General features: G+C 30.4%; 4 protein-coding genes across 5 annotated transcripts in view; 2 read left to right on the top strand and 2 right to left on the bottom strand.

Annotated features, from left to right (window-relative positions):
• LOC124934332 (GPN-loop GTPase 3) overlaps positions 1–2,102 on the top strand; it is a 3,972-nt gene extending 1,870 nt beyond the window's left edge. The window contains exons 4-10 of the mRNA XM_047474850.1: positions 1–43; positions 223–308; positions 632–735; positions 831–961; positions 1,055–1,148; positions 1,358–1,413; positions 1,773–2,102. The exon at positions 1–43 is cut by the window's left edge and continues 39 nt beyond it. Of these exons, the coding sequence (XP_047330806.1) occupies positions 1–43; positions 223–308; positions 632–735; positions 831–961; positions 1,055–1,148; positions 1,358–1,413; positions 1,773–1,866 (608 nt within the window). The 3' untranslated portion in view covers positions 1,867–2,102. The remainder of the gene's footprint in view (positions 44–222; positions 309–631; positions 736–830; positions 962–1,054; positions 1,149–1,357; positions 1,414–1,772) is intronic.
• Positions 2,103–16,658: 14,556 nt separating this feature from the next.
• On the bottom strand, positions 16,659–17,531 carry LOC124936256 (germin-like protein subfamily 1 member 13). The gene is made up of 3 exons (XM_047476740.1): positions 17,396–17,531; positions 17,170–17,310; positions 16,659–17,081 (listed from the first exon to the last, which is right to left on the bottom strand). The coding sequence occupies exons 1-3, from the start codon at positions 17,514–17,516 to the stop codon at positions 16,660–16,662; spliced, it is 684 nt and encodes a 227-aa protein (XP_047332696.1). The 5' UTR covers positions 17,517–17,531; the 3' UTR covers position 16,659.
• Positions 17,532–37,606: 20,075 nt separating this feature from the next.
• LOC124935150 lies at positions 37,607–38,005 on the bottom strand. The gene has a single exon (XM_047475604.1). The coding sequence runs from the start codon at positions 38,003–38,005 to the stop codon at positions 37,607–37,609; it is 399 nt and encodes a 132-aa protein (XP_047331560.1).
• An 8,778-nt stretch (positions 38,006–46,783) lies between these two features.
• LOC124936184 (UDP-arabinose 4-epimerase 1-like) lies at positions 46,784–53,647 on the top strand. 2 transcript variants are annotated; one of them, XM_047476657.1, is made up of 11 exons: positions 46,784–46,848; positions 47,535–47,688; positions 48,462–48,586; positions 50,365–50,478; positions 50,731–50,838; positions 50,912–51,003; positions 52,004–52,145; positions 52,402–52,496; positions 52,668–52,797; positions 52,867–53,011; positions 53,096–53,647. In XM_047476657.1, exons 2-11 carry the CDS (start codon positions 47,628–47,630, stop codon positions 53,338–53,340), a joined length of 1,257 nt encoding a protein of 418 aa, XP_047332613.1. In that variant the 5' UTR covers positions 46,784–46,848; positions 47,535–47,627; the 3' UTR covers positions 53,341–53,647. The 2 variants fall into 2 exon arrangements, with proteins under 2 accessions (XP_047332613.1, XP_047332612.1); XM_047476656.1 differs by having other exon boundaries at positions 46,801–46,927.
• Positions 53,648–72,089: the final 18,442 nt, after the last annotated feature.

Raw genomic sequence — 72,089 nt, forward strand, 5'->3', positions numbered from 1 at the left:
AGCTCGGTCTTGGTCCAAATGGTGGACTTATATACTGCATGGAGTATCTTTTAATTTATGATGTCATTGTTCCTTCACTTGTTTTCTCATGTGCAGTTTCATAAATCTATTAGGAAGTTATATCTGTAAAATTCAGTTATTTTTAACTGTTCATTTGCTGTGGATAATTATCAAGTAGTGTGAATATGAAATTCTATTTGTATTGCCTTAACTCATGCTAAGGCATCTCCAAGAGAATTTGGATGACTGGTTAACCGAGGAGCTGGACAACTATTTGGATGATGACTACTTAGTCTTTGACTGTCCTGGTATGTATTTTTCCTTGGTTTTTCGTCATCATGAAGAGATGAAATATATATATTTTTATATATACTCGACTTTAAAGTTAAATGAAAAAATGTCTTCCTTATCTCTTTTATTCTCCTTTGGGGCCTACCAATTATGGTTCTTTTATTAAATGGTTTATGAAAACATGATTCCTTCTTGAAATGTGAGAATGGAATTGACATCTTAGGTCAATTCTTCCTTTCATATAACCCAGAAGCCTGCCAAGGCTGCTTATTTTTCTCTTGGATGATATTGATATTATTAATATATGTGATGCTAATTTGGTTTCCTAACAAATTTGCAGGTCAGATAGAACTTTTTTCACATGTTCCAGTACTTAAGAACTTTGTGGAGCATTTGAAACGAAAGAACTTTAATGTTTGTGTTGTATACTTACTTGATTCACAGGTATTTTTAATGTTTTCCATTGACTTCCATTTTGTTTTTTATTAAATTTTGTATTCCAGAATTTCTTTGACATACAAATTCACTTTTCTGTACAGTTCATGACAGATGTAACCAAATTTATTAGTGGCTGTATGGCTTCACTTTCTGCTATGGTTCAACTTGAGCTCCCACATGTTAACATTCTATCCAAAATGGACCTTGTGTCTAACAAAAAGGATCTTGAGGAGTGAGCCCTTATTCATCTTCAACATTCCAAGTCTAGTAAACTTTATTGTATTTTTATGTGAATCTAACATCGCTATATCTTTACTCTCCTTAGTTACTTGAATCCAGAACCCCAGCTTTTGCTTGCAGAGTTGAATGAGCGAATGGCCCCTCAGTTTCAAAAGCTAAACAAAGCCTTAATTGAGGTGGTAAGTATAGTGGCCAGCTTCAAATTTGTAGATCGAAATTTGAGTGAAATCTCCCTCACTCCTTTTCTTCATTTATTTTTCTTAGAAAGAAGCAACTTAGCTAACAATGTCCAATTAATTTTCGGTTACTTTGTCTATGTAAATAGCTTATAGGAGCATTTTCTCTGAATTTTGTGGATAAATAGCCGTTACATTTTGTGTTATAATAGGTGGATCAGTACAGCATGGTAAGCTTCATACCTCTAGACTTGAGGAAAGAGCGAAGGTACATTCTCTCACTTATTCATTGGAAAATAGCCTAAGTTGGAATTGAATTGAAATGAATTATTCTTTACATCAAATTTATATTATATTGTAACTTTTTGCTTCATTTGAAGAAGATATTTTTTCTTTCTTTTGAATCATGAGCATGTTAATATTTTCAATCACAATTCTAGATTATTGAGATTTTTGGGATCAGGATTACCATGAAAATAACAAAATATCCCAATTTTGTCTATAAGTTACAAGAAACAATATAAATTCATACAATTGTGTGAAATGCAATTTGAACTGATTTATGGATTTCCTTTTTCTGGCAATATCGTTATGATGTTGGCCTTTTAACATTATTCTTTCTTACAGCATACAGTACGTATTAGCACAAATTGACAACTGTATTCAATTTGGGGAGGATGCCGATGTGAAAATCAAGGATTTTGACGAAGAGGAGGACTAGGGATTTCTGCGACTTGTTGAAGATTCAAGTCCTGCACACAAGGGTGAACTTGTCATATAATAGCGCTCTTCAATGAAGTGTCTTTACTTTTGTTTGGTATGATCTTGAAAACATGTTTTGTTCTACTAGCATTTCCAAATGCCATGATCTTGAATGATTGCTGAAAACAATGACCAAATTGATTATCTTCATGCATAAGAATGCTAGATTACCTAGTAGAAGAGATTTAAAAATCATCCAAGACCTCCCTTTTTCTTTTCTATCGCAATTTCTGAATTATTATATGAATTTTTGAACTTTTTCATATATAGAGAGATTTAAAATAAATTATTTTTTATAAATTCTAATTAACTATTTTATTAACATAAATATGTAACATATATGGCATTATTTTATAAATTAACAATTGTTACTAATATTGTAATTTAAATTTATTAAATAATAAAAATATATATTAAATATAAACTGTAATATCTGTAAATGTTTATTTTCAATAATTTTTTAATTTTATTTAAAATATTCAATATACTTTTGTAATTTTTTTTCATAAATACAACAAGATACCTATTATTCATCTTATTTAAATATTTTATAAATTGAATCTATTTGAAGATAACGAGAATAAAATTGAAAAAAAACTATTTTATAAACCCTAAACCAAACCATCTTTAGTAGAATTTTTAAGATGAGCGTAAAATTGCAATAATTATCGCAAATATTCATTTTCATCGTCATTGTAGACTTTATTGAATATCCAATTGAATTATAAGTAATTGATTTCCAACTTTCGGGGTATAATTTTGTGAATTTGACTAGCAACTATGTTTTCATTCATTTGAGCTGAGTCGGAATTACAACAATTTTGTAATTATTAATTCTTATCGTTATTGTAGACTTTTTATGCAGATTCAATGACATTTTAAGTAACAAATTTTCAACTCTAGAATTTTGTAAATTTGACTGAAAACTATGTTTGCATTAATTTGAGTTGAGCGTGAAATTCCAATAATTTCCACAACTATTCATTTGCATCGTCATTGCAGACTTATTACAGATTCAATGGTATTTCAAGTAATTAATTTTCAACTATTGAGTAAATTTTTTACAAATTTGACTAACAACTATGTTTTTATTAATTTGAGTTGAGCGCAAAATTTATATATATATATATATATATATATATATATATATATATATATAAATATATATATATATATAAAATGATGCTTAATTTTTAAAATGTCCGGATTGCTGTTGAAAACTGTGATTAATTTGGATATATATGTGAGATTAAATAAATACTTGAGTCGGATTGTAGGTTAACTCGCTCATAAATTTAAAACGGTTAAAAATAAAATGAAAAATACTATTTGTATCATTCGAACTTGCAACATAACAAAAACAAGTATAACATCTTAACCAACTAAGCTAACAACACTTTATATTTTAGATTCAACACCAAACTTGATGAACGCGAGACATTTTAACAACAAAAGTTCAAAATTTTAACTAACTAATATATATATATATATATATAATAATAATAATGTTTAATTTTCAAAGTGTCCGGATTGCCGGGTCGAGAGCTGTGGTTAATGTGGATATATATGTGAGAGTAAATGAATACTTGAATCGGATTGTGGGTTGACCCGCCCATAAACATAAAATGGTTAAAAATAAAATCAAAAATGATATTTGTATGTTTCAAACTTGCAACCTAACAAATCAAGTATAACCTCTTAACCAACTAGGCTAACAACACTTTATATTTTAGATTCAACACCAAATTTGATGAACGCAAGATATTTTAACAATAAAAGTTCAAATTTTTAACTAACTTATCTATATATATAATGATGCTTAATTTTTAAAGTTTCCGGTTTGCCGGGTCGAGAGTTGTGGTTAATTTGGATATATATGTGAAAGTAAATGGATACTTGAGTCGGATTGTGGGTTAACCCGCCCATAAATTTAAAACGGTTAAAAATAAAATTTAAAATGTTATTTTTATGTTTCGAACTTGCAACCTAACAAAACAAGTACAACTCTTTAACCAAGTGTAATTGAGATGTGGTTTGCCGAGAGATAATATACCGGTATCAATTGAAAATGGTTAAACAAATATGAATCAAATATTTAATTAACCAAAGTGTGAGATCACGATGCTAATTATTAAAAAATATGAATGACATATTTGATTAACAAAGTGAAAGTGTAAAGTCACGAGATGAGAGATTCATTCGGAAAAATATATGATGAAACATGTGAGAAAATAAGTTGTTTTACCGAAGTAAATAAAATGTGGAATGAAAGCGTTTATTTTTTATTTTAATATATTATTCGTGATTTATTAATAATTTTACAAATTGAATACATATTATTATAATTTTTTTTTAAATTTTTTTTGTTTTTATTTTTATCCGTGTGGATCGCACATAAATTTTCCTAGTTGTAATAATTCTCGCAATTATTCATTTTTATCATCATTATAAACTTTATTGCAGATTAAATGACATTTTAAGTAATTAATTTTCAAGTAATTGAGTAAAATTTTACAAAATTGACTGGCAACTATGTTTGCATTAATCTGAGTTGAGCGCATAATTGTAATAATTCTCACAATTATTCATTTTCCATCGTCATTACAAACTTTATGGCAGATCAATTGCCATTTTAATTAATTAATTTTTAACTATCTAGTAGAATTTTATAAATTTTACATGACAACTATGTTTGCATTAATCTTAGTTGACCGAAGAATTGCAATAATTCTCGCAATTATTTATTTTTATCGTCATTGTAAAATTTATTGCAGATCCAATGAAATTGCAAATAATTAATTTTCAACTTTCATGTAGAATTTTGCGAATTTGAGTAGCAACAATGATTTTATTAATTTGAGTTGAGCGCGGAATTGCAATAATTTTGTAAATATTCATTATTATGTTTGCATTAATATGAGCTGAGCGCGGAATTGCAACAATTCTTGCAATTATTCATTTTTACAAACTTGATTTCATATCCAATGTTATTTTAAGTAATTAATTTATAACTCTCGAATAGAATTTTGTAAATTTAACTAGCAACTATGTCTGCGAGGCCAGAGTAGGTTCAGTGGTCAGCCTCCATTCGAATTATGTTAGGGGGTCTTTCGCTTTTGCCAGATCTAGAGAGATACTACAAGTCCTCCGTCCCAGATTCCATCGCCGCGGCCATCTGGTTCACCGGTACTACCAAAAAGTCTCATGCTTACGTTACTTTTACTGATGGTTTTTTTATCTTGGACCACGAAGGCCCCAGTCGTGCTTCTGCTTTCCATTCCCATTTGTATTAATCTGAGTTGAGCGCATAATTGAAATAATTCTCGTAATTATTCATTACCTCGTCATTGTAGACTTTATTGAAGATCCAATGACAATTAAATAATTAATTTTCAACTTTCTAGTAAAATTTTGCAAATTTAACTAGCTACTATGTTTGCATTAATCGGAGTTGAGCGCATAATTGCAACAATTTAGCAATTATTCATTTTCATATAGTTATTGCAGAAATTATTGTAAATCTAATGAAATTTTAAGTAATTAATTTTCATCTTTTGGGTAGAAATTTATAAATTTGACTAGCGCCCATGTTTGCACTAATCGGAGTTGTGCGTGGAATTGCAATAATTCTAGCAATTACTCATTTTCATCGTCATTGTAGATGTTATTACAGATCAAATGACATTTTAAGTAAATAATTTTCAAATTAAACTAGCAACTAAATTTTCCATGTTCTAAGACTTGTTTTCATTAACTAGAGCGACAATAACGTAGAATATAACAATAAATATTATGCAAAATAATCTATAATTTAGTGTGTAATACATATAAATTATAACATCAAAACATGTAATCTCATGATTGTTCTTCACCTTCAATATGTTCAACATCTCTATTTGTACTATTGTCTTATTCACTTGGTACATAATCGTTTTCCTCTGAACCATTTTCATTCAATTCAATTTGTACCAATTCATTTAACTCAACATTTATAATATTTGGATTACTCAAGTCATTGACATCATTATTAGGATAATATAAAATTGTATGGTTGAATACTCTTGTTGATACTCCACTTTATTTGTCCATATTTCCTCTATTTTTCCCTTGACATTTATTTTACAAATGGTCATCCATTCAGAATTATGATCTTCATTGTGGTAGTATATTCTAAATGGCAACATGTATAGCTTATTGAGCAAGAAGAAATGAGTCATACTTGACATATTTTTATTTCATATTTATTTTATTGGGAGTTTCACTTGTGATAATCACCAAATCCATGAGAATATTTATTGGGAATTTCAAAATAAAGAGAAGAATTGTGTCCACCTTATTTATTGGGAGTTTCAAAACAAATGGGTCGTACTTAGCATATATTCGTTTCATATTTTATATGTAGACGAAGAGTTGTTTCCATCTTATCTTTAGTGAAATATTGTGTCATTTCTATAAGGACACTCCAGTGATAAAAAATGTCTATGAAAATCAACATAACAAATTTCCAACTGTATTTTAATTGAAAAGGTTTAGATTTTTTCATACTTATTCGACACCTATCTATTCCATAAGTACTCCAACCCGACAATATTTTATAAGTAGGAAAATCAGTAATAGTCCACATTAAATTGTCTTCATTCTAAATGTGTCACCTCGTGAAACATTACAGTTGGAACACCATATTTTTTTCTAAACTCTCTGAAAGGATCAAATTCATTCGAATAAAGGCCTAATCGAACATTTCAATGTTCAGTTGCAAATATTGGATAAAAATGAAACATATTCCAAGCCTCTCTATTTAAAGGATGACACATTATATCATGTTTGGTAACATGAAGTCATGACATGTCATGTGAGGGACTGTCACATTCGAAACAAATTACCTCTATAATCTAGGAGCTAGTGGTAAATATAAAAGTTGTTTATGGGGCTTCTTCTTAACAACATTTTCTTTGTAGCGGGAAAGATTACAAAACTTGCATTATTTATCAATATATTCCTCCCCAAAAAGAATACAACCATCTCTACATACATTAATTTTAATCACGAATAAACTCAAATCTTCAACCAATTTCTTTATTCTTTAAAAACTATCCTACATACAGTTATTTTGGATAATATTGATCTAATGTATTGCAGACTTTGATTTATTGCACGCTTGAACCAATTGTTCTTGGATTTCATATTAAAATGTTTTACTGTTGTAGATAGTTTAATCTCATTTTGATGTTCATGACAGATTGATTGATGTGACGCATTCAATGCATTCTAGAATCTTTCGGATAAAATATGTGTTAAAATTGGTAGAAGTTGAAGCTTCATTTCCCAAATATGGTTGATAACTTGATATCATGTCATATATCATTGACTCATACACATTTGATCTTTTGTTGTAACCGAGTGAATGACATTTTTATTGATAATTGTATACCTTTGAGTTTTGAATGAGTTCCCCATGAACAATCCAAGTATAATAGTTTTCCATGAATTTATACTTAATCAAATGATTATGGCACATATGAGACGTAATGAACTTTTGATTATGGCATTTTATGCAATGGTACCTATTTTTTTCATCATCCATATAACCAAGTTGAGTTGTGGCAAATGAAATGAACTCTTGTAAACTTTTTAAAAAACCTTCCACGCATCCTTATTTTTTTATTATACATCAAAACTCAGTCAGACCGTATTTATATATATATATATATATATATAATTCGAATTATATATACATATATATAATAAAATATTAAAATATTTATATATAAATGATCTATAATATATATATATATATATACCTTAAAATGTTTTGAGATGGTTGATGATATTGATCAAATAATGAAGATCCTATAAAAAAAAAAAGTGGTAGAGGATAAAAATGAGAGAAAACATAGATATAGAAGTGAAGTGAAGAAAATAGGTTCATTTAGGTGGGTGTGTAAATAAGTACATGAGTAGTCGGTGGTTGTTATACAAAATAAATATTTAGTTAACGCATATATTGTTACTCATTTAATTACGTATAATGTTAAATAGGGGATTTATAAAAAATTAATTTAAGTTCCACTCGAGGTTCATTAGAAAAGACATCAATATCTGAACATGTAAGATCATAATGGACATGGCGTGGTCCCTTAAAAAGATTCTGAAGTTCAAAGACAGTGCATGTAAGATGATCAACATTCAAATTGGCAATGGTAATGACACTCTGTTCTGGCATGACCATTGGTTAAAAAATAGAGCGATTCTCCATAAAAGTGTTTTCTCCATCACTTGAATCAGGCGGTAGTGTCAATTGGCCACAATTCAGAAAGTTAAGAGCGGTGCTTAGAACAACCTTCTGAGGACTATTCCAGAAGGTGCGAGAATCATTGACACACTTTCATCCTATAATCTAAATAATCATGAGAATTCATGTGTTTGGAGTGTTGAGAACAATGGCAGTTTCGACTCAGGGTTTTCTTGGGACTATGTTCATGATCACGGGGACGTTGTCCCATAGTACCACTTAGTGTGGTCTACCAAAGTTATCCCTAGACACCAATTCATATTATGGCTCGCTTTCCGTGAGAGACTCAACAATCGTGATCGGATCAATAAGTAAATGAGCATCTCGAATCTTAATTTCCTACTTTGCTTGGGAAATAAAGATCCCATTGAACACCTCATTGGGAACTGCCATTTTGCCTCCTTGCTTTGAAGCAAATTCTCCACATAAATGGACCTACACAGCTTCCCAAACAAATGGATTGACATTAATGAATTCACCATCATCAAAACCAAGGGCAACGACTTCAACTCTAATACGTTCAAGTGTTTCTTCACCAATATTATTTATTATATATGAATGGAGAGGAACGCTAGAGCATTTTCAAGAGTCAACAACGATACAGATAAGGTCTGGAACAATATTATCACTAACAACAACTCCCTCATCCAAACATGGAGGCGTATTCCCACATGCGTGAAGAATTAGTTAATTTGTCAAAATTGTAACATCGCTTACAAGAAAGTCACTCTCACCACTAATATCATGGCGTCTTAATTATTTTTGTTTGTTCCTCATTGTTTTGATTCATTCAGATTATTTTATTTATACTGTCTCTTGAACTCATGTAACTCCTTTTCTCTTTTCTGACTTTTTATATAATGATTCTACATCGTGTTTCTATTTTTTTAATTCAATCCACAATATTTTGCAACATTAGTCATTTTAACAGTTGTAAGAAATATTAGAATTTGACGATGACTATGACTTATTACAAATATGATTGCACTCTCAAATAGGGGTTTCTACTAGAATGTTGAAAAATATTTATCAAATATGTCATTAGATCCGTAATAGTTTGCGTAACATTGGTCATTTGCTCGGTTGAATGCAATATTGTAATTTGACGATGAATTAGACGTATTGAAATAAATATTACACTCTCAAATATGAGATTTTTACATGAGAATTGAAAAATATTTACCAAAACATGCAATTTGATTTGCAATAGTTGCCCAACATCTTTCATTTGTACAATTAGAAACATTATTACAATTTAACGATGAATTAAACGTATTGCAAATAGTATCGCACACTCAAATAAGGGAGAATAGATCAACATTTACCAAAAATGTTATTCGATTCACAATAATTTGCGCAAAATTAGTCAATTGTGCAATTGGAAACATTATTGCAATTTGATGATGAATTAAACATATTGAAAATATTTTTGCACTCTCAAAAATGTTATTTCTATTTGAAAGTTGAAAAATGTTAACCAAAAATAACATTCGATTTGCAATATTTTGCGCAACATCAGTCATTTGTGCAATTCAAAACATTATTGTAATTTGACGATAATATATAGTATTGCAAATATTATTTCTCCCCCCAATAGGAGATTTTTACAAGAGAGTTGAAAATTATTTATAAAAAATGTTATTGGATTCACAATAGTTTTCGTAACATAAGTCATTTGTGCAATTGGAAACATTATTGCAATTTAGGGATGAATATGAAGTATTGCAAATATTAATGTACTCTCAAATATGAGATTTCTATATGAGAGTTGAAAAATATTACCCAAAATATAATTCGATTTACAATAGTTTCTGCAACATTGATCATTTTTACAATGACAAGTATTATTGCAATTTGACAATAAATTAAACTTAATGCAAATATGATTGAACTCTCAAAAATATAATTATCTACCAAAAATATAATTCCTTCCACTTTATTCGCAAAAATAGCTAAAAATATTGCTAGTTCAACGTAAATGATATGCATACTTACAATTTTGTATATCAATCAACGTTGATTTCATATTTGATAAAACAAAAAATTGCAAATAATAAATCTTACATGAAAATTATAATATCATATTATACCAAAATAAAATTAATCTAACTAACATTAAAAGAAAAAATGTTTTCAACTTAAACCATCAAAGATATATGTTCTTCCTTTCTTATTTCTATTTGAGTATTTAAGTTCATCAATGCTTCTATCACTGGATTTTCTTGTCAATTGACTCACCAAAAAGTCTATCAAATTATTCTCTATCAATAACACCTCCTTAATCTAACAAATTAGAAAAGAAAAATCAAATAGTAATCAAAAGTCTAAAATATATATATATTTTTTTTGAGAACGAAGTCTAAAATATATTTATACATATTAGTTTATGCATAAATAATCTAACTTCTACGTGTATGAAATTCCTTAGTCATCAATTTTGGACGACGCAGATGTTGTTTGGTTGATGAACTTGCATTTGACGATATGAAATTGGCTATCTAGTTGGTGTAGGAGGAGACTCATTTTTTTAAATTAAACTCTTACGTTAAATTTTAGATTTTACTAGTTTATTTACATAAACTTTCAATTTTAACATCCTGAGAAACCCCTTAAACCAAATAAAGCCTAGACATAACATTTGTTCAGACCTACATCTTCGAAATGGGACCTTCCCAAGGGGTCAGGCCTAGACTTGCTTCTACCCCCGACATAAGAAGGAACCACTAAAAAGGAAACAACAAGGCAAATAGGACAAACGAAGGGCAAAGAGAACCCATCCATTTTTCAGCTTCGTCTGCTCCTTTTATCTATCCCTAATGTCGCTTATAATACCAAATTAATCACCTTTCCTCTCTTTTCTCTATAATGCATAGAAAATTACATTTTCATTAATTATCTATCTTTATTTAATAAATAGGAATTCAAGTCCACATTTTATTTTACAAAATAAGGTCACCAACTTACTCAAATTGTTTTACCATCTAGCCTATCCTTTCTAAATCACATTTAATTGAATTTGATTTTATAAATTTCTTCTGTTTGTTCATGAAATACATTTGATTTTCATTTAGATTGCAATATTTATTCTTAATCGATACTATTTGAGTTGGACAATTATCTACCACATAAAATAAAATATTAGCACAATCATTTATCATGAATAATGTTTCTTATCTACAATAATAAATATTATTTAAGATGGTTAAAATTAAATTTATATGCTCGTAATATATATATATATATATATATATATTTATATATTTATATATTTATATATATATATATATATATATATAATGATGCTTAATTTTTAAAGTGTCCGGATTGCCGGGTCGAGAGTTGTGGTTAATGTGGATATATATGTGAGAGTAAATGGATACTTGGGTTAGATTCGGAGTTGATTAAAAATGTTATTTGTATGTTTCGAATTTGTAACATAACAGAACAAATACAACCCTTTAACCAACTAGGCTAACAACACTTCATATTTTAGATTCAACACCAAATTTGTTGAACGTGAGACATTTTAACAATAAAAGTTCAAATTTTTAACTAACTAATCTATATATAATAATAATGCTTAATTTTTAAAGTGTCCGGATAGCCGGGTCGAGAGCTGTGATTAATTTGGATATATATGTGAGAGTAATGGATACTTGGGTCGGATTGTGGGTTGACCCGCACAAAAATTTAAAACGGTTAAAAATAAAATTAAAAATGTTATTTGTATGTTTCGAATTTGCAACCTAACAAAACAAGTACAACTCTTTAACCAAGTGTAATTGAGATGTAGTTTGCCGAGAGATAATATGACGATATCAATTAAAAGTGGTTTTTTAAAACGATAAATTAAATATTTACTGGGAGACTTGGAGTAGTTTATACTTTTTTAGGAGAAAATATTGGAATTGATATATTATTATTTTTTATTTAATATAATTAAAAATAGTTTGAATTTTTTTATTATTTAATTTTTATTGGAACTTTTTTTAATTAATTTTATAAATTATATTTTTATTTAATTAATAAAATTACTTTAATCTCGTTAGTTTATAAATAAGACATTTATTTAATTTATAAAATTTATATTTAATTTATTTATTTTATTCCTAATATTTATAAATAGAATTGAATTTTATTTTATAAGAATAAATATTATTTATAATTTTATTTATTTATTAAGTTTAAATATGTTAAAGTTATTTAATATATTAAACACGAATAAAATGTAGAATGATGATGTGATTAAATTAATTTATGAGGAAAAAAATAACATAAAAAAAATAACACACATGTAAACTTTTGTCCAATCAACTTCACTATTATTTCAATATTACACATAGAAAAATTAAAATATAAATAGATCTAACTATAACAAAAAAACATATAAACATAACAAAAATACCCTTTAATTATCTTCGTCCGAATTTTCTGAATCATCTTCGATAATAGTTTGTTCTGGTTTATAACATCTTTGATGTTGTTCACGAATTTCCGCATCAAACCAATCTTTTAATTTAACACACATCTCAATATTTTTGAAAGTTAATGATAATCTTTTTGGACTGAAAAGTCTATTTGATGATGAAAATGCTTGTTCTGAAGGAACAGTAGAGACTGGAGGTGTTAATATATCTCGTGCCATTAATTGTAAAATAGGGAGAGCTTGATTTTTATCACTCCACCATTCTAAAATATTGAAATTAGTATTCATAGAAGGATCAATTCGAAACATATTTTTATAAATGTCAATTTCATCAAATCTTTCTGAGGACGAATCAACTGAACTTGAACTACCAATATATGAAGAAGAAGCAGACAAAAATATTTCAAAAGGATTTTGGGATGAAGTTAAATCTAAATTTTGATTTTGACTATTTTGGGTTGATGGACTAGTTCTAGATAAATTTTGTTTTTTTATATTTTATATATAATTTATTTATAGTTTCGTTTAAATCATTTTTTTTTTATTTTGTGAACAAATTATTGGATTTAAATATTTTTTATAATTATCATCATTAATTAAAATTTGACTATTAGAAACTACTTCACATATATAATATATAATTATAATGTGTATCTAAGCATGTCATTATTTTAGACATTTTTAATCTGGATCAAAAGAAGTGGCTATACAAAATAATAAGGGTATATCGACCCAATATTTTACAAATTTTAATTCCATTTTTGAAATAAAATTAGAAAAATTAGGATATTTTTAAAATTTTTGAAATGCATTTCCATTTCAAATATAATTGGAAATGCAAGGTGAATTGTAGGTTCATAAATAGCCAATAAACTGTTAGTTATATCATAAAAGTATTTTAAAAACTTACATAAATTTTCAGCCTTGTCAAACTCTTCATCTTCTATTACATATTCTTTAGTTGTATAATGATTAATAAATTCTATTAGGGGTGATTTAAGTATAATTGATTTTGATAACATTAGATAAGTTGAGTTCTATCTTGTTTTAACATCATTTGGAATTCTAATTGGTTTCAAATTTGCATTTAAGAATAATTCTTTAAATTTAAGATATTTGCATCTTTAATTTTATGTATAATATCCTTAAATAATATTAATCCATCTTTTACAATAAGGTTAATTATATAACACATACATTTAATATGAAATAATTCCCCATTTAAACCGGATCTAATTTTCTTTTTAGCCTAACAATTGCATTATTATTATTATTATTTGTATACTTCGATCGTGAAACGTGAAATTTTATCATATCCTGGTTGAAGACATTTTTTTATAGCTCTAGTAAAATTTAAAGATTCTAACATAGAAAAAGAGGATATTCATCAACTATTATAAGTTTTGTCAACTCTATTTTAGTAAAATTAAGATCATATTTAAATAATTTGATTGTATTTAATAATTCAGTTTGATTTATATCTATACCATGAAATTTTGTTATATGTTTAGTTCCAGTTCCATAATGACTGTTACTTGAGAATTGTTGTTTGCATATTAGACATTCTGTTTTTTTAGACATTCTGTTTTGTTGTGAATCAATTTGAATAAAATTGAAATAATTCCATACCTTACTAGTTCTACGTCTTTTAGATTCACTATTCATATCTATTGACGACTGATGGGGCCTATGAGGTCAGAGATTTCAACTCCAATATTTTCCATTATATTTAGAAAAATATGAAAAGTTCAATCAAACCTCCTCTCTTGAAAACTCTTGTTAGTGAAAGATGTGATCTTGAAAACTCGGGTTATTTTTGAAAGATGTGATCAAGAAAATATGTGATGTTTAAAAAAAAATTCAATCTTATTTATAATCATATTAAGAGAGAGAAAAAAATTAGTTAAATTAAGATTTTGAATAAATTGTATAACGTTAATTAATAAAATAATAAAATTCTATCCGTTATTAATTCTTCAGGTAAGTAAGGTTAAGAAATATATTTGGCTATTAATTATTAATTAGTTAAGGAACGTTCAAATTTTTATTTTGAAATTATTAATTAATTAAGTGAAGAACCTTAGTTAATAATTAGAAAAAGTCTTTAATTGGAGAAAGTCTATTAATTAAATTTGTTAGATATATTTTAAAATAATTCAGCTATTAATTAAGTGAGCACAAATTGTAAAATATTTTGAAATTAGTCAAGGAAGAAGGAAGGAAGAGAAAATAATTATTTTAAATCTCATTATATAAATATTTAAATATAATATTTATTTATATGATATTATATAGATTTAAAAAAAAATATGTTTGGATAATTAATATTTAATTAATTAAATATGTTAAATGTGAAACTTTATTCTTTCTTATTTAAAATTAATATACTTTTATTAATATACTTTTTTTAAATTATATTTATTAATTTAATATTTTAAAAAAAATATTATTATATTATTAAAGTTAAATTATTATCATATATTTTATTTGAATGTATTAATAATAATTTAAATTATAAAATAATTTAAAATTTTAAAAATAAATATGTATATTAATAAAAATAATATGTGAGAAAATTATTATTAGACTCAAATTTCTATTTATATAATTTATTTAATATCTATATTTTATTTTAATATTTTAGTATATTTTATTTTAATTATATATATTACATTTATAAAATTAAATAATTTATAAATTTAATAAAAATGTAAATATATTAAAAGAGACGTGTCAATTTGATAATATTATGTAAACGTGGGTAGTTTAAGTAAGAAAATGGGAGAGAAAGTGAGGGAGTGGGTAGAAATTATAAATATATATTATTATATTATTAAAATTAAATTTATTATCATATATTTATTATTTAATGTATTAGTAATAATTGCATTTATAAATAGTTAAAAAATTAAAAAATAATTAATTAAAGTAATATAGAAAATAATTAATAATAGATTTACATTTTTATTCATATAATTTATTTATTTATTTATATTTTATTTTAATTTATATTATTTAAGTTAATATTTTATTTTAATTTATATTTTTTAAGTTAATATTTTATTTTAATATTATATTTTAGTGTGTTTAATTTTAATTATAAATATAAATATTACATTTATGAAATTAAATAATTTATTAATTAAATAAAAATGTAATAAGTTTAGAGAAGGTTAATGTGAGTAGCTTAGGTCATTTGACTAATCGTGTTTATGTCGTTTCGTGTGTATATTTGTATTCGTGTCGTGTCTATACTCATGTTGTGTCCGTATCGACTCGTAACCGTGTTTCGATCGTATAAACTCATAATCGTATCGTGACCGTGTCGTCTCGTGTTTGTATCGTGTCAACTCAAGACCCGAGTGAAATAATATCGTGTCGTGTCGTTTCGTACAAATGTCGTGTTGGATCGTGTCGGTTCGTATTTATTCAACCCATTGCCCAGCTCTACAACATACCATGGCTTTCTTATAGTGGTTAACTTGAAATATTCTCACATGAATTTACATTCTCCTATTTGAACTTTCATTTTATTTAATAGAGTAGTTATGTTTTCATATTGCGAGCTTATAACTCACAATATTCAGAATTTGCACCAATACCCAATTCTATAAGAATTACAATCAATTATATATCATAGAGTTATAATCCCAAATTGATAAGGGTGCAATTTACTTATAATTCCTATTCCTTAACAGTATGATTATATATATATATATATATATATATATATATATATATATATATATATATATATATATATATATATATATAGTGTTAATTCTTATAAAAATATATATATATAGTGCAAGTATATACTATTGTGTTTATATGAATTCGTTTTGAATGTATTTTAAAAAAAAAGTGAAATAGACAGACTTGGAAAACAATAATATATTTTAACAAACATAATAACTTTATTGTATATAACTGCAAAATCAAACTTTATGCATAAATATATAGTAATTATTGTGTAAAATAAGATGTTGTAAATGATATGCTTAATTAAGTAAGTTTTTCATAGTCTCGTCCAATTAGTTATTGTTGTCCCACCAAAACTGAGATTGAAGGTAGTTGATGACGTTTTTGTCCACTTGAAAAGCCTTGGTTAAAACATCGGGAGAAATTTTGGGGTCTGATCCAAACACGGCATTTGCAATGGTAATTACTCCTGGATTTTGGCTACTCAAGGCCGCTCCAGCAACCGCCTTAGTCTTCCCCACATTTTGTTGGAAATGGATGAGTCCTTCGGGAAAGACAAAAACATCTCCCGGGTATAACGTCTTGGTAAAGAGGCGATTCTTTTGGTTAGGAAGGTTTGATGTCACAAAGCCTACGAGAAGAGTACCCTCGAAGACAACAAGAACCTCAGTAGCACGAGGGTGTGTATGTGGTGGATTCAATCCATAAGGTGCGAAATCAATACGGGCCAAAGAAATACCCAATGTGTTGAGTCCTGTAAAACAAATAAATATCACACAGAAAATTAAGTTATAAGAAAACATTGTCTAAAGAAACACTCTTGTGATGTTACAAACTAATACCTTTCAAATTATTGACATTCACAGCAGTAACATTTGAACCGAGAGGATTTGACGTATCCCCGGCCTTGTTTAGTCCAGAAAAGAAGAAATCGTTTGCATTCACGAGATTCGGGTTCTTGCAAAACTTTCCATTGATAAACACTGCCGATAAAATACAAGATATTTGTTAATACAATTAGATGAGAAGAAAATAATCAAGTATATATATATAAATATAACTACATACAAGCACCGGTTGGATCATCAATTGCGACACAAAAGTCTTGAAGAGAGCTTGGATCGGAAGCTCGGGCAAAAGTGAAAGTCAATGCGACGACGGCCACAAGAACAAGGAATTGTCCTTTCATCTTAATTCGTGTTTTGGAAAAGATATATGAAAGGAAAGAAAACTATGATGAATTGATGAATATGGGAGTGGAAGAATCATGTTATTTATAGGCATGGATGGAAGTCCTTCATGATTTCATATATATTTTATATTTTATATTATACTTTGCTTCTTCTAATTTGGATCAAAATTGGACTTGTTCTTCAACTGTCACATATATATGACACCTTTGATTTTTTTACCTATTTTATTCTTCAAAATTAACATCAGCAATGACTTTATTCATTGAAGTAGTCTTCATTGATTTTTATGTTTGGACAAAAAAACTTTAATTTATCAATAGTGATTTAGGAATTACAATATTTTAATATGAGAGGTCTTCTTTCAATAAAATTGATTTTTCTATTTCTATGAACTTAAATATGCATGTTTTTTTTAACAAAATAAAATATAAGCATGCATTTACATGTTGAGTTGAAGCAAAGTTGTCAATTTGTTTTCCTTAATTAATTTCTATTAACTATTTGAAATTTGTAAATATTTTAACCCGAATGTGTTTAATAAAACTAACACCTAAGTGATGAATATTGATGTTAATCTTGAAATTATATAAGTTTAAAAAGTAACTAATATATAAATCAAATGAAAATATTTTAATACAATATTTGATCAAATGCCAAAAAAAATAATAATTATTTATCATTACAGATTAATTAATTTTTAAGGGTTAAAATTGTTTTTTGTGTTCATATTATACTATTCAGGTTGTTAAGTCATTCATATTTTAATTTAATTATTTTAAATATAAATAATTTTAAATCGCACTTATCAAATGATATTTATTTTAAATAAGCACTTAATTATTTTTGGATGAAATGATAAGATGTATTATAAAATATTTTTTAATCTATCATCTTAATTAATTATGATCATTCTATAATATAATATAGTTTTATTTTGTAAACTTTACATGTATTTCAATACATCTGGAAGGACTTTTACATGCTATATATGTTTATGAATTGTTTATCTTGTTACCTTTCAGATAGCTAAATATGTGTTTTTTGTATTAAATTTAAATTATGACTTTGAAATGAAATTATGGTCAAACCTTGAAAAAATAAAACAGAGTTTATGTTGAAGGAAAATATAAAAAAAAAAACTTCATTAATAAGAAGATAAATAGGAGTTTATGCAAAAGGAAAATAAGATTAATAAGGGGAAGATAAGGTTAAAAGTTAAAACCAAGACATATTCAAACGCCCTATATAAATAAAGTCTTTAGGTTTGGTAGGATTAGGTTTGGACTTGAATAAATCTTGGGTATTGTATTTAATTAGTTGGTCTATTAACATTTCTTAAATAAGAGATGGAAAGTATTTTCTTTTTTAATGATCCATTTAGTCAAATCAAATAAAATTTGTTGTAGCAAAACGACAAAATCATAAATGAAAAAAAGAGTTAAAAAAGCAAGGGAAGAAAAAAAACCAAATAAAATTAATGACTCGAAAGTCTTTAAGAAGAGTAATAACTTCACATCTATTCTGAATCTAATTTTCGACATCGTTGTAATAATGACATTGTGAATATTTTTAACGACCAATTTTGGTTGTTATATGTGATTTGATTTCTTTCTACCAGATAATAAAAAAAAAACATAAGTACGGGGAAAACTCGACGGATATCATATGTGTGTTGAGGAAAACACAGTAATGAAGACAAAATCAAACTGAACATTATTACTAATAGTTCATGCAAAAAACTTAGAGAGGACAAATTAAAGGTCAATCAGTCTAAGCATCTTCAACATTAATAACATATATACCATTATTCTTTCTTTTTATTCTCATTTGAATAGCTTCAACCTATTGAATTTGTAAGTTAAGCACTTCATTAGAAATATATCGTTTTGTTTCTACATCTTTCAAGTTAGGCTAATATGTATTACATGCACTGATTGTGAAGCTATTGAAAGGTTATTTTAAGACACTCAACAATTACTTCATCTCCAATCGACCTTCTCTTTCACTCATTTGATTTAGAATCTTTCATCCTCATGTCCCATGTCAAATGAAATATGTGGTTAAATTTCTTGATTGTGGCATAATTTGATGAACCATATTTAGCCATAATATAGTGAAGCAACTTAAGTAGAATACCCAAAACGACCACGATTACAAAATATCACCAAGCTTTTCATACCGAAGATAGTCCTTGAAACTATAAGGTCCTCTAGACTATTTTTTGAAGAGAAACAAGTTCTGTCATTATATTCCCAATACGTATAATGCACTTGGAATGTAACACAATTCTCTATATCAAATATTTTGAAGTTCTTTTGGATCAACATTACTTATGTTCGTTGGTGAATATGTTACTCTAAAATATCAAATTTTGCAATTCGAGTCCACCTTCTTAAAATCAACCTAGTAGGAATCTTCATGATGTTTCTCATCATGAATATCTTTAGAATATGAGCAAATAAAATCCCACCAAAATAAAATTTCCGACAGCTTCACTCAATTTTATCAACTGTAACTATATGATGGTATCTCCTTTTGTGGGGAGGTATTTTATATTTTGTGTGTATCAACATCCTCAAACATTTCTACACCACGGTCGTGAGACATGAACCACTGCTGTTCAAAACACTTGAATACCTCAGGAGTGTAAATAGTATTTGCATCCTTTAAGATCTCAATTGGGTAGGAAAAACTTGGAACACTAATAATTGGTCTAAAATCAGATTTTAACTAATCATATTTACGTTCCTCAATGAGTTTTTTGAAGTGTTTGAAAATTTCTAAAAACTTGTGTTTATAGGAGACATACATTTTCAAAAGACAGTTCATGCTTTCACTTTTGTAGGTTGAAGTCATATATGCACAAAACATATATCGTCCATATGCTAAAGCTCACTTTTAATAATATAAAACATACTCTCAACAAACATTGTATTCAAGTGCATACTTAGTTAACATTTGATTTAAGGCTTCAAAAAATTTATATCTTCATCAAAATCATATATACGTGAAGAAAAATCATTGGAAAACTCTCTAAACTCATGAAAGACTCTGTTTAAATGTATGGCTGCATTTTAAAAAATATATCAAATACAAAGACGGTGATTTGTTTCAATTCATTTTGATGATAAGGCTTTTCCATTGTCGCGTCTTGATTAGTAAGAATAGTTGTCAGTTTTTTGTCAAACATAGTTATAGTAAATGTCTCAAACAACCATTCAAAAGTCAAATCAGTTTCATCATATGATAAAGTAGTACAAAAAATAATAGATTGTTTGTGATGATACCTACAAACATCACAATTGGACGACCTTCGTTATTCTTCCTGTAGGTCGTGTCAAAACAAACATCTTTAAAGTATTCATAATCGGCTCTCATTTTAGCATCCGTCTAGAAAGTATTTGTTATTAAATCGTCCGAATCAAGTTGAATAGCATGATAAAAATTGGGATCATCAAATTGCATTTTCTACAATTATTCTAAGACATCCCCAATCATACAAACTCTAGTTCTTTTGGATCGCAAGTAGTTTTTGTAATCTTCAAGATAAACTCTAAATTGTCCCTCCCGCCAAATTGTTTTGCCATAAGAGCATGTTATGCCTTTTGAGGGATTCCCACATCAGATACCATCTCAATTTTCAAGTTGGCATATGTAGAAATATTCATATGGAATTTATAAAGGTGAGATTTCTTTGGACTTGCAAGAGAATGACTATGCTCACTAAGAAAATTCACTACTTTAAACACTCCATTATCTGTCTTTTTATCTTCATTTTTCCTCACAACCGAACCTTGTTTCAGAACGACTATATTTGACATAAATATGTCTTTTGTCTTTTTCCCTTTGACCATGTGCACTATAAAAAAAAATTACTATCTAGTATTGAACATGATTTATCATTGTGATTTGAACTGTGTCTTATACTAAATCTAATTATTTTTGAGTATGTTAAATAGAATTCATAGGCATCTTCTTCTATCTTAAATTCTCTACCGATATGTGGATTCAGTTCTGGTGAAATATTGTCCAAATTTTGACTATTTTAATCAAAATTTAATTGACGATGACAACTCGTAGATTTTATATCATGGAAAAAACAAAATATTGGTGAAGTTGAAAAAAATAAAGTTTCTTATAAAATGAAGGCTGCAACCATGAAAAAAAATGCAGATTATGTTATTATTGATCAATACAAGTGAAGAGTGCTTCACTTGTATTTACATTGTCAATAGAAGTGAAAAGTGCTTCACCTGAGAGCGCGCTTCACTATAAACAGAAAACAACTTATAGTATTAAAGAAATAGTAAACCTCTCATTATTATCGTTGTTGTTGTTTCGTTCCTGAATATTAACAAAAATAGAATTTTTTTAGTTGTCAAAAAACAAAACAAAACATTTCGTTCCATCCAGATTTTTTTAAAACATACCATTGTCATCCCGTAATCGTGAAGTAATGGTTTACGGAGGAGTTTGTTCCCTGTGATGAATCATGAAATATGTTTCCGACAAAAATAAGTAAACTTTCGCTTCGCCGGAGCTTGTTTCGGAAAATCGCATCACTTTTAAAGTGCCCTAATATTGACTAGTGTATTCAATGCATGACTTAGTGATTACCTAAATACTTTGATCCTTTCGTTTGCGTGGTTAACTTTTGATCAAAACATTTTCAACATGTTAAGACTTGAGAAGAGATTTTGATTGTTTCGGAGAAGATTGATTTTATTCACCTAATTTTCTCAACATAATAGGTCATTAAAAATAAATTCTTAATTTAATTCAATTGATCACTCATAATTGGTCATCTTACCACCAGATTTTTGTAGCTCAAAACTGAATTTGAACCTTTTAAAGCAAACGGTTGCCTTTGGATGATTATTTTAGAATTTTGTATGTTTATGTGGAGGTCCCTATGATTATTTTTTATATTAAGAATTTGCACCATTAAAAGTTGAGGAACACAAAAGGTTTATAAGATTCTCTAAGATTGTAAGCTTCATATCGTGTTAAAGACGATGTTCAAAGGAGAAACGTTAAAGTTTATCGGCGATTAAATCTATAGACAAATCATGACTGGAGTTAAGTGTTCGATTCAATCACGACTTCGCTTTTTTGAGTTAATATAATTTTTTTCTAGAATCACTAAATTAATTTTAGTTTTACAGATTTATTACATGTTCTTCCTCAATATCAATGTTAACAAAATTCTTTTCTCACCGAAAGGCTCTACCTCATATACATTAAAATCAAAACATGATGAAATGAAGTTTTTGGATTACAAGAATGGATCAAATATTTAAAGAAGGAAATAAAATATTTACAAATCATTTGAATAAATCAATATATTATTTGATTGATTTTTCCTTATACATATTATGTAATTAATATATTCTTATACGCCCCGCAAAATTAACGTGTTGTCAACTATAGAAAGTTTTGAACAAAGATTCTAGAAACAAGCTCGAGCCAATGACTTTGTTAATAGATCTACTAACTGATCTTGAGTATTGACATATGACACAAAGATGTGACCTTTGGAGGCAAGATCACGAACAAAATGAAGGTCAATAGCAATGTGCTTCATGCGGGAGTGCTGAACCAGATTGAAGGCGAGTCGAGTGGCACCCATGTTGTCACACAAAATCCGTGACGTGGGAAGCAAACAAATTCCAAGTTCGGCAAAGAGATGATGAACCCAACAAACTTTAGAAGTTGTAGTGTCCGAGGCCTTATACTCAGCCTCGATAGAAGAGCGAGCAACCCCACGTTGTTTTTCTGACCACCACAAGATAAAATTAAACCCAAGAAAGACAACATTTGCGGATGTTGATTTCTCATCAACAAAGTCACTGCCGAAGTCAGAGTCAGAGAAGGCGATGAGATTGAGGGAGAAGGAGCGATAGAGAAGAAGCCCAAGATGTAGAGTAGCTTTCAGATACTTGAATAACCTCTTAACAACATCTCAATGTGAGGCGAGAGGCGAGACCATGTGTTGAGTAAGTTTGTTCACTGTGAAGACTAGGGATGGAAATGGGGCAGTTTGGGATGGGGAATGTATTTACCATCTCGTCCCGTTTTTATTTCGGGAATTTTTTTAATATCATCCTCGTCCCGTTCGGTTTTAGGGAATCCCCGCAGGGTACCGTTTATAAAATATTTTTTAAAAAAAAATATACAATAAAATTATATAAACGAATTTTTAATATAATATATATTGAAATTTTATATTATTATAAAAAAAATTACAACTCTTATAAAATATAGTGAATAAATAAATATATTGGTAATTTTATATATTTAATTGTGTTTATAGTATTCGGGGTAGAATCGAGGTGAGATCGTGGCGGGTCAGGGCGGGAGAAACAAATACCATACTCCTCCCATCCATGTTCAGTTTCGGAGAAAAACTTTCCCAAACGGGGTAATTCGATTCGGTTACAACGAAGCAGTTTCAGATTGTCATCCTTAGTGAAGACAATATCAGAGCAAGTAAGAGTGAGGTAAACTATCAATAGCACTACGATATTAAGTAGCATAAGATAAACCAAAGATGATAGTCTCTTTGGTTAACATGGGGGTAGAAACAAGTTTAGCACCATCCAAATTGAAGTAGTATAAGAGGTCCAATTATATTTGTGTTGAGACCAGAATAGATCATTCTTGAACTTAATAACTTCAACACCTAGGAAGTACGTCAATGGACCAAGATTCTAGACCAAAAAGGATTTCAACTGATCAGTTGTTATAGTCATGATGAGTTTAGTAGAGAAGTTGGTGATAATAAGATCATCAACATAGACAAGTACAAAGAGGCGAACTCGGAGAAGAAAATTTACCTTAGATTGAAGAAAGCCAAAGGTTAATAAGGAGAAACTCAAAGTTGTGTACCATGATCTTTGTGCCTGACGAAGACCATACCGAGTACAACGTAAAAGGCATACACGTGAAGGAGCAACAAGGTCCTTGAAGCTAAAGGTTGTTGCATGTATACGGGAACCTTCAATGTCCCATGTAAGAAGGAATTATTGACATTGAGTTGATGCAGAGGCCAATCATACTAAAGAGCAAGAGCCAGAATAATGCAAATTATTGCAGGTTTAATCACAGGGTTAAACGTTTCACGAAAGTCAACTCCAGGACGCTGATGGAAGCCTTTTGCAACCAGGTGAGCCTTGTATTTATCAATTGAACAACCGGGTTTACGTTTGATAAAAAATACCAATTTTCTTCATACGATATTGCAACCATGAGGTGGGGAGACCAGATCCCATGTGCCAAAGCACTGAAGAGCAGTAAGTTCCTTAGTCATAGCCGAGCGCCATAATGGAATCGCAAAATCCTGAGCAACAATATATGGCGCATTCTCAGAAGGTAGGGGATTGGTGACAGCGAAGAAGTGCTTAGGTTTGTGAATATTATTAAGGCCTCTAGTGAGCATAGGGTGAGTGCGTTGGTTCTTAATTAAAGGGGCAGACATCGGAGCTGACTCAGATGAGATAGGACTTGGATCACCTATAGGGGTTAACAAACCCGATACTAGAGTCATACCAGTTGATTGTCGAGGAGTCAAATCGATAGAGTGAATAGAGTCGACTGCTCAAGAAGACTAGTGTGTTGTATTGACAAGTTGGGTGAGGATACAGGAAATGAGTCCTCAATAAACTACACATAACAAGAGAGATAAAGACGACACGACTAAATATCAAGACACTTTTAGGCATTTTGTGTGGTCGAGTACCCCACGAATACACATGGAGTTGATGGCGTTCTAAGTTTCTCCGGAAGATACGGGCAAAGCTATGGAAAATATAGGCAACTAAATACATGAAGTTTAGCATAATTCGGTACAGCTCCTAACAGCAACTGAAACAGACTTTTCTTGGATAGCAAGGATGTGGGCATATGATTGATCAAATACACAACATTTTGAATAACATAAGACCAGTAAGACAGTGGTAGAGAATCAAAATGTAATAGTGCATGGCTGACTTCTAATACATGTTGATTACGACGTTCAACCATCTCATTTTGTTGAGGAGTGTGAGGGATAGTGGTAAGCCAAAAGATACCACAAGTCAACAAATAGGATTATAAAGTAACAAATTCGCCACCATTATGTAACGAATATAATTGCTCAATCCCTCGATGTACCTGTAACAGAAGAGTTGAAAGATGTACCTGGGAGTAAACCTAGAAGAAGCGGCGAGACTGAAAGGGAGAACAAGAAGCGGCGAGACTGAAAGGGAGAACGGCTGTGTAACAAATGAAACCTAAACCTAATGTTAATATATTATATAAATATAAAATAGTCCCTGAAGTTATGATAAAATTAAATAAAGTTATTATTCTTTTAATTAAAAACAAAAGCTATCAGATTACAAAGCTATTTATATAACTTTGATCCATGAGTGTAAGATTGGCTAATTTTTTCTATGAAGTTACATTTTCATCTCACCTTGTGTCTTCTTGGTTTCTTCCTTCTTCTTGCAACTCTTCTTACTGTCTTCTCATCCCCTTCTACATTTCAGAGTTTAATGAACACTATATATAAGCCTTATCTTCGAAAATTTATATTAGTGTTCTTTGATGATATATTGATTTATAGTATAACATGGCATGATCATCTAATGCACTTAAAAATAGTTTTTGATACCTTAAAACATCATAATCTGTTTTTAAAGAGATCTAAAGGTACATTTGCATGTAAAAAGATAGACTATTTGGGACATATTATTTCTGCTCAAGGAGTTGAGGCTGATCCTGATAAGATAAGTGCTATGCAAAATTGGCCTATACCATCTACGCTCAAACTTTTAAGAGGCTTTTTAGGTCTAACAGGGTACTATAGAAGATTTATTTGTAATTATGGTCTTATAGCTAAACCTTTAGTGAATTTATTAAAGAAAGACAGTTTTAAATGGACCAACGAATCAGAAATAGCTTTTACAAATCTTAAAAATGCCATGTGTTCACCCCCAGTTCTAGGACTCCCAGATTTTAAAGAGACATTTATAGTAGAAACTGACGCAAGTAATGTAGGCATGGGTGCAGTTCTCATACAAAAAAATAGACCAATTGCTTACATTAGCAAAGCTTTAGCTCATTCTAACAAACTATTACCTACATACGAAAAAGAGCTACTAGCTTTAATATTTGCAGTTAAAAAATGGAAGTCCTATCTACAATTTAAACCTTTCATCATAAAAACAGATCATGAGCCCCTTAAATACCTTTTAGAACAAAGAATTCATACAATTAGTCAAGAAAAGTGGCTCTACAAATTATTAGGATTTGATTTTACAGTTATGTACAAGAAAGGAAAGGAAAACATAGTGGCAGATGCCCTCTCAAGAAGAGAAGGGCAATTGTGGGCTTTCTCTATATACCAATCTCCTATTATTGACCAAATTACAGAATCATGGACAACTGACATAAATATGCAAGGGATAATTTTAGACTTAAAAAACAATCCAAATTCTCATCCAGATTTTACCTACCTAGACAACCAACTTAGAAGAAATGGCAAATTGGTAGTTGGTTACAATAAAAGATTAAGACAGGAATTAATTGAGTCTATGCATTCTTCCCCCGTGGGAGGACATTCTGGAGTGCTTGCAACTTCCAAAAGAATGCAATTGGCATATTTTTGGAAAGGAATGTTAAAAGATATAAGAGAATTTATTCGAAATTGCAATATTTGTCAAATCAATAAAACTAGTAATACACTCCCTAATGGTCTTTTGCAACCTCTTCCTATTCCTAATCTTATTTGGACTGAAATATCTATGGATTTTATAGAAGGATTACCTAAATCTCAAGGCAAAACTGTTATATTTGTAGTTGTTGATAGACTTTCAAAAATGGCACATTTTATGCCAATTAAACATCCTTATTCTGCCCAAACAATTGCTACTGTTTTTCTTGATTCGATTTTCAGGTTACATGGAATGCCTCAAGTCATTATAAGCGATAGAGATAAAGTGTTTTTAAGTTCATTTTGGAAAGCATTCTTAAAACTACAAGGAATTACTCAAGCTTTATCTACAGCCTATCATCCACAAACAGACGGACAAACGGAAATCATTAACAAATGTTTAGAGACATATCTTAGATGTATGGTGGGACAACAACCAAATTCGTGGGTTAAATGGTTACCTTTATCGGAATGGTGGTACAACACAAATTTCCATTCAGCAATTGGTGTATCTCCATTTGAACTGGTATATGGTCACCCTCCTCCCGTTCATGTACCATACTTAGCAGGGGACTCCACTAACGAAAATGTAGACAGAAGCCTGCAAGCACGAGAAAAAGCAATTAGTTTAGCCAAGTTTCATCTCTTAAGAGCACAAAATAGGATGAAACAAAACTATGATAAAAAACACAAATTTGCAGTACTGGAAGTAGGAGAAAAAGTATACCTGAAAGCTCATCCATATCGACAGCTTACAATGACTCAGGAACGGCATCACAAACTTCGACCTAAATTTTATGGTCCATTCAAGATCATTGACAAGGTTGGTCAGGTAGCATATCGAATTGAACTTCCACCCAATGCCAAAATTCACAACGTATTTCATATCTCGCAATTGAAGAAACAAATCGGGAATAATCTCACGACTCCAGATCTATCAGACATAAACGATTCTACACATATACCGACAGCAATATTAGATGAAAGATTTACTTTGAGAAACGGAGAGACAATTCACCAAATACTAGTTCAAAAAAGCGACAACGAACCTGATAATGCTTGCTGGGAAGATGCGGACCAGATTGCGACAGATTATCCAGATCTTAGTTGGAAAACCAAAGGGAGACGAAGAAGGCGCCGTGGTCGTCCGCCTTCAAATGGAGGGAGTATTGTAACGAATATAATTGCTCAATCCCTCGATGTACCTGTAACAGAAGAGTTGAAAGATGTACCTGGGAGTAAACCTAGAAGAAGCGGCGAGACTGAAAGGGAGAACAAGAAGCGGCGAGACTGAAAGGGAGAACGGCTGTGTAACAAATGAAACCTAAACCTAATGTTAATATATTATATAAATATAAAATAGTCCCTGAAGTTATGATAAAATTAAATAAAGTTATTATTCTTTTAATTAAAAACAAAAGCTATCAGATTACAAAGCTATTTATATAACTTTGATCCATGAGTGTAAGATTGGCTAATTTTTTCTATGAAGTTACATTTTCATCTCACCTTGTGTCTTCTTGGTTTCTTCCTTCTTCTTGCAACTCTTCTTACTGTCTTCTCATCCCCTTCTTTCAATTCTCCAAATATTCCCTAGTATCGTCACACATTATCAGAAAACAAATTTTTAATAGGATGCCCAAACTGTTTTTTCCACAAGTAAACAGAACTGAGGAAAAATAGAGGCAACTTGAGACTTCACATTTAATGGATAAACCCAACAATAACGTGTAAATGAATCCACAAGAAGTAAGAAGTATTTAGAATAATCCGTAGATGTGACAGAAGTAGGACCCCAAACATCAGCATAAAAATGTAGAGGATGCATAACATTAAATGAAGAAGTACAAAACGGTAAAAAGTGCGATTTACTCAACTAGAAAGGCACACAATTGTGTTTGTCTGACATCATGGACTTATTCAAAACTAGTAAATCAAAATTATTAATAATTAAATTTCTAGTATTCGTAAGGATGGACAAGTCAGGTATGACAATGGGATGATGAGGCCTGAATTCCAATAAAAGCAGACACTATGGGTGGAGAAGAAGCAAGAACTGGTGGAACCAAGTGATAAACACGGTCTTGACAGGGACCTTTAACAAGTTGTGCTATTGTGAATAGATCCTTGATAACATAATAAGACGGAAAAAATTTCATAGAAACGTTATTAGCTGTAGTAAATTTACTAACTGATAGTAAATTCTTTTTGCCGAAGGCACACATAAGACATCGTCTATGATAAAAGAATGTGTAGAAAAACTAAGTACTGATTTTCAGTGTGAGAAATATGAATATTTGTACCATCTGCAATATGGACCTCATCAGTACTGTCGTATTTGGAGTGAATCGACGTGTTATGGAGGTCGGAGGTCAAATTATGTGAGGCGCCAAAATCTACTAGCCATGGGTTTGCATGCGATGATGAATTCAGAGAAGCATAATTAGTCGAGACATGTACACGACAATAGGTAGGAGCATCGTGACCAACAAAACCACACAATTGATTATTTGAAGGATACCTGACTTTGGTTCACGACTAAAATTGTTGTTATGGTTCTGGTTAGAACTATATGAATGCTCACGATTGGAACTACTACTAGAATTGTGTGTGGTGGTTAGAATTGTTGTTATAGGAACCACCATGATGGAAACCACGTACTGAACTTAATGAGCTATGATGAGAGGCGGTTGTATTGGTCGTGGCAAGGAGAGAATGCTGGGAGTTCTCTTGCATCTTGAGGGTCTGATCATGAGCGAATAGGAGGTCATGTAGTTCCTCATAACATAAAGGGGTCTCGCGGGTATGGATCGGCCCAACGATTGTGACATACTTCGGCATAATCTATTGATGACAAAAAGTGTGAGATCATCTATGCTCATAGGTTTGTCAATAAGAGTCAATTCATCATCTTTGGCTTCATGTAATGAAGATAGGGGTGTTTAACCGGTCGGTTAACCAGTTAACCAGTTAAATGGTTCCGGTTAATACCGGTTTTGGCTTTTATTTTACAAACCGGTTAACCGACCGTTAATGGTATCAGTTTTACCGGTTCTAGTTTTACCGGTTTTGGTCGGTTCTGGCCGGTTACCCGGGTTTAACCATGAACCGATAATTCAAGTTTTTCAAATTAAGTAATAAATTTATAAAATATATATTTTTTTAAATTATTGTTTGCACTTTCCTATTATACTATTCTCCATCCTTTTTTATCTCTATTATAATATATTATATTATTATTATATATTATATTATAATAATATATTTTATTGATATATTTAGGAATATGTTATAATGTATAATTTTATTTTAACAATATAATATATTTTATAGTTATTCTGTTAGGTTTTTATATGTTCATTGAGAAAATTCAAATTCATTATGTCGATTAGTCTTTCACCAACCAAGTATAAGAGAATATGATAGAATCCCCTTCTCAACCGATAGAACGGGAAGTAGAATCGGTAAATTATAATTTATAACTTTGATTTTAGGTGTTTCCGTATTGAACGTGTTGAAGAGAAAGTTAAAACATGAAGTGAAGGTTGAACTTTGAAGACATCAAGTTTTAATTTGCTTAACTATTTTGATTTTGTTAATTTATGATTCCTAAAATAAATTTCACATGTTTTAATAAAATTATTTCAATTTGTTTTTAATTTATTTTTGTAAAATTTTATATAGATTGTAATGTTTTTTAAAAATTATTCTATAAAAATTATTTATAAAATAACTAATACAAATTATAAAATATAAAAATATATAATTAAATTATTACCGGTTTACCGGTTAAACCGTTAGAAAAATAGGGAAACCGAAAACTGAACTGTTTAACCGGTAAAATACCGATTAACTGGAACCACTAGAACCGGTTAACCAATAAACCGTTAACATGTAACCGGTTAACTGTCGGTTCGGTTGGGTTACTGGTTTTCCGATTTTTTTACACAGCCCTAAATGAAGATAATGGGTGATGGTGCGATCATTAATCTCCACCCGATATAGGTCACTCTTTAACTAGTTGACACGTGTTTGCGAATAACCCGCACAAAGACGAGTGAGGATACTCCATGCATCGCACGTTGATGTATCGAACAAGACGAGGGGAAAGATTTATGCCGAGAGGGAACCAAAAACAGCCACAAGTAGAAGGTTATCTTGGCGTATATAGTGCATGACATCCACTGCATTAGAGTCATCAGCACATGGGGTTGGTTTTTGTAAGAAACCATCCATGTACCCTAGTACGTCATGTCTGGTGAGGAGAGCAATAATATATGCCCTCCATGAAGAGTAATTATGATGCATCAGTTTGATATGTAGACGGTGGTGATCGGCGCAGTGGTGGTGGTTGTCGACTGTTATGATATTGATTTATTCCTTATATATATTATGGAATTGATATATTCCTTATAAAACTTAGTATTTCCTAAATGAAATCTACACTAGTTTTATCAAACGATCGATCATTTCTGGTAGACGGAGTCGCCAAAGAAGACTCTATTTGGACGACCCTTATAGAAGCATAGCAACTAACCTCGTCATACGGAAATATCCTAAAATAATTTAAGATCGGGTGGGGTCGCACTTTTTACTCGTATCTCCGTCGATGACAATAGGCAATCCATTCTCAGATATTTTGCTTTCTTTGAGCTCACTTCTTCTTCGCCTCTCATGACCTATAAGATCCCGACATTACTATGGGTCGCGATAGAAGCGGGTTTGGGTTAGGACATTGTTCGGTACTATTTGAAGAAGGAGAGAGGTCTCCTAAAGTTAATAGTGAATCGTGAAGCGATTCTCTAGCTCTTACTCTCATTTTGTTCTTTCTCTCATTTTAATTGGTGGTTTAATTTTTATGTCAATTTATTTTGAATTTCCAGCTATAATATTTTTTTATTTAGTGGTTGAGAAGTTTCTGAAAATAAAAACTTTATATGTTAGTGATTAAACATTTTATTATAATAATGTTTATGGGTTGTTAGGTGTTATAATTATTGAATACAAATCTTTATGTTTTTGTTAGAGTGTTTATCAAATTTGTTTGTTTATAACTTCAATCATGCATAATACAATATATCCTATGTGTTTACAATAATTAAATTAATATTCAAAACAACAAGTTTTCTATGTTCTCTCCACTCAAGAGCTATTGTATATCATTGAAAGTGGAGAAGAAGATTGAGCCATTGAGCCAGGCTTAATTTGGTAACACAAACACTTCGAAATTCTCAGCACGTTGTCTACAAAATTTTAAAAACCCAGTAAACATACAAACATAAAGAAATAAGAAATGCATAGGAGAAGCAAACAATCATTAATTAGGCTAATCCGGAATAGGGAACAGTTATTCTTGGTCGGGCTCTTAAATTTTTTTGTCACATTGTTGTCTCATCATCCCATCCCATATGAGGCTATTGACTTAATTTTTTACATTTTATTTTTATCTATATGACTAATTGTTGTGCAATCATAGACAAGGGCGAATTCATCTTTTTCCCTTAAAATGTAAATATTATAGATACATGGATCTCGTGCATTTATACATGTAAAAATATAAACAAAATATTATTTATATATAAATATTTTAAATAAAAATAATATTATTCAAATATTTGAATTAGTTTTAATTTGTAAAATTAAATTTAATCCAAATTTAATGTTTATTTATATTTTTTAAATTCATGGATTGCCGAGTCGAGAGATGTGATTAATTTGGATATACATGTGAGAGTAAATGGATACTTGAGTCGGATTGTGAGTTGACACGACCATAAACTTAAAATTGTTAAAAATAAAATTAAAAATGTTATATGTGTGTTTCGAATTTGCAACCTAACCAAATAAGTACAACATTTTAATCAAATGTGATTGAGATGTGGTTTGTTGAAGAATAATAGACAAGTAACCATAGAAAGTGGTTAAAAAATATGAATCAAATATTTGATTGGCCAAAGTGTGAGGTCTCAATGTTAAATGTCAATTGAGATTGGTGGTTTTTTTCTTAGGGATAAAAGACGTATTAAAGTGTTATTAAGATGTGCTTTGTCGATAGATAAGAGATCGGTAATAAATGATCGTGAGGTCACGATATTAGAGGTTGATTAAAATTGGTGGTTGGTTTGCTGAAGTATATGAATTGTGTGAAACTGTGATTGAGATTGGTAGTTAGTTTTCTAAAAAAAAGATATAATACATGCAAACCAATCATATAAATGGACAACATTCAACATTCATTAGGTAAGAAGAAAAATAGTTTTAAAAAAATTATGAAACATTTAATTTTGGAATAAATTATCAATCAAATCAAAGTTTTACTTTAATCTAATATTTTTTTATTGGTGTATACTTTGAAAAATAATAATATTAAAAAAATCATCTAATTAATTAATTTAAATTTTTTTATATTTATAAAATTTTAATTATTTAATATCCATAATGAGTAATAATTGACATTTATAAAAAAAATAATAATAAATTGAATTTAATAAATTGTTTAAAAATAAATTAATTAATATAATAGTTAAAAAATATAAAAATCCTAATAATATATATGAGAAAAGAATACTACGATTAACATTAGCGGAAGCATACCTGTACTCGTCATCTCTTTCCTTATATTTGAAAGATTCTTTAGTTTTCTCTTCCTTTAGAAGTGGAATGGATCTTCCAATTGATGAGTACGTCAAATTTGTTTTCTCTCTCTGTTGATGGGGACGCAAAGAGGAAATTGAATCGTACATCAATTGGGGACCATACCGTTACAAAATAACCATAGTGTTAGTTATTTTGGTTTAAACATTTCTAATTTAGCCCCTTCATAAAATTAGAAAGTTCACTTAGGTATCCTCACTTTATATTCATGACAAATACACCCATAAGCCTATAAACTTGATTTCTAATTAGATCACATTATTTTGGCTTAATTAAAAGATGACATTTGCACAATTATTTATTATAATAGTGACCCATAAATTCCAACAATCTCCCACTGGATCACGTATTACAAAAATAAATGTAACAATTATAATGCGCCCGAAGTTTTGTGTCATCTCATTCATATGTTGTATAAACAATTTTATCAATTAACTATATCAATATAGGACCAAAGAGTTCGTCGTTGTATTTATTCACAACTAGACCCAACAATGATCACATAAATCAATACAATTAACTAACAAATCATATCATGAATGTGAGGAATGAAAATTCCATGCACGGTGATCTTTTCATGTCAATTTTCAATTGGTCCTACTTAAGTGAGATCAAACTTTTAACATTATTGTACAAAATATCTTTAAACATTATCAAAACTGAAAAAATAAAACATAAGTGTATACACAAATACTTTAAAGTCATAGAACAACAATGTAATATAAACTCCCACTTAAACTAAAGATCCTCAAATACTAAAATACCCATGTGAGCAGTGTGCTCATGAAAGACCTTGGGTACCAAGCCTTTTGTAAGAGGATCTGCTAACATGGAGTTTGTTCCTATATGTTCTATGCTTAATTGTCTATTTTGTACCCTTTCTTTAACAACAAGGAATTTAATGTCAATAAATTTTGACTTTGTTGTACTCCTGTTGTTATTGGAATATAATACGGTCGATCTGTTGTCACAGTACAGTTTTAGTGGTCTTTCAATTCCTTCCATAATACGCAGCCCTGTGACAAAATTTCTTAGCCATAAACCATGATTTGATGCCTCATAACATGCTATGAATTCAGCTGCCATGGTAGAAGAAGCTACTAGAGTTTGTTTAGCACTCTTCCAGGATATAGCTCCTCCAGTTAACAGATAAACATAGCCTGAAGTCGATCTTCTACTATCTTGGCATCCCGCAAAATCAGAATCAGAATACCCAATGATCTCAAACTTATTTGACCTCTGATATATGAGCATGCAATCTCTTGTTTTCTTTAAATATCTCATAACCCTTTTGGCTGCTTTCCAATGATCTAATCCTGCGTTACTAAGATATCTGCCTAAAACTCCAACAATATACGCAATATCAGGACGCGTACATACTTGAGCATACATCAAACTCCCAATAACCGAAGCATAGGGAATTGATTTCATTTCTTCAATTTGAAGATTTCCTTTTGGACATTGATTGAGACTAAATTTGTCTCCTTTAGCGACAGGGGTATCTAAAGGTTTACTATCAAACATTCCATACCTTTTAAGCACTGTATCAATATAGTTTCTTTGAGATAACCCAAGGATACCTCGAGAACGGTCTCGATGTATTTGGATTCCTAATACAAAAGAAGCTTCGCCATGATCTTTCATCTCAAAATTCTTTGATAAAAAACTCTTGGTTTCATACAATATGCTTAAATCATTTGTGGCAAGTAGTATGTCATCAACATACAAAATCAAAAAAATATGCTTACTCCCAACAAATTTCTGATACACACATTCATCAACGACATTTACCTCGAAACCAAATGAGATAATAATTTGATGAAATTTTTGATACCATTGACGAGAAGCTTGTTTGATCCCATAAATGGATTTTCTCAATTTACATACCATATGCTTTGAGTCTTCTGACACAAAGTTTTCTAGTTGCACCATATATATTGTTTCTTCAATGTCTCCATTGAGAAACGCTGTCTTGACATCCATTTGGTGAAGCTCCATATCAAACTGTGCAACAAATGCCATGATTGTCCTAAAAGAGTCCTTCGATGAAACTGGAGAAAATGTCTCTTTAAAGTCAATCCCTTCCTTCTGAGAATAACCTTTTGCTACAAGACGAGCCTTATATTTGTTAACATTACCCTCTGAATCCCGTTTGGTTTTAAAAATCCATTTACAACCAATAGGTTTCTTTCCTTCTGGTAACGTGACAAGTTCCCAAACTTTATTATCTTGCATAGATTTATACTCTTCGTTCATTGCACAAATCCACTTTTCAGAATTAGTATCCTTCATAGCATGTTGGAAGCTGATAGGGTCATCTTCCATTATACTATCACTATCCTCATTTTCTTGAAGAAAAACTATATAATCATTTGATATAGCAGTTCTCCTTTCTCTAGTGGATCGTCTTAAAAGCACTTGATCTTGAGGTTGTTGAGTTTGTTCTTCATGAGTTTGTTCAACAATTTCTTGTTGCTCTTGATTTTGAACTTGATCATTAATATGAATAATATCCATATCAATGTCAAAATCATTTGGGATATGAATCAAGTCTTCCTCAATAGGAATTGTTGAATCCAAATTATCTTCAAAGACAAAGTTATTTCTCCCATCAAACTCAATATCCTCAAAAAATATTGCAGTTCCCGTCTCAAAAATTGTTTTTAACTTGGGATCATAAAATTTATATCCCCTTGATCGTTCAGAGTACCCAATAAAATAACTGCTAACTGTTTTGGGATCAAATTTTCTTTCATTCGGCCTATAAGGCCTTGCCTCAGCAGGACATCCCCAAACATGAAAATGCTTTAAACTAGGTTTACGACTAGTCCAAAGTTCATAAGGTGTTTTAGCAGTTGCTTTACTTGGTACTTGATTCCACATTCAAGGTTTCATTATAAGAAGCAACTGTTTCGAGCAAATAAAGATTATCATAAGCTATAAGTGAACCAGTTCCAACAACTTTAGAATTAATAGATAAAGTTAAATTTCCATCTCCAAATGAACAATGATATCCCAATTTGTCCATACAAACAACAGAAATTAAATTACGTCTAAATGACGGTACAACAAAAGTATCCATTAAATCCAAATAGTAACCAGTACTTAATAACAATCTAAAATGCCCTATTGCTTCCACTTCTACCGATTTCCCATCTCCCACATAAATGCGTCTTTCAGCATCAATTGGTTTTCGGTAATTCAGGCAACCCTGCAATGAAACACTTATATTAGTAGTAGCACCAGAGTCTAACCACCAAGTGTTTCTTGGTACTGAAGCTAAATTAACTTCAGAACAAACTAAATTATGAAATGTACCTTTCTTAGCACGCCAAATACGGTACTTAGGACAATCTTTCTTTTGATGTCCTTCCTTCTTACAAAAGAAACAACTCTTATCAATTTTAACTTGAGATTGAGATTGAGTTCGTTTCTTTTGTGCTGGAAATTTATCATTAGCAGCCTCATTTTTCCTCTTTATACCCCTTTCTTTAGAGGTGCTTGCCAAATGAGCACTTTCAGTCTTGTTTTGCTTCAATCTCTCTTCCTCTTGTACACAAAATGAAATGAGCTCATTAAGAGACCATTTCTCCCTTTGACAGTTATAACTGACCTGAAATTGACTGAATTGAACTAGAAGAGATATAAGAACCAAGTGCACGAGTAAGTCTTCAGACATCTCGAGTTTGAGTGCTTTCAACTTAGAAGCAACATTAGACATCTCCATGATGTACTCCCTTATGTTTCCTTACCTTTAAACTTCATAGAAATTAGTCTCTTTAAAAGAGTGCTAGTTTCTGCTTTATCACTTTTCTCAAAGTACTTTTCGATTTTGGCAAGGAAATCTTTGGCATTGGTTATCTCATCAGATACCGCACCCCTAAAAGCCTCAGGTATGCCACGCTTTATGATCATAAGACTCAAACGATTAGAACGTTCCCACTTCTCATATATTCTCTTATCATGAGAGTTACTATCATCCGTAGTAGGAGTGGGCTCATCCATTCTAAACGAAAAGTCGATATCCATGCATCCGAGAACAATAAGAATGCTCTCTTTCCAATCCTTAAAATTACTTCCATTAAGGATCGGAATTGAATTAGCATTAGCAGATACAGTAGCAACAGCTGTACTCATAAAAAAAAACAAAATAATAAATTACATTAATAACATGCTCATGACTATAATATTAAGTAACAATTAAATTCAAATTATGATTTATCCCATCTCAAAATACTTAACACAACATTAATATCAAGTCTTTGGACAGTAATATTAATTGCTAATAGTATTTTGTTGTAATGATCAAACATTAATAATAAGACATGTCAAATAATAAAATCTATCTTTGGATAGATTAATTATTCACATAAATATGACTTTATAATTATTACATGTTTATCATCACAAGTATTTATGTAATTCGGTCAATTAATTATCAATCTTTGGATCAAATAATATAATCACATGAATTACACAATACTTACATTCAAAATTTTATTGAATCAATTTCAACAAACATTGTCACTTTGGTGATTATTTGTATCAATGAATACAATTCAATTAATGAACTATAATATCATTAATTTTGAATTTAAATGTCATATATATTATTGTATATAACCAAAATCAATAATATATTATTTTCTGAATAAACATATTATTTTGTTTTGATAAATGACATGTAGTTTAATTTAATTTTATTGTGAAATAAAATAAATTATACCTAATAAATTATATATTCCTCAATTCTCTCTTAAGATTTATAATATATTATATATTATATCAATCAATAATCTAAATAGTCGATTTAGGAGAAAATCTTAATATCCCTAAATTTTATCAACAAACAATTCCTCTGTTTAACCCTAAATCTTTATATTTTCACCAAATTTATATGAAATTATCACAAATTAATATATATATATATATATATATATATATATATATATATATATATATTCCTAATAACATGCTTTTATTATCAGCATGCATATAACATATAAATTCCAATGCATATTACTTGCATATTACTTTCATGCATATAAATTGTAAATTGCATGCATATAATTTCATATTAATTTTATGCATATAAATCTGCATATATCTAATATAATTTTCTCCTCACATAATTAAATCTGAATATGTTATCTACACCGATATAATTTATCATATAATTAAATCTGTATATTATATCTACATCGATATAATTTCCCACATAATTAAATATGCATATATATCTATCCCCATATAATTTCTCACATAATTAAATTAGGATGGCTCTGATACCAATTGTTAGATTATCTGAATTAAATCCTAATAATATATATGAGAAAAGAATACTACGATTAACATTAGCGGAAGCGTACGTCATCTCTTTCCTTATATTTGAAAGATTCTTTAGTTTTCTCTTCCTTTAGAAGTGGAATGGATCTTCCAATTGATGAGTACGTCAAATTTGTTTTCTCTCTCTGTTGATGGGGACGCAAAGAGGAAATTGAATCGTACATCAATTGGGGACCATACCGTTACAAAATAACCATAATGTTAGTTATTTTGGTTTAAACATTTCTAATTTAGCCCCTTCATAAAATTAGAAAGTTCACTTAGGTATCCTCACTTTATATTCATGACAAATACACCCATAAGCCTATAAACTTGATTTCTAATTAGATCACATTATTTTGGCTTAATTAAAAGATGATATTTGCACAATTATTTATTATAATAGTGACCCATAAATTCCAACAAAGCAAACAATCATTAATTAGGCTAATCCGGAATAGGGAACAGTTATTCTTGGTCGGGCTCTTAAATTTTTTTGTCACATTGTTGTCTCATCATCCCATCCCATATGAGGCTATTGACTTAATTTTTTACATTTTATTTTTATCTATATGACTAATTGTTATGCAATCATAGACAAGGGCGAATTCATCTTTTTCCCTTAAAATGTAAATATTATAGATACATGGATCTCGTGCATTTATACATGTAAAAATATAAACAAAATATTATTTATATATAAATATTTTAAATAAAAATAATATTATTCAAATATTTGAATTAGTTAATTTGTAAAATTAAATTTAATCTAAATTTAATGTTTATTTATATTTTTTAAATTCATGGATTGCCGAGTCGAGAGATGTGATTAATTTGGATATACATGTGAGAGTAAATGGATACTTGAGTCGGATTGTGAGTTGACACGACCATAAACTTAAAATTGTTAAAAATAAAATTAAAAATGTTATATGTGTGTTTCGAATTTGCAACCTAACCAAATAAGTACAACATTTTAATCAAATGTGATTGAGATGTGGTTTGTTGAAGAATAATAGACAAGTAACCATAGAAAGTGGTTAAAAAATATGAATCAAATATTTGATTGGCCAAAGTGTGAGGTCTCAATGTTAAATGTCAATTGAGATTGGTGGTTTTTTTCTTAGGGATAAAAGACGTATTAAAGTGTTATTAAGATGTGCTTTGTCGATAGATAAGAGATCGGTAATAAATGATCGTGAGGTCACGATATTAGAGGTTGATTAAAATTGGTGGTTGGTTTGCTGAAGTATATGAATTGTGTGAAAATGTGATTGAGATTGGTAGTTAGTTTTCTAGAAAAAAGATATAATACATGCAAACCAATCATATAAATGGACAACATTCAACATTCATTAGGTAAGAAGAAAATTAGTTTTAAAAAAAATTATGAAACATTTAATTTTGGAATAAATTATCGATTAAATCAAAGTTTTACTTTAATCTAATATTTTTTTATTGGTGTATACTTTGAAAAATAATAATATTAAAAAAATCATCTAATTAATTAATTTAATTTTTTTTATATTTATAAAATTTTAATTATTTAATATCCATAATGAGTAATAATTGACATTTATAAAAAAATAATAATAAATTGAATTTAATAAATTGTTTAAAAATAAATTAATTAATATAATAGTTAAAAAATATAAAAATATTTAAAATTAATATATATCCATATATAAATAATAATAACAATAATAATAAACATGTAATAATAACATTATTGTATACATAATTTAATTTATTTTTTATAATAATAAATTATTATAATAGATAATTGGATAAATATTAAAACATAATTAAATAAAAAAAATATGTGTTAATAAAAAAATGGGTTTATACAATGTCTTAATTTTTTTTATAATAATAAATTATTAAAAACTATTTAAAATTAATATATATATATATATATATATATAATTAAATAAAAAAATATATATGATAATAAAAAAGTAATTCTTTCAAGTATCTTAATTTATTTTTTTATAATAATAAATAATTATTAAATACATTTCCTAATAAATTTAAAACTTAAAATATTTAATTAAATATATTTTTCATTTTTAATTATTTTTTTATTAATTTATTATAAATTTTTATTTTTAACAAATATTTTTTTATTTTTTATATATTTCAGTCTTTTTAGTTAATAATATATTAAATATATTTTTCGTCAATTCTAAAATATTATTTCAGGTATATAATATCTTATTTTATTTTTTTATAATAATAAATAAAACTAAAATTCGATCACATTAAAAACATAACATATTTAGTTAAATATATTTTTAAATTTATTTTGTAAGTTATATATTTTTTAAATATATATATATATAAACATTATAAATTAAAATAACAAATATTTATTAGATTTATTAGATTTATGTATATATATATAATTAATAATTTTAATACTAAAATGAAAAAAAAAATGTATTATTAAAACATCTTTGCACTCATATATATTATCTAAAGTATCTTTCAATGATGCATGTATTATTATTCACCAATGTTTGTTTTACTCAAGTCGACATTCATCAGCATTCGATTACACTTTTCGGCATTAACTTATGCTCAAAATCATCCTTCGTGGGCGAATCCTTAGGTTTTCTCACTAATGTTTGCATTATTAAAGTCAGCATTCTCGTTTCCGTTTCATCTATCAATGTTCGCGCACCCACATATAATAATTGCTTTTAGAGGGATTCGAACAAATGTCCTAATTATAAAATGTTAACATTTTATCCGCTAGACCACTTATAATTGTTAAAATAATTTTATAATTTTGTGTATGTAGATATTTTGTATGTTACATTTTGAATAATTATATATACGACATAAAATTTTCATACTCATACAACTTTTTTTAATAAAAATAATTATATCTTTTATCATAATATTAAATAAAAATATTTTCGTTAATAATGATATATATAATAAAATTAATTAAATTTGTTAACCTAATTTTATTTATTAAATATAAGACATTGAGTACATATTTAAAAATTATTATAATTTTTTTGTTATTAAATTTATTTTGTTTTTTATGTTTTTCGTGTGCATCCCAACATTCGATACATATAGCATTTTTAATTTTATTTTTAACAGTTTTAATTTTATGGGCGGGTGAACCCACGATCTGACACAAGTATCTATTTACTCTCACATATATATCCAAATTAACCATTCTCAATTCCGGTCATACTTAAGCATTTGACTATGCCTTTTGGCTTTTTCTCACCCTCCATGTAAAATTTTTGCGGTCTTCAAAGGTGTATTCTTAAACATTCGATTACACATTTCAACATGATCTTAGGCCCTGAATCAACCTCGTTGACAAACGCTTAAGTTTTCTTATCAATGTTTGCTTTACTCAAATCTTCTATTTCGGTGTACAAACTGACATGACCACACTGCTACAACCACTAGTAAATTATTCAACCGATATTAGTGCGCGCACATATATATATATATATATAACTTTAAAATAATTAGTTAAATATAAAAGATTGACGGGAATAATATCATATTTATAACTTTTCTTGTAAATATTTTTCATATTTACCATTTAACTTAAAATATATCATTTTAACACCTAACCTTTAACATTGTTGTCAAATTTACACCCTAATGGACGGAATTTTTAAACTCTGTTAATATTTTTGACAGGTGGATAACACATAGTATATTAATTTGCCACGTCAATATTCACTTTTTTTTTAACAAAATTAAAAATTGTAATTTTATTAAAACAAACAAACCCAACAATTCTCAAACATTATCTCTTAGTTTGTCATTTCAATCCGATTCATTTCTACTCATACTTCACATTCTTGTTTCAGATTTCTTGATGATGATGTGAATAAATTCTTCGTATTCTTAGACATTCACCACCATTTCTACTCAAATTACATATTTCTATTTTAAGTTTTTAACAATTGATGATTATGTGAATTGGTTCTTCCTATTTCTGCGACGCCACTATTTCTATGTAAATTTCACATCTATTTCAGGTTTCTTGATGATGATGTGAACTGGTTTTGTTTCAGGTTTCTTGTTGATTGATGATGATATGAACTAGTTCTTTCTCTTCCTGTGATATTCGTCATTTCGCCTTAGTGGTGTCGTGGATTCCTTCTGGTCATCGGGTAGCTGTTGATGCTTCATATTAGACATTATCTCGTGTGCCAAGTCTGTTGTCCAAGAGCCGTGATGGGCTTGCCGTGTGGGCTTCTGTTCGTCTGGAATCGCGACAGGCTGTTGTTCGCCTTTAGAGTCGCGACATGTTCATATTCATTGAAAACGAGTTCTTTTACTTCCTTCTAGCATTTCAAATTACATTGAGGTAGAATTTTGGTCCTATCATTTTATTTACATTGCAAGGTGCGATTAGAATTATGGATTATATCCATCCTATTCGCTGCTTTGATCTTGGATTCAGTAATTCTCTATTTTGTGATTCTAATACTGAAATATAATAGATATTGTTACTATTATGTTCTGAAATTGGATAATTGTTACTGTTTTTTGAAGTTGGTTGTATTACAACATAATCTGATAATTCAATTCTAATTGTTAGCCCTTGATGAAGTTGCATAGTGATTGTTGTGTAACTGATAGCCTTACTTGTTACCTGGCTGTTCAGGTTTCTTGATGATGATGTGAATTGGTTTTTTCTCTCCCCGTGCTATTCGTCATTTCACCTGGTTGCATTCTAAGTTTTTATTGTTCTTTATTTTATTTTGATGATGGAGTTTTTTTAAATTGAAATCTATTTTTTTGCAGACGGTAAACTAGATAATACTTTTCAAAGGAGATTTAGTTGATGAAATTTTGTTTTCCGTCGTAGCCCTAATCCAAGACTTTACCTCAGCTAGTCGTCGATATGGACAGTGAAGAAGAAATGTATGTCTAGATGGGTATATATTGATTTGATAATAATGTCTGAACATGAAAACAATATTAAGAAACTTGAGTTGATGAATGAGTTATAATCGATCTCCGTCAAATTGAATCAATTGGAGAATGAATTGTAGGTGATCTCCACTAAAGTGAAGCAGTTGGAGAATATCACTTATTGAAGATTGAAGTGAAGATGAAATTTGTCAAATATTTGTTTATTTCTTTTATGCATAGTACATTTGATGTTTAAAGTGTTCTTAGTATTGTAATAGAATAAAAATATAAATATGCAACATTGCAAGATTTGTGATGAACTCCACATTAGTTAAAACTATATGGTCAATAAGATTTGTGTTTTGAATTTAATGGTAATTTGTTAAAGTTTATTATATTACTTAATGTATGTATTCTGTTTGTATTTAATGTATTCTAAGTAAATTATATAGGAAACGAAATAATACAAATAAAAATAAGACATTACACTTCAATATTGTATGTTAAGTAAATAATGATCCATGTATTTCCTCTCAATTTCATGATTTTAATATTTAGAATATTCATCAATTAATCTACTATTTTTAAAAAATTTAGTTGTTGTTAGGGAGAAATATATTTGCACTACTATGTTGATTTGTTAAAGAGGAATGTCATGAACAAGAGATTTAAGAATTGCATATTAGTGCATAAGTGACCCTATAACATCTCACCCACTTTAGTGGAGATCACCTGTAATTCATTCTCCAATTGCTTCAGACGGATATCGGAGATCGATTGTAACTCCTTCATCAACTCATGTTCCTTAATATTGTTTTAATGTTCAGACATTATTATTAAATAAATATATACCCATCTAGACATACCTTTCTTCTTCATTGTCCATATTGGCGACTAGCTGAGGAGAAGTCTTGGATTAGGGTTACGACGGAAAACAAAATTTCAATAACTAAATCTTTTTTGAAAAGTATTATCTAATTTACAGTATGCAAAAAATAGATTTTAATTTAAAAAACTCTATCATCAATCATCAAAATAGAATAAAGAACAACAAAAACCTAGAATGCAACCAGGTGAAATGACGAATATCACGTGAAAAGAAAGAATCAGTTCACATCATCATCAAGAAACCTGAACAGCCAGGTAATGAGTAAGGCTATCAGTTACACAACAATCGCTATGCAACTTCATCAAGGGATAACAATTATGTTGTAATACAACCAGCTTCAGAAAACAATAACAGTTATCCAATTTCAGAACATAATAGTAACAATATCTACTATATTTCAGTATCAGAATCACAGAATAGAGAATTACTGAATCCAAGATCAAAGCAGCGAATAGGATGAATATAATCCATAATTCTAATCGTACCTCGCAATGTGAATAAAATGATAGAACCGAAATTCTACCTCAATGTAATTTGAAATGCAAGAAGAAAGTAGAAGAACTCGTTTTCAATGAATATGAACAGGTCGCGACTCTAGAAGGCGAACATCAGTCTATCGTGATTCCAGACGAACAGAAGCCCATCACGGCTCTTGGGCAGCAGACTTGGCACACGCATATAATGTCTAATATGAAGCATCAACAGCTACCCGACGACTAGAAGGAATCCACGACACCACCAGGGTGAAATGACGAATATCACAGGAAGAGAAAAAACAAATTCATATCATCATCAATCATCAAGAAACCTGAAACAAAACCAGTTCACATCATCATCAAGAAACCTAAAATAGATGTGAAATTTACATAGAAATAGTGGCGTCACAGAAACAGAAAGAACCAGTTCACATAATCATCAATTGTTAAAAACCTAAAACAGAAATGTAAAATTTGAGTAAAAATGGTGATGAATGTCGGGGAATAAGAAGAATTTGTTCACATCATCGTCAAGAAATCTGAAACAAGAATGTAAAGTATGAGTAGAAATGAATCAGATTAAATTGAGAGATTAAGAGAAAATGTTTGAGTTTCTATTAGATAGAGTGGAAGAAATGACTGATAGAAGGTCTATTTGTTTTAATAAAATTACCATTTTTAATTTTGTTAAAAAAGAAAAGAAGTAAATATTGACTTGGCAAATTAATTATATTATGGGTTGTCCACCTGTCAAAATATTAACAGAGTTTATAAATTTCGTCCATTAAGGTATAAATTTGACAATAGTGTTAAAGGTTAGATGTTAAAATAATATATTTTAAATTAGATGAAATATATTTAGAAAATTATAAATATGATTTTATTTCCGAATAAAATATTATAAACATTAATTAAAATAAATTTAATATATTCCAATATTTCAAATTAAGTTATTTATATATTTTTTATTTATCCATTAAAAAATTATTATATTTTAATAATATAATTAATTTTAAGTAAAATTTAGAGATGGTCATAAATTTAGTTGACTAAATGATTTGAATAAACTATAACCATCTTAATAAATTGATTGTATTAAATCAAAATCTTATCATATTTTTTTTTGTTTCTCAGCCAATAATATTAACTATTATTCTTAATCTTATAATTTAAGTCATAGTTTAAAATATTAAATTATATTTATTATTTTTTTATGATATTAATTATTATTTATTTATATAAAATAAAATACATTTTATAAAAAATCAGCCAAATAATGTTGTCCCTAAAAATTAAAATATTAGAAAGAAAACCAGAGATAATTCAAATTTCATTCATCGTGCTCACCAAATATAGCTCATTCATGTCTGCAGAGAAATTTCCGCTCCGTACGTATTTAAGAAAACAAAATTCTCTCTCCCTCTCATGTTTATGCATTGTCATTCAAACATTTTCATCGTAAAACAGGTTTTCTTTTGATTCTTCTTCATCGCTCTTCAGAATCCCACACCCTTTTCCTATATCCTGTACGTTGTTGTTTTATATATGTTTTCTCATCTCTTTGTTAGCGTTTGAGACTCCCGCTTAACCTGTTCCCTGTTATCTATACATACGATTGTGTTTCATTTTCGTATCATTAAGCCTAGATATATGTTGGTAGTTTAGGTAGGCGTTTATGGAGGGGATGGAAACAACCCCTGTAATTTTCTGTTAATTTTTCTTTTCAAATTACATCTTGCATTATTGTGGATTGCTGTGTATTTGTGGGTTTTCATGGGTTTCTCTATCTCTTTCTGGTTAAGGATGATTTTGTAATCTCAACTGATTCAATTGCTTTTACAATTAAAAAGACTTTCTCTGCCTTCATGAACAAATTTATGAGTTTCATATCCAAATATAGGGTTCAATTTCTTTCCTGTGGTTGGTTTGTGCTTTTCTTTATCCTTGCAATGTATCTAAGATTTGAACTAGGTTTGTTTGTTTTTTCTCATGTTGTTTGTTTTTCCTAATTATGCACAATTGCACTTTCTGATCACTTTCAGTTTTTCTTTGTGAAATCTTCTAAAACTTACAGGTATAAACTGTGTTTATCAACAGATCATCGACTTAAAGATATCAATTCTGATTGAATCATTGATTGGTATTAAAGACTAGGGAATTTGTTGAAATGCTAAACCTTAACAGGTCAAGAACTCAGCCAAGGCCTGCGAGATCTGTTCCCTTGGGAGGTAAGATAGCTCATTATTTTTACTCTTAATGTTTATTTCTGAGTTATAGAAATCTATATTTTCTCTCTTAATTTTGGACAAATACAAAGTATTAATAAGTGGTTTGAATTTGGTTATGTGTCTGTAAAGATTGTATTATTTAAGTTTAGATTGAAACAAAATCCATTACATGATATGGGCTATGAAACTTAGAAAATAATTGCGTGGCCAGCTTGACTGTATTTGCCTTACTTGATAATTGAATGAAACAAAACATTTGATATATTGAATTTTCTAGTTGTTTCTATTTTGTAAATGTTTAAGTTTGTATGATAAAGTTGTTGCGAATTGTGAACTTTTGCGACAATCTTTTTCAATACAAACAACGAGATAGAGCAAAAGATTGGGAAAGTCTTTACCAATCAAATACAAATCTAAATCCAAAGAACCATCAAAGCCTTTCCTAACTGAAAATAAAATCAACAAAAATATCATATCTCAATCTTCAGAGTTTGATCACCCCATTTTTTACATGTTCTGTATTGACTGTTAGTTATTTTCTTTCTATCCCCATTTTTACTTGAATTTAAGGGTCATTTAGTATTCTATTTCCTCAATTTAGTATTTCTTTCAACCAATTTAGTATTTCTTACTTGAATGATAAGGGTCATTTAACGACACTTTTATAGCTTAAATAATCACTGTTTATGAGTCAATTCTTCCCATGTGTGTGCCATTTCATTACTATAAGGTGGAGTATTGATTTTAAGCCTAGTATGCTTTTCTTTGTGTAGGCTTGGATTATTCAGATCCAAAGAAGAAGAACAACTATGTAGGGAAACTTGTGTTGGTGACTATTCTCACTATAATCTGCATCTTCTTGCTGAAACAATCCCCAAAGTATAACAATCCAAGTCAGGTGACTTCTTACATACCCCTTGTTTGGAATTACTGTATGTCTACTAAGCCTCATCTGTTTGGTCTCAATAATCACAAGCAGAGTTACATTCAGATATATTCAAAGCATTATTGCTCCTATTTTCACAAAAAAAAAATTATAGGTATATATTTAAGATGAGAAATATATTTACACACAAGTTACATTGCTAAATATAATAATAAAAATATATATTCACTACCTTCTTCAAACTCAAGTGGAAGAGAATTGAATAACTTGAGAGTGGAGACCAGATCTTAAAAATGTTGAGTAGGATAAGATTTGATAAAAAAAAAAAATGAGAATCAATTGTATGATACAACGATAGATTCAGATTTGAGAGGTGACAACTCCAACAAAGGATTGTGATGGAAGACATGGATAAGTCAGTTCAAACAATAATTCATCCTTACGTTCTGTTTCAAGTATCTTATCCTACACAATACAATCATGACTTGAAAAAGATAAGTTAAAACCAAGATCACATAATTGTCCGAAAAAGATAAGAATTAAGGAAAATTTTGGAATAAAAAGAGTTTCTAGCAAGGACAATATAGAAGTTTGAGCGGTGCAAATAGTTTAAACATGCAAGGTAGTATTATCAACAGTATAGACAAAATTGAGAGAATATACTTTTTAGGGATGTAAGAAAAACCATGAGGTGGAAGTTGTGATAAGACTAAGGAATATGTAAGTCATAAGGAATTTGTAGTGTCATGATCTAATTAGAGGTGTTGAAAAAGTGACCGAGAGGTCTTTAAGGGAGAATTTGAGTGAAATGCTCTCTAATGAAGTATATATGACAGTAGCAATGCAGATTGAGAAGATAAGATGAATTCCTTTATACTACGTTTTTGTTGATCATTTATCTGCATTCATAAATATGGTGTCCACGTTTCTTAACGTAATTTCAAGAGCCATTGAGATTTTTGAGTAGCCAAGACCAAATCAACCGATAATGCAACAATTTTTTCAAACGATAATGCAACAAGTTTTTCTACACAATGACTGTAAGCGAACATTTTTAGTGATTAATTCTTTAATCACAATGTTGAGGTTTCACAAAGATCCTCGATGAAAAAGAGAACGTTGAATATTTTCAAAATTGTCTTGGAGAGTCATAAACAAATGCCATGTATGTTTACGATTACGAAGATTGACATAAAATATATTGGTAAATATAATAATATATACGTTAAGAAAAATTTACAAATTCTTTATTTGAAAAAAATTGAATGATCTAAAAGACAACCTGAATCATTATCTATAAAAAAACTAGATCAACACTTAGAATGAAGAAAAAGTATTTACACTAAATGAAGCAAAAAAATCATACTATAATCTAAATTATCATTAGAAAAAAAATCATACCAAACAAAAAAAAATCACTTTTAACTAATGATTATCAAATTGGAACGTGATTGTAACAAAATATTAATTTTATTGTTATCAAGAACCAAAGTTTTAGTTTGCAAGTTGAATGTAGGCCATTATTTTTTCTTTCCTTTGGATTTTTTGCTCACTTGTTTCCTCTCATAGTTTGAAATTTGAACCATATTTAATTTCTCATGTTCTTGATATATATATGTAGCCCTTTTCTTTGATTTCAAATGGTTATAATCTCTCTATTTCCCCTCTTAAGATCTTATTTGTGTTCTAAAAACTCTTATTAACTTTAACTTATTCTCATGTTAAGATAATGGCACCTGAATTTTGTCATTCGTAATAATTTCATTGATTTTTAACTATTTCTTCTATAGTTCTCACGTCATGAACCTGGGGTTACTCATGTGCTAGTAACAGGAGGGGCTGGTTACATTGGATCACATGCTTCGTTACGACTTCTGAAGGATTCATATCGTGTGACGATAGTGGTATCTCCTTTATCATTTATTAAAAGTCTTTAACTCATTGGAATCAACTCCTAACTATGTATAATCCCAAATAGTCTTGTGATAGAGACTTTTTTAACAATCTTAATTCCAGCTTAGGGTTTGAACCATGTTACATACTTATAAAGAAGAAAAGGAGAAAGAGAAATATTGTATTCTTGGTTGATGTATTTTGGTGTTTCAATTTGACATATGTGAGAGCTTTGACTGAAAAAATGGAATTGATTTTGATAGGATAATCTTTCTCGAGGAAATTTGGGAGCTATTAGGGTGTTGCAAGACTTATTTCCAGAACCTGGAAGAATCCAATTTATTTATGCAGATCTGGGGGATTCAAAAGATGTATCCTAAGCTGCTTCTTATAATCCATGTAGTCTATCATCTTCTATCTTCTGTTCCTTAATCAATATGTCAGGTAAATAGAATATTTTCTGAAAATGCATTTGATGCTGTAATACACTTTGCTGCTGTTGCCTATGTTGGAGAGAGCACCCTTGATCCTCTAAAGTAAGTACACTTACTGTTGGTTTAACAAAATATTCATATATAGATTTTGTCTTAAGCTATTTGTGTATTTTATCTTGTTAGAGATAATGTTGTTTATATTATCCTGCTATATGATTGCATCATTCTATTATCTGTCTGGAAGCCTATAAATATGAAGGCTGTAATGTTTACTATCAATAAAAGCATTAGCAAAGTGTAGCTTACACTTGTTTTCTTCTATCACTCTAAATCCTCATTTCTTCTTCACCAACATGAACATCATACATGGTATTTGACAATTTGAATATTTATCAAGCATGTTTTTGGACACGGATACCCTTATTTCCCCTTTTTTTAAGGTGTAACAATTTTTCATAATGCAGATTATTAAGTCTTGGTTTCCATACCAGGCCTGTTAAATGTTTTTATATGACTATTGTACATATATTGGCTTGATTTGGAAAATCTTTTATATTTGGATCCAATCTAGATGAGAAATTGCCAATGAATGACTCGGTATATTTTAATAGGATTGGAATGAGAGGTGGTTGGATACACCAGAAATCATTACATTTTCAAACTCTTCCCAGGATGATCCAACCATCCCATTATCATTTGGACAGTTGATAGATATTTTATAAAAGAAAATTGGGTCCTCACTAAGCCCAATAGAACACACCACCTCTAAGCCAGAGCAATTCTATATTCAACATATTTTTTGGTTCAGATATACCCCCATTTCTATATGTGATTTCATGCATACGCACACCTGAATGAGAAATCTGGCCAAAATGGTGTTTCTAAATCAAACGGATTGGTCTTTCATTGGAACTCTTCCTTGACTCGGCTCATAAGAGATGTCTCCTTTATTGTAGAGTTTTATAGTTTTAGCTATTGTTTATCGAGTTGTGTATTTAAAAGAATTGATAAAACCCATTGTAAAATTATTCATTCAATATACCCAGAAATCAATTAGCTTTTCTATATATATTCCCCATTCTTATACTGTTTTGACTCATAGGTATTACCATAATATCACATCCAACACATTGGTGGTATTAGAGGCAATGGCGGCTCATGGAGTGAAGACATTAATTTATTCTAGTACCTGTGCAACTTATGGAGAACCAGAAAAAATGCCTATTACTGAGCTCACTCCCCAGGTAATGAGTTAAAAATGATCGATATAAGTGATATCAAATTGTTGCCAATTTGGAAACACTTTCCTTTCTGAATCTGGATCTAGTAGAGAAATCGTTAATGAATATATGAATCTGAGTCAAACTATGTTCAAATATGCGTCCATCTTAAAAGGTATTCCCATCTAGATGCACGCCCAGATGAAAAGTTTGAGACAATGGTGTTTCCATGTGAAGTACAACTCTTGATGAAACTAAATTTTCTTATGCTTAACTGTAGCTTCCAATCAATCCATACGGAAAAGCGAAGAAGATGTCTGAAGATATCATCTTGGATTTTCACAAGAACTCAGATATGGCTATCATGATATTAAGGTGTGAAAGTTAAAGTTGACACGAGTCTTACAATTAAGAGGATTATCATATGCCTAAGATTCTGATGTATGTGAATTACTGGTGAAAATGAAGGAAAAATACTTTCATCATCTGTAAACAATTGTCTTGAATGAAAAACAGTTTCATCATCTGTAAACAATTGTCTTGCAGATATTTCAATGTAATTGGTTCTGACCCAGAAGGAAGACTTGGAGAAGCCCCTCGTGCAGAGCTGCGTGAACATGGAAGAATATCCGGTGCTTGCTTTGATGCTGCACGAGGAATCACTCCTGGGCTTAAAGTATGCCAACTTTCTCTTTCGACTGACATAAAACTTTTTTCCACCATTTTAATTGTTTTCTTTCTGCAGGTGAGGGGAACTGACTATAAAACTCGAGATGGGACATGCGTAAGAGATTACATTGACGTCAATGATCTTGTTGATGCTCATGTCAAAGCACTTGAAAAGGCTGTCACCTCAAAAGTAGGAATTTACAACGTTGGAACAGGAACAGGTTCTATTTCTTTCTGTGGTCTGTGTGTGTAATTGCTGGATAATTGGAAGAATAATATTATTACAACTATTTGATAATCTGCAGGTAGGTCTGTGAGAGAATTTGTGGAGGCTTGTAAGAAGGCAACGGGTGCAAATATAAAAGTGGAATATCTCGAAAGACGACCGGGTGATTATGCCGAGGTGTATAGTGACCCAACAAAAATCAGGGAAGAACTCAATTGGACTGCAACATTCACTGATCTTCAACAGAGTTTGCAGATTGCTTGGAAATGGCAGAAATCTCATGTCAATGGCTATGAAATGCCGTCCCTGGTTTCTTCATTCTAACTTCTCTCTCAGCTTTTCAAGAATCAGACTTTGGTTTTGGAAGAGCCATGAAGATGAAGAAGAGTAAAAATATTGTTCTTAGGGAGGTGGTAGGCAGCCCATTATTTATTAACTATTTTTTTTAATCTGTCTATAGATTCTTCAAAGACTCAAATAACATAGTTATTATTATTGATAAAAAAAAATTATTTTTTAGTAAGAATTTGTGTTTTAGAAAAAATTAACACTAATATTATAATTATAGTTATTATTCAAAGGAGATAGAATTATACTAAATATTTTATTTGTATTATTAATAATATAAAACACTTATCATGGTAATTTATATGTATGGATCCTTATACTTTTATATTTATATATATTTATATATATTTATATATATATAAATATATATATATATATATATATTTATTAGTTTTCGAATTGTCGAGTAGAAAACGATAGTTAATTTGGATATATATGTGAGAGTAAATGATACTTGGATCGGATCATTGTTGAACCGCGCATAAACTTAAAATCATTGTTGAACCGCGCATAAACTTAAAACGGTTAAAAATAAAATAAAAAATGTTATATATATATATGTTTTGAATTTGCAAATTAATAAATAAAATATAATCATTTAATCAATTAGGCTATGACTTTATATTTTAAATTTAATACAAAATTTGATGACGTGCGACATACATAACAATATAAGTTCAATTTTATATCTTCTCTTCTAGTCTAACGACAATAAGAAGTGGATATTAACCTTAAGTTTCCTAGGTTCGAGCTCGTCAGGTGGTAAGTTATGTGTTTGGTTAAGTGTGTTTGCGGATTACATACTTAATTTGTTGTTCAATTTTTATGTATCAAATAAAATCAACTTTTTAATAATGAACTTCAAACTGTCTGGATTGTAGGTTCGAGATCTGTGGTTAATTTGGATATATATGTGAGAGTAAATACATACTAAGTCGGGTTGTGGGTTGATCCGCCAATAAATTTGAAACGATTAAATTTAAAAAATTAAATTAAATATGATATATATAAGTTTCAAACTTGTAACAAATAAAACAAGTTCAACACTTTAACCATTTAATAAATGACCCAAGAAGTCAAAATAGCTTTGCATACATGTTTGCTACCACCGCGGGTATGACTTAAATTCATAGAGAAAATGAGATATTGAAATCACCATTTTATGCACTCAAACTCTGGTCTTAATTGCTATGTGCGAGAAAATAAATGTATCAATTTTATTAAATATATCAAGAGTCAAATAAAATTTAGTTCAAAGTCAAAGATCTTGAAAACTCTCTAAAAATATTTTTTTCCGACAAAGTAAGTTTTTAAAAATCATTTCTTATAGTAAGTCAACAAAAATCCTTCTCCGAGAGTTAAAATTTAGATTATCGTTTATACGCGATAATGAATTTATAACCAATATCTCAAAAATCGAAGAAAAAGAAACTTGACTTCTTTTTGAGATGGTCCAAAAATATCATGACAATAAAATTAAAAACAAAACTCTAAAAATATTTTGAATCCAAATATCATGAATCTTTAAAAATTGTTAAAAGGATAAGAGATTGATTAAATCAACTATTGACAAAATTATATAATTATCTTTTCCAAACAAAATACTAATGCTAGGGGCATTATAAAAAATACATCCCCTCTATTAAAATTATTCTCTTAGAATAATTTATTAGGAGTACTATCCTTTCTTGTAAATAAAACTATAACTCACTATTGTCACTTTCCAGACATATTATGGAGCACTATTTGAAGAGAATAAAAGGATTGATCTCTGGAATAATATTACAAATTTTTTCTTAAAAATAATTTAGGAGTTGTTTACTCTTGTAAAGAAAATTTAAATTGGAGACCAAATCAATTGTAAAGATCAAATTTAAAAAAAGAAAGGGGAAAACTTTCAATTGAAATAATCTCCAATTAAGGTACTCGTTGGACGCTCTATTATATCAAATCCTAGCATGAATAAAATGTTAATCCATGTCAGAGTACGTAATCAAATCAAAATCTATTATCTACAATTATAAATTATATAATCACCACAAAAACGATATATTTATTAAGAGTGTATGTGAATAAATAATTTGTTATTATTCATGTCAAATAAAAATTTATATTTTATATTTTGATAGTACCTAGTATATGATTGTTCACAACGTTATTTATTATTAACTTACGTAATAATTTGTTATAATTCACGTCAAATCAAAATTTATCTTTCAATAATACCTACGATTATCTATAAATGATCCTTCTAAGGAAAATGATATTTGTTAATAGCAAACGTAAATACTTGTTTAAGATTAATGACCCATCTTTGGATGGTACCCGGCGGTATTTATATATGATCACCGGTATTTATATATGATCATCATGAAGAAAACAAAATAGCTTTAGCAAATACTTTGTTAAGATTTATGTGAAATTAAAACTCAATAGATTTTAAAAAAAAACTACACTATTATCATCTGCTGAATTTGAGAAAAAGAAAAAGAAAAAAATCTTTAGTGCCGCTGAATTTGACCAAAAATTTATGTGCCGCTGAATTTGACTAAAAGAAAACTCTAAGGTTTATCTTTAAAAGATAACTCCAAGCAAAAATAAAAATAAAAATAAAATAAAATCTTTAACGATAAGGGATGATTTAAGTGAATTTGGTATGTTACTTGTTTTAACTTTACCAAATAAATAAATATAGAAAAAAATTTCAATTTTATTATTGAATTATAACGGAATATTCATATATATCATTGAACTAGTTTTTGTTCGTTTATACCACTATATTTGAGTTTAATGTTCATCTATATCATTAATTAACAAAAATATACCACTATATTTGAGTTTAATGCTCTTCTATATCATTAACTAACAAAAAAATATCTAAATTCATTAAGTTTTTCGTTAAATGATGACACATGCGATGCAATGAAATGTCATTTTTTTAAAATTAATATATATTATAGTTTTAATTTTATTCACAATTTTTAAATAATAATTTTTTTTCCATTTCCTGAGAAATTAACCAAACAACCTATAATTTTGAGAGGTATTAACAATAATTTATTTATTTTTAATTAATATATTTTTAACATTTATTTTTATTAATCTTCCAAAACAATAAAACAATAAACTACCGTACCTCCATAAAAGTTTTACTATTTAGAAGTTTAAATAATTTGGAGAACATGTCTCTCAAAATATAAAGATTTTGTTATTTAGAATTTAAAAAATATATATAATATATATTAATTTAAAAAAAATAACATATCAATCACGTGTGTTATTATTAAATGTCATTTTGGGATAATTTTTTCCGGCTTAACTGATAATTGATTAGGAAACGGGACCGAGATAATATTTGTGTGCCATGTTTCGACTCTTCTCTGATTTCAATATGCTCTCAACACTAATAAACCTAATAAAATATATGACGTTACTTATATATTTATTTATTTATAATATTTTATAATTTTGTCCCGACATTAATTTAATCCAAACAAACCCGATAATCGAAATATATACCCTTAGATCAAACAAGTTCCATTAGTTGAACAAGAAAAAATGAGAGATAAGAGAAGAAAAAGAGGTGGGGACCGTGAGCACCGCTTGACTAAGAATATTTAAATTATATACAGTTAATTTCCTTGTTCTATAAATCATAGAGAAAAATTTGAAGTTATTTGTTAGTAATAGAGCCATCTACTAGCTAAAGCAATGACAAGATCATTTACAGTCCTTCTTTTGGTCTTAGCCTTGCTGTTTTCTCCTCTTTTGGAGAAATCCGATGCCACAAGAGTTGGTCGAGAACGTAAATATTCTTTATCTTTTTTCGTAATTATTGTTAGAAGAATGATTGGGATGTGAGCGAATCGTACAACGAAAGTGACATCACTCTTATACGAAAGAGACATCGTTGTACGAGAAGGACAAAGTCTCTTTTGTATAACAGCAATGTCACTTTCGTATAACAGCGAGGTTATTTTCGCTGTACCAGTCGCTCCCCAAAGTCGTGTTCCTTTTCATTCCTCTTATTGTTATAATTGATAATTTTTTAAAATAAAATTACTTAATTATATATTTATAATAACAGTGCTACAAAGGAGACCCATTTGTCCGGCCTGCGTTTGCTGCGCACCAGCTCGATCACCGAACTCATGCTGCCCATGCTTCTGCCGTCCTCCAAAGGCTTCTTCTACTACTGATCAACCAGAAACTGCAACTCCATGAATGAAGTAGTATTACTACTCCTATTATAAGTATTACATATCATTTTCTCAATTCTAATAAAGTGCAATCTAGTATAAGTTGCACAAGTTCATGTATAAAGTGTGAATCGTGGGATGATAGATGATGAATTTACAGAAATCTCTATAATAATAGTGACATAAATTTACGACGATTTTACGATTTTACATCAGCTCTATCGATTTTAAATTTACACTAATATAATTTTACGAGTTTATATATAATTTTAATTCTAAATTTAAAAATTATATTTAAAAAAAATAAAACATAAAGTTATTATTTAGTCAAATAAATTAATTAATATAATTGATTTTTTAAATATAATTTTTTTATATTAATATTTTTTATAATTAATTTAATATTTAAATATATAAATTTTTAAAATTAGTTAAAAAATACAATAATTAATTATATATAAATAACAATAATATATAACTATTACTTTTTCAAATTAAACTATTACGATTTCAAATAAACTTTAGATTTTACGAGTTTTTGACAAATAATTTTACGTAAATTCAGGATTTTGACAACTTTGGATCATATTTATTTTTAATATTAATTATTTATTAAATCACTTCACATTCACATAGTGCTTCCACCCGAATCGAACGACAACTTAGAGAGTAAATTTACTTAAATAATTTGATATTCTCCCACATCATCGTTTACATATTGATCGATGCTCTTGTGATGGAGAACTCCTTGTTTTTGCGCACATCGACATCATCTTACATATCGAATGTTCTCCTCGCATGTTTCATTGTCGCAATTCACAATGGATGATTCCACCGTCGTTGACCATTAACGGCTTCCCAAACCAACACCTGTCGACATTAGTGTTGGAATTAAACTAATTCTATTATTTAAATAAAAATGATATTTGGGAATATGAAATTCACACCAAATTCAAATGTGAATTAATGGTGAAATTTAATTTAAATGAAATTCACACTAAATTTAAATGTGAATTAATTGTGAAATATAATGCAAATGAAATTCACATCAAATTCAAATATGAATTAATGTGAATTAATCCAAATGAAATTCACACCAAATTCAAATGTGAATTAATGTAAAATTAATCAAAATGAAATTCACATCAAATTCATTGTGAATTAAGGTGAAATTTAATCTAAAAGAAAATGATTTTTTTTTTTAATTTATGACAATTAACATTAATGCATTGAATGAGGCAATTAACAAATGTTGTTAATTGCTATTGTAAATACAAAATATTTATTGTTGGATGTAACTTGCAAGAATTTACTTAATTTGATATTTTTGAAATCAAATAATTACAAGAAAAGTCTTGTTTGATTTGAGAATAATGTGGCATATATAAATGATGTCTCGACCTATTGATAAATAGGGTTTTAAGACAGAATCGTGTATGAATGATTAGAGCACATATCGACAGATAGGGTTTATAACAGAACTATATAAAAATGATGCCTCTACATATCAATAGATGGGGTTTTAATCACGGAGTTGTGTACGAACGATGTCTCGACCTATCAACAAATATGATTTTCACTAGATCATGTACATGTGATCTCAAGTCCTTGTCGTCAGACAAGATTGTTAACGTATCATTTTTCAAATGATCTCTATGTTTGTTAATAAATCAAGGTTTACAACAGAATCTTATACAAATGATTTCTCACACCTATCATCATATAGGGTTAAGATACCTAACTACAATTAGGCTTTTTAGCTAAATCGTACAAAAACGATCTATTGCACCTATCAACAGATAGGGTTTTGAATACTTAATGACAATTAAGGTTTAGAATGAGATTGTGTACGAACAATCTCACGTACCTATCAACATATAGAGTTTAGATACCTAACTAAAATTAGAGTTTTTAGCGGAATCGTGTAAAAATGCTCTATCGCACCTATCAACAGATAGGGTTTTGGATACCTAATCACAATTAGGGTTTAGAACGAGATCATATACGAATAATCTCACGTACCTATCAACAGATAGGGTTTAGATACCTAACTACAATTAGGGTTTTTAGTTGAATCGTATAAAAACGATCTATCGCACCTCTCCACATATAGGGTTTGGATACCTAATAACAATTAGGGTTTAAAATGAGATCGTGTACGGACAATCTCACGTACCTATCAACATATAGGATTTATATACCTAATTACAATTAGGTTTTTAGTGGAATCGTATAAAAACGATATATCACACCTATCCACATATATAGTTTGGATACCTAATAACAATTAGGGTTTAGACAGGATCGTGTGCGAGCGATCTCATGTACTTATAAACATACTTGGTTTAGATACCTAACTACAATTAGGGTTTTGACGAGATCGTATACAAATGACCTCACGTACCTATCAACAAATAGGGTTTAGATACTTAGCTGCAATTAGGGATTTTAGCGACATCGTATAAAATTGATATATCGCATCTATCAACAAATAAAGTTTTGAATACCTAATAACAATTAGAGTTTAGAACGGGATTATGTACGAACGATCTCACGTACCTATTAGTAATAGGGTTTGGACACTCGATTTTTCTTATTTTTCTTTTGTAGTATTGGTCGCGGCTCTATACCGTTTAAGAGAATATTTCAACAGAATCCTTGTTTCCCCATTTTTTTAAAAGGTCCTTCATAGCTAGTTGATATCCGTCAATCGATGATTTCAAGCTTTATTTATGGAAAGATGAATCATGTTTTTAGATATAGAAACATTTTTTTTGTTTCCCCAATTCTTATCCTTATTTATCTATTTTCTTTTTCGAGATTGGAATGAACCTTGATTATTTGGAATGAATCATGACGTTTTCAGATTTGAAACGTATTTAGAAATGGGCTTTGAACAATTTTTCCATCCTTTATGATGATTTTTCTTTCATCAAGGAATAAGATTTATTTTTCCCTAGATTTCGAGATATCAACTATAAATTTGATCTCGTGTACAAACGATCATTCATAATCATAACCCTCAAGGAAGGTAGTCAACCTTTTGACATTTTGATAAAAGAGTGCAACTTATTTTTGGTTGCTAGACCATGAGCCACATTTCTTGAAAGTCCAACACATCGCAAAAACATTTAAGAGAGGTTTCTCGACTTTCTACTTTAGATTTTCATTTGTCATTTTTCTCTTTTTTTCTTCTTTTGTTGACTCGCAGGTATATCTGGTAGAATCAGTGCATCCTTACCTTTGCCGTAGCAATCAAGACTAGAGTCTAGGTTGACAACAAATGGTGATTTCAATACCTCAACCATTTGAGCCATTTTCTCTTTTCATTCCCGAGATATATTTGGTAGAATCAGTACATTCTACTATTGTCGTAACAATCATGACTAGAGTTTGAGTGAGCATGAATGGTTATTTCATTACCTCAACCAACACAGGAACGTTTTCAATTTTTTTGAGATTTTGGGGGTTTGTTCCAGTTCTCTTTTTGGCATTTTCATTTTTTGTTTTTTTTTCTTCCCAAATCATGAGTCTCAAACCTCTCCTTTTTAACAAAAGCAACGATGAGGTGTCCTTTCTCAATTTGGGGCTCTACACCTCGCTTTTATGAAGTTTATTTAGGTTTTATTACTTAAAAACCTTCGATGGAGAGTTCTTCTTAGGTTAATCGCTTATCAATGAAAAAGAGCTTATGATCGATATCTCTTGAATCATGATTATTGTGAAATTCTCAATTTTGTTTATGAGAATATCACTTGAATGGAAGCGATGTTCTTGGCTTTGCGTCTACTTGTTTCCTAAAATCCAAAACATCGGCTCTAGGATGGGATCAATGTTTTATTCATTTCTCAAAAGGTTTTCTTTCTGTTTTGAGGAAGGGACTGGGTAGGTTTATTTATGTAAGTGAGATCGGGCCTGCAAACATGTAGGTTGTCTACGAGTCTTTTTTTCTTTATTTTCTTTTGTACTGAGAATAATCAGGTCTCCGTAGTTTCGACATGAGTCATCTGTTCATGTTGCAAATTTTATAAAATTTGGGATTAGATTCTATTGAAATAAGCTTCTATCAAGATCGAGCTTTAAACTGTTCTACGCATGCTTGATATTATACAAAATATATTTTAAGCACATTGAGATTGTTTGGAGTAGTGAACTCTTTGCCTTCTATGTTAGATAGGCGGACTACTCCTCTAAAGAGAATTTTCTTAAGCAAGAAGGGTCATTCACATTGGGGTCGAAACTTTCCCTTGAGATCTAGAAGTTTATGGGTTCGTTTGAGAACTAGATCACCTTCTTTGAGGTTTCTAGATTTTACCTTCCTATTGAAGGTATCTGACATACGTTTTTGGTAGGCTTGAGTTTTATACAAAGTGTTTAACCTCTTATCTTCTATTAACGTTAGTTAGTCATATCGATATTTGAGCTAGTATTTTTCGATAACGTGGCTTATAAGAGTAATCTTAGGGTTAGAATCTCAATTTTGATGGGTTATATAGCGTCCATGCCGTAAATTAGGGAGTAGGGAGTTTTGTCCATCGAAATTCGAGCGGTTATGGGATATCCCCATAAGGCGTATGACAACTTCTCATGATAGTCCTTATACGTGTTGGTCATCTTCTTGATGATCCTAATCACGCGTTTGTTTGCTTCTTCCACAACACCATTGGTTTAAGGTCTATAGAGCGATAATTTGTGATGCTCAATCTTAAACTTGTCGAGCAATTGCAACACTTTTCCTTGGAAGTGCCGATTATTATCTAAAATTAAGGCATGGGGAACGCCATATCTAGCGATGATGCTAGTTCGGATGAACTTGGTCACTTGAGATGATTTAAAGACCATGTAGGAGGTTGCTTCAACCTATTTGGTGAAATAGTCTATAAAGACGAGTATGAACTCATGTCCATTTGATATGTGTAGATAGATTTTTCCGATTACATCGATGCCCCATACAGAAAAGGGCCTAGGGGATGTCATGTTGTAGAGAAGAGAGGTCGGTGCATGCTTCAGATTAGCGTAGATTTAACACTTATGATAGCTCCTTACATAGCTCGCACATTCATGTTCGAGATTTTGCCAATAATATCCTAGACATAGTATTTTCTTGGCAAAAGTCATTCCATTCATGTGTGGGTCGCATGTCCCTACATGTACTTTTTCCATGATCCTCATGGATTTAAGATTATCTTTATAGAGCATGTTTTTACCATCAAAAGATTGACAATAAAGTCTATTGGTAATCCAAGCGTAATTGATGGAATACGGGCATAAAGCCTATCGTTCCTTAGCTCGGAAATGGGAAGGATATTCTCCATACTCAATTTATTTCTAGAGAGTATCGTACTAAGGTTTAATAGTATTCCCACAGGCAGTGATTGCTCCTGATTTAAAAGCAGGTCGTTGCTTTTGTCGGATCTTTTGAGGTTTGGCCTTAATTATGTCGGGAATTTGAGTCATGGCTGCCAAAGTAGCCAAGAAATCTGCGAAGCAATTTTGGCTTCTTAGAGCATGAATAAATGATACTTGATCGAATTTGTTCATGAGCTTGGTTAAGTGAGCATTGGTGACACCATCATTCATTTGTCTAGCCTTTGTAACGGAAGGGTTTGTTGGAACATGAAGTGGATCGGGTCCAATTTTGATACCAACTTGATAGGGTGGGCTTATATGTAGTGTCTCAACTTTTTGGTGACCCAGGATAAGGCCCAACAAATTTTTTTCAGTTGTAGTGTAATTAAGTTCACACTTAGTCATCATTTTATTGATGTAGAATACAGCTGTTTCGAGTTTGTCCTCGTTCTCTTGAGCCAATAAGCTTATCACTGTTGTGTCTGTTACAGTAAGGTATAAGATAAGAGGAATGACAACTTTAGGCGACATGAGTATAGGAGGGGATTTTAAGCAATCCATGATTCTGTCAAATGCATGTTGATAGTCTTCATCCCATACAAAATTTTGGTCTTTCTACAACTAGTTAAACAGTGGATTGCATGTCATAATAATCTTGTTGATGAATAGGCTACTATATTGGATTTTACCCAAAAATCCTCGGACCTCTCTTTCGTTTCGAGGGATCAGTATAGCCGTGATTGCTTCAATCTTAGAGGGACCGACTTCGATGCCCCTCTATGTGATTAAGAAGTCGAGCATTTTACCAGCTGTGACTCCAAAGGTACATTTCTTCGGGTTGAGTCATAACTAATATTTCTTGATTCATTATAGGAGTTTTCGAGGTTTAGGACAAGTCCTTCTTGATCCTTCGATTTGACAATCATGTCGTCGACATATAATTCCACTTCTTTGCGGTTAATGTAATGAAGGATCATTGTGGCTGCCCTTTGATAGGTGGCTCTAGCGTTCTTAAGACCGAAAGGCATGAGCCTATAACAGAATGTTACTACTTCTATTATAAACGTGGTCTTTTTCTTGTCTTGCGGGACCATCAGGATTTGGTTGTATCTTGAAAATATGTCTATGAATGATAACAATTCATAATTGGTAGCATGATCAACTAGTATCTTGATGTGTGATAGTGAGAAATGATCTTAAGGGCTGGCCTTGTTTAGATCCTGATAATCTATGCACACGCGTATATTCCCATATTTCTTCAAGACGGGGATTACATTAGAAATCTAGGTAGGATATTCCATTACCTCGAGAAATCTAGCTTCGAGTTGCTTTCGGACTTCTTCTCGAATTTTGCCACGACTTCCTCTTTCATCCGTATGAGCTTTTTCTTTACTAGCATAGCGTCGGGATATAGAGGAATATGATGTCATGTGATCTTTGGATCAATGCTTGGTATGTCCTTGTATGACCATGCAAAGACGTCTTTGTTGGATTTCAATAGCTCAACAATTTCATAATGTTCTTGGGGTTTTAAACTTTGTCCGATCAGTACGATCTAAGGATCGTTGACCGTGTTTAAATTGATTTTGATTGTCTTTTCTACTACGGAGACAATTTCGTCCTTAGTTTCTAAGAAGTGTTTGGTTTCGAAGTTTAAGTCAAAGTAAATGGAAAGCTTATTTTTACTAATAGATTTGAAGTCTACTTCTTGTGTTACATTGAGGGGTTTATTACATGTAAAAGAAAATGATATAATAATATCATTATACTTAGGCTTCTTACAATGTACAATTTTTAACATCTCTCTACACGTGAGAGGAGAAAGAGTTCTACTTTCGTCAATCACAATATCGACAGATGAAAGGGAGTCAGTTTCTTGAGAACCAAGAGGGATATATTCTTGAGATGGATCAACTGTCTTGGGAATCCAAGCCATATTTTTTAGGGCATCACGCCAATAGTCTGTTCTTTTCCTAATCCTGTAATTGAAGAGTTAGGATTATGAGAACAATCTGAAAAGATTTCGAGACATGGAAAACGTCTTCGTAAATCTGGATTGGTAAAGGGTTCAAGGAAGTCAAAGTATATGATACTTTGTCCCTCGTGGATGAAATGTCCATTTAAGGTTGGTGGAACAACTATGCGTCGTTTGGATATCCTTTCCTCACAGATTTCTTCGAATCTTGTAGGGATGTATCCTATATCATGGAGATCCATGTTACAGCATGGTTGCGGGAATGATAGCATGTCATTCGTCTTGGGGCCTAAACCCATGTTAGGGAAATATCTCATTATGCGCATAATTCTGATAGAGGGGAGGCTAAACATACTAAAGTCAGGGTGTTTGTATGAGTCTATACCTTCTAAGAGGATTGTACATATCTCGAACATGCTTAGTTCAATCTCGAGGGTGTCAATGTGGGTAGACCCAATGACTGTTGCGGTGTTAGTTGCACTATTGACTGTGATAACTTGGTCATTGGTGATAAGCCTGAGCTTTTGGTGTAGGCTAGAGGCTAAAGCCTTGGATTGATGTAGCCATGGCCTTCCAAAAATCAAATTATAAGAAGGTTGCATATTGATGAAATAATAGTCAACTTGAAAGGGTACGTCGACAACATGGGAAGTGCACTTGAAGAAACCCATTATCTCACAGTGAGAGTTGTCAAAGCCTCTAACACATAGGTTAGATGGTATAATCTTGTCTTGGGATACACATATCTTCTCAAGAGTCCGCCAAGGACATATGTTGAGAGCAGATCCATTGTCTATTAAGACCATCAAAACGATCTTTCCTTCCATTTACAAAGAAATGTAAAGGGATTTATCATGGTTTGATTCGGCTGATGGAAGATTCTTGTCTTTAAAGCCAATCATATTGTGTTGTGAACTAGCGGATATGATCCCTACTAATTCTTTAGGGATGGTGTTGGTAGGGACATTGGTCTTGCTTAACTCATTGAAGATTTTTTCTTGTGCTCGATAGAGTACATTAGGATTTCCTAGATGGATATGTTAGTATTTGTCCTTTTTAGTTGATTTAGGAGGCTGTCTCATGGGTTAAGAGCTCTGGGCTCATTTTCCCTTCTATTTCCTACATGAAATTGGGAGATAGATGGCACATTAGTTGGTGTGGTTTTCATAAAACCGGGTTGGAAATCTGTTCCACCACGTGTTGCCAAAATGTCTATCGGGGCGTAGATGTGGGCAGTCTTTTTGACGTCTACATTTAGAAGTCTCACCGGAGCGGGCTTTGGACGTCTCTTTAGGCTAGAGATCGATCATGTTGATCTCTGGTTCGGTGTTATGGATCAGGTCTAATATCACATTAAAGTCAAAGGATGCTTCATTAGTGGTGTGCATATTGACTTTGTGATTCGGTAGATGATTCTTTGTTATTTCCATCTTGGCGATCATGTTCTGATCGATCAAGTCCTAGATCATGTGTTTGAGGGAACTATAGTTGTCGGTAGCGTGGCCCTTTTCTTGGTGGTAGTCGCACCAAGAATTCTCATATTTTCCCAAGAATGCTCTATATGTTCTTAGGGAGAGGGGTTTGATGAGATTCTTTTCCTGGAGAATTTTCATCACTTGACTTAAAGGCATTCTTAGGTCATCAAAGACTCTAGGAGGTGTAGGTGCCTTTGGGGTGTGATCTTGGTAGTAGTGGTTGTTCCTACATTGGGATGTGGAGTCTTATTTGGGTTCAACTTTTGATGCGCTTTCTTCTGTCAGGCAGTAGTTACATGGTGTACTTCTGTCTTTTCCTTTCTTGGGAAATTACTTTGGGGTGGGGTATTTTTTTCGTCTTTTCCCTCTTTACCCTCTTTCTCAATAGCATCATTGAGGTTATAGTCAGTCTTTAGTAATTTCTTCATATTTTGGAAGGTTTTGATGGCGAATCCAATAGAATATCGTCCGTTAACATTTTTCAAAATCATATCAATTTGTCGTTGTTCGCTCGGGAGGGAATTAATTTCCTCGGTGACAAATTCATTCTTTTGATAAACACGAATAATTTCTCATTTTCTCCTTGTTTGATGTTCTTCAACCTCTTTTCTAGTAGTTTGATGTTGAGATGTATTGAGAAGCGTTCTATGAATGTTGCGGTCAATTCTTCTATGCTATGCAGATATACTATCTTTTGTTGGTGATACTAACGCAGAGCAGCGTCATTGAGGTACTAATGGAATAAGTGGAGAACAACTAGTTCTCCAAGTCGCAATGGTGTCATTGCGGATGCTTACATTTTGAAAAAGACTAATGGGTTTCTCTTTCCTATGTACTTGGATAGAGTTGGAAGCTTGAAACCTAGCGAAATAACTACTCGTTTGGCAACTTTCATGGCATCTTTCCATTCATGATGTTCTTCAGTGCTTTTGCCCTTAACTAATTTGTTGAGCTGGGTTTGCATCTCTGCCTACATGGCTTGAACTTGAATCATTTGGCATTCATATTCTGTTGGTGGTTGATTAGTCGCTTTGTTTCCCTATGATCCTAGGGGGTTGATTACCTCCTCATGTTGTACCTGTGTGGTTAGGTCGATATCCTCTTCAAAGTCTTCGTAGAGAGAGACTTCTTCTTGAACTTGTTGATCAATAAGATGGGGGTTAATGGGGATTAACATAATTGGGATGGACTGGTTAGGAAATCGAGGAGAAGAAGGTATGTTTTGGGATGTAGATGGAATTGTGGACTATTGCGAAGAGAAAGAGGTGATGGTTTTACAGTTGTAATGAAGTACAAATGCAATGCATATATATAAAATAAATCATAGAGAGTTAGCATATCTTTTGTGATTCGGTAAGCAAATATAAAGTTGTTATATAAACATATTCGCTAAGTTTGTTACAAACAAGCTCTTTTGTTAATATTTTACAGAGAGAGTCTAAAAGTGAAAAAGTGTTGACGGAGGTCATAGGCTTTAAGTCTAATTGTAGCATGTTCCTACACTAGCAACTTCCTCCTCTTGATTTTCTTGGATCTGCTTGTATTCTTGGAGAATGACATCCATGTAATTCATTCTCTTTTGTAGGATATTCATTTGGAATGCGTCGTGCCATTTTTTCAAATATCATACATAGGCCATGTGATCAATTGGCCTATCTACAATGAAGGTAACTTCTATATATCTATAGGCGAATTGCTTGAACAGGCTATGGGTGTAATAACATGTAACCCATTCCAAACCTAGAAGCACAATCATGGGCTTGTCGTCCATCACGAATGTCATTTTCTTGATGGGGTACCATGGTAGGATTTCCCTGATTTCGTTATTGCTCTATACAAGCGGTCCAAACAAGGCTTTCTTCACTCTTCGATACTGAATGGAAGGGGATGTAATGCCATTGGGAACTACTAGTGGCAAACGTTTAAGTTTGTCAAGCCTCCAGATGTAGAGAATTAAGGGTGAGCCGCTTTTTCTCATGGTGGAAGATAAACATGAGTTGTTCAAACTCATTAGTGTTTCTACCAGAATAACACTTGAGGGGTCTTTGTTTCTCCTTCGCATATGGTATGCTACCTCTAGGATTCTTGAGGAGGGTTTACCATTTGCTGGTATTAGGAAGAAGTGAGTTAGTAGGATCGTCATTATTATCATGGATGATCCTAAAGTTAAAGAAATTTTTTCATTCCTTATTTCGATCTTTGTCCATGTTTAGAAGTCGATGTACGTGCTTGCGTGGATAGTATCGGATGTTACTTTAGAGTATATGTATTCCTCCTGCAAGAGCTTCCTTAAGGACATTGGTTCTATAAATGGCTTCAAATGTAGAACATACTTGTTGAATGTCATGAGGATAGCTTGAAACTACTCTATGGTTGGGAACATAAATATTTCTCCTAAGAAGTAAGCCCGTTTTACAAGGTTATGAATTTCTAAGTGGGAGAGTGTTCGGATGTCCGGATTGACTTTCATTTAGACACATTTTATTTATGTCAATATTTTGCCCAGTTAAAAGATCCTAACACAAACTTTGCCAGAATGGTTCTTGTAGAGGCCACATTTCCCTTTCCAAAACATCCAAAATGGTCAAATTCCATTGAGTATTGAGACCTACGCGAATTTTGGATGTTTCAGATCCATTAGGAGCTTAATGCCATTCAAGGCTCAAATTAACCTCTTCAAATAACCCCTTTTCAAATAATCCCTCTTTTCAAATAAACCATTTTTTTGAAATGGCGGTCAAACTTTTCCTCTAGCTGGTTGACCTATATTTGGCCCACCTTTGACTCGAGTTGACTCTCCGGTTGACGACTTGACTCGTCAGTTTGACCCGTTTTCAATTTCTCCTCTTTTGAGCATCTTCTACACATATTTACAAATAATAATATTATACTCAAAATTCATGATTTCTCGGCTCGGATGTCACAAAGGGTCTAGAATTTTTAAAGGCTCGTTTGTTTGAAAAGTTGCCCCTAGATCCAATAAAAAGGGAATGTCCAATTTTCAAATTAGTTACTTTTTATGACTTTATTAATATTATATATAAGTATTTTATTTATTTATAATTTGGGATGTAAAAGTCGATGTCTATAAGGGTTCCACATTCGTGCATTTTCATCATGAAAGTAGAGTTTACCTTGAAGTTTATGAATCTCAATATTGTAATGAGACCTTAGGATCGATAGTTCCACTCATATGCGTGAAAATTATCAATCCACGGAACCAGCTCGATATTCGTCAGTATGGACATTGTCTATGATTGAAAATTCAAAACATTTATAAACATGCGTTTGTTTTGAAAAGAAGGAATATGTTTGAGATACTCACTTAGATTATACATGCATACACATAATACATATATAGTAGTCATATAAAGGGTTTTAGTGATGATGTTTGGATTGTCTAGGCACGACAAACAACCGACTTGGTGATAATAACTAGGTTTTTGTTCTAAGGAGAATAATAAGAGAGTATCATTCACCGATAGTGGAAGGGGTAAAATCGCCGCCATAAACTAGGGAATATCAACTCAATTGGGATTTTCTTCCCACCTCCACAATGCATGCGTCATATCGGGCGACTCATCGCCAAAGGGTGTGGTCAATCCCGTGCATTCTAGTTTTTCCTCTCGCAACATCACTCAATTTGTTACAAGTTGTCATTCCACATTGACAATCTTTACACATAGGTGTAGAAGTATCAATCCTGGGTGTGTACTTCGTTGCAAGTAAGAAGAGGGTGATGTACTCTTTACACATAAAGACTTTTAAATAGGGTAAAATATAAGTGTCTTTTTTGGTATTATACCTTTTAAAACAATTCTATTAAGTTGAAAACGGGATACAAACGTTTCAAAATTCAAGTTTATGTTTTTAAGTTAAACATTTAATCCCCAATAGAGTCGCTAGAAAGTTGTAATCCCTGGAAAAACATGTTGTATTGGTTTTTATAAAAAGCTTGAGGTTCGAGAATTTAACATTGGTTTGCGTGTCAGGAATTTTATTTTTAAATAAAACATTTTTTTAAAAGATTTTCAAATGATCCCTGATAATATTTTTGAAATTAATTAAAAATAAATAAATTCAGGGTTCAATTTTAAATAATCTAGGAATTTACAATAATCAAGTCTGGGTTTGATTTTTAGAAATTCTTTAGTTTAAATTAATTATGTTATATTTAATTTAAAATATTATTTATTTGAAACAAAGTAACCTATTGATTTTTTTAAATCAATAAAATTTGACATACGTGAACAAACGCATTGACTAGAGTTTCTTTTAGTTCGTAGTTTAGTGATACTCAGAAAAGGGCTTTCGCGCTTCATCCTCCATATCCATTTAGAAAACAGTCTCTATTTATAAAGATGGCTTTTGAAAATCGGTTGTATAACGTTTGAGTTTTAACAAATTATTCTTCTAGTCCTAGTCATGCTTCTAAGTTTTAGCATTATTTAAAATATTAAAATAACAATATTTAAATGTTAGTACATGTTGCCGATGATAACTAGGGAGATTATACCTAAAGAATATCAGTCATTTTTAAGGGTATTAGAGTTTAGAAATAAACATCAAATAGGCCTTAGTCAAAATATTTTTTTGTGGAAATATCCCAAAAATCTTTTGAAATTATTTTCTAATTTTTTTGGGATTTTTAGAAAATGGTTAGGGGTTCCAAAATTATAAAAATAATTATGGGTTTGAAAAGTAGAACCAAACAGGTCTTAGGACTGGGGTCCTAAGCCTTGGGTCCATTTTTATCGGTTGAAATATAAAAACCCTCGGTCTGAGTGCTAAGGACTCTTTGTCCTTGGCTGAGATAACTAGTTTGGGTGTATAGGCACATCGATCCTGGGTTAGCTCTGGGCTAAGTTCATCGGTCTGGGTGTATAAACCCATCAGTCCTAAGTTAGCTCTTAGTTAAGTTCATTTGTCCTAGGTTCGGGGATCCACGGTCCTAGGTCGAACTTCTCGGTCCTTGGTTAGACCTCTCGGTCCTAGATTAAAATCATCAGTCGGACCTCTTAGTCCTAGCTCAAGAACATCGGTCAGACCTCTCGGTCCTAGATCAAAAACATCGGTCGGACCTCTCAGTCCTGTTAAAATCCTCAATCCTAGGTCTCGGTCCTATGTTCAAATTTCTTGGTCCTAGGTTTTGGTCCGGACTGAGGATCCTCGGTCGGATCTTTCGTTCCTAGGCTAACAAGCCTTGGTCCTCAGTAACACCAAAGTTCATTTTTTTAAATTCGTTTTTTTAGCTTGGATTCTTTGATCCAAGGGTTTGGTTAGCTTTACAAAGCCCCTAAGAATATGTTAATCATCATCTCAAGGAATCAATTAACCTAGATGATGTTCAAATCGTTCAAAACTATTTGTGATCAAAATTTGGATGTTTTATTTTAAAGTTGTTTTGAGGAGAAATGAGCTATTCAATAGTTTCCTTTTATCTCATATATTTGATTGGTACCAAAACAAGAACACTGACTGTTCAATTTAACCAAATAAAGAACTCAAAATTTTCAATTATCTTGAAAATTTTGATTTTGATCAAACATGATCGGGATGAATCAAAGATGATCCAAATAGTTGTCCAATATTATTACAATCATGTTGGGATTCTTTCTAGGTTGTGATTCAAGAGAATTAGTCCAAGAACAACAAATACGTTTTTTTTTATTTTTAAATTTAAATTTGGGTTTTTCTGTTTTAGGTTGATTGATTATTTTTAACTTA

This window comes from Impatiens glandulifera, chromosome 4 (genome assembly GCF_907164915.1).
Source record: "Impatiens glandulifera chromosome 4, dImpGla2.1, whole genome shotgun sequence".
In the NCBI taxonomy this organism is placed as follows: Eukaryota; Viridiplantae; Streptophyta; class Magnoliopsida; order Ericales; family Balsaminaceae; genus Impatiens; species Impatiens glandulifera.

What these genes read in the sequence shown, in the direction of transcription:
- LOC124936256 (XM_047476740.1), bottom strand. Translation starts at nt 17,516, where the DNA reads ATGAAAGGACAATTCCTTGTTCTTGTGGCCGTCGTCGCATTGACTTTC. An exon ending in TGATGATCCAACCGGTGCTT is followed by an intron (nt 17,311 to 17,395) that starts GTATGTAGTTAT and finishes TTTTATCGGCAG; the next exon opens with TGTTTATCAATGGAAAGTTT. An exon ending in GAATGTCAATAATTTGAAAG is followed by an intron (nt 17,082 to 17,169) that starts GTATTAGTTTGT and finishes TTTGTTTTACAG; the next exon opens with GACTCAACACATTGGGTATT.
- LOC124935150 (XM_047475604.1), bottom strand. Translation starts at nt 38,005, where the DNA reads ATGAGTACAGCTGTTGCTACTGTATCTGCTAATGCTAATTCAATTCCG.
- LOC124936184 (XM_047476657.1), top strand. Translation starts at nt 47,628, where the DNA reads ATGCTAAACCTTAACAGGTCAAGAACTCAGCCAAGGCCTGCGAGATCT. An exon ending in ATCTGGGGGATTCAAAAGAT is followed by an intron (nt 50,839 to 50,911) that starts GTATCCTAAGCT and finishes TCAATATGTCAG; the next exon opens with GTAAATAGAATATTTTCTGA. An exon ending in GAATCACTCCTGGGCTTAAA is followed by an intron (nt 52,798 to 52,866) that starts GTATGCCAACTT and finishes TTCTTTCTGCAG; the next exon opens with GTGAGGGGAACTGACTATAA.